Source organism: Hippopotamus amphibius, chromosome 1 (genome assembly GCF_030028045.1).
Source record: "Hippopotamus amphibius kiboko isolate mHipAmp2 chromosome 1, mHipAmp2.hap2, whole genome shotgun sequence".
In the NCBI taxonomy this organism is placed as follows: Eukaryota; Metazoa; Chordata; class Mammalia; order Artiodactyla; family Hippopotamidae; genus Hippopotamus; species Hippopotamus amphibius.
In genome coordinates this window covers 9604987-9674719 of record NC_080186.1, presented here as the reverse complement: position 1 = coordinate 9674719, position 69733 = coordinate 9604987, and the positions used below count along the sequence as shown (strand labels likewise).

The window sequence follows — 69733 nt, the reverse complement described above, 5'->3', positions numbered from 1 at the left end:
CTATCAGAAAACTACTAAATACAATATTAATGTATAAAATCAATTGTACTTCTATATCCCAGGATCAAACAAATAGAAAATAAAAATTTTAAGAAGACACCAAATATTGGTGAATACTGGGGAATAGGGATGGAAAAAGTAGTTGATTTCAAAAAAGTAAAAAAATTCCCTTTTGGGAATGAGAGTGATGGAGCTGTTCTATATCTTGATTTTAGTAGTGGTGGTTATACAACTGCTTGCATTTGTCAGAACTTATAGAATTGCACATCAAAATGGGTGGCTTTTACTGTGTGTAATGTAAAAAAGTGAATTAACAGAATTGAAAGCTATACCATTCACAATATAATTTTAAAACTCAAATATCTATTGAAATATCTAAATATCTTTAGAAAATTATGATAGGCTTCTATACTGAAAGCTACAAAACATCATTGAGAGAAATTTAAAAACACTAAACTAGAGGCAGAGACAAGATGGTAGAGTAGAAGGATGTGAGCTCACCTCTTCTTACAAAACATGAAAATCACAACTAACTGCAGAACAACCATCAACCAAAAAATGCTGGAACCTACCAAAAAAATACTCTACATCCAAAGACAAAGAAGAAGCCACAATAAGATGGTAGGAGAGGTTTAATCATGATAAAATCAAACCCCATACATGCCAGGTGGGTGACTCACAAACTGGAAAATAATCATACCACAGAAGTTCTCCCATGGCAGTGAAAATTCTGAGCCCCACGTCAGGCTCCTTAGACTGGGGATCTGGCAATGGGAGGAGGAGCCCCCAGAGAATCTGGCTTTGAGGGCCAGTGGGGTTTGATTGCAGAAATTCCACAAGGTTGCAGAAAATGAAGAATGCACACAAGATCTCATGCACAAAAAAGGACCCAGAGTAAAAAGCAGTGCCCTCATAAGAGCCTGGGCCAGACCTACCTGCTGGTATTGTAGGGTCTCCTGCAGAGGCAGGGGCAACTGTGCCTCACTACAGGGAGAAAGATGGTGGAGGTGGTAGTTCTGGGGGGGTACTCATTGGCATGAGGCCTCCCAGAGGCTGCCATTTTCTCACCGAGATCTGGCCCCACCCTTCAGCCTGTAGGCTCTAGTGCTGGGACAGCTCAGACCAAACAACCAACAGGGTGGGAACACAGCCCCATCCATCAGCAGACAGGCTACTTAAAGTCTTCCTGAACCCACACCTTCTTGCTAAATACACCTCCTGACACATCCCTGCCCACCAGAGAGGCAAGAACCAATTCCAAAGAGCAAATGGGCAGGAACCAGTCCCTCCCACCAGGAAGCCTGGATGAGCCTCTTTCTGCCCCTCATCCACCAAGGGGTGGAAAGCAGAAGCAAGAAGGTCTACAGTCCTGCAGCCTGCAGAAAAGAAACCACAATCACAGAGAGTCAGACAAAATGAGACAGCAGAGGAATATGTCCCAGAAGAAGGAACAAGATCAAACCCCAGAAGAACAGCTACATGAAGCGGAGATAGGCACTCTACCCAAAAGAGAATGCAGAGTAATGATAGTAAAGATGATCCAAGATCTCAGAAAAAAGAATGGAGGCACAGATTGAGAAGTTACAAGAAAGGTTTAACAAAGACCTAGAAGAATTAAAGAACAAACAGAGATGAACAATACAATAACTGAAGTAAAAAAAAAAAATACACTAGAAGGAATCAATAGCAGAATAAGTGAGCCAGAAGAATGGATAAGTGACCTGAAAGACAGAATGGTGGAAATCACTGCCATGGAACAGAATAAAGAAAAGAGACTGAAAAGAAATGAAGACAGACTAAGAGACCTCTAGGACAAGATAAAATGGACCAACATTCACAGTATAGGGGTCCCTGAAGGCGAAGAGAGAGAAAAAGGACCTGAGAAAATATTCAAAGAGGTTATAGTGGAAACCTTCCTCAACATGGAAAAGGAAATAGTTAATAAAGTCCAAGAAGCACAGAGAGTCCCATACAGAATAAACCAAAGGAGAAATACACCGAGGCACATATTAATCAAACTAACAAAAATTAAACACAAAGAAAAAATATTAAAGTCAGCAAGAGAAAAGAAACAAATAACATATAAGGGAAAACCCATAAGGATAAAAGCTGATCTTTCTGCAGAAACTCTGCAGGCCAGAAGGGAGTGGCAGGATATACTGAAAGTCCTGAAAGAGAAAAACCTACAGCCAAGAATACTCTCCCCTGCAAGAATCTCATTCAGGTTCAATGGAGAAATCAAAAGTTTTACAGACAAGCAAAAACTAAGAGAATTCAGCACCACCAAACCAGCCTTACAACAATTGCTATAGGAACTTTTCTAAGTAGAAAACACAAGAGAAGGAAAAGACCCACAAAAACAAACCCAAAACAATTAAGAAAATGGTAATAGGAACACACATGTCAATAATCACCTTAAATGTAAATGGATTAAATGCTCCAACCAAAAGACACAGACAGCTTGAATGGATACAAAAACAAGACCCTTCTATATGCTGTCTACAAGAAACCCACTTCAGACCAAGGGACACATATAGACTGAAAGTAAGGGGATGGAAAAAGATATTCCATGCAAACGGAAGTCAGAAGAAAGCTGGAGTAGCAATACTCATATCAGACATATTAGGCTTTAAAGTAAAGACTATTACAAGAGACAAGGAAGGACACTACATAATGATCAAGGGATCAATCCAAGAACAAGATATAACAATTGTAAATATCTATGCACCCAACATAGGAACACCTCAATACATAAGGCAAATACTAACAGCCATAAAAGTGGAAATTGACAGTAGCATAGTAATAGCAGAAGACTTTAACACCCCACTTACATCAGTGGACAGATCATCCAAACAGAAAATAAATAAGGACACATAAGCTTTAAATGACACATTAAACCATCTCGACTTAATTGATATTTATGGGATATTCCATCCAAAAAACTATAGAATTCACTTTCTTCTCAAGTGCACATGGGACATTTTCCAGGATAGATCACATCTTGGGTCACAAATCAAGCCTCAGCAAATTCAAGAAAATTGAAATCATATCAAGCATCTTCTCTGACCACAATGCCATGAGACAAGATATCAATTACCTGAAGAAAACTGTAAAAATACAAACATGTGGAGGATAAACAATATGCTATTAAACAACCAAGAAATCACTAAAGAAATCAAAGACAAAATCAAAAAATATCTAGAAACAAATGACAATGAAAACACAGCAACCCAAAACCTATGAGACACAGCAAAAGCAGTTCTAAGAGGGAAGTTTATAGCAATACAGGCCTACCTCAAGAAACAAGAAAAATATTGAATAAACAACTTAGCCTTACACCTAAAACAATTGAGAAAGAAGAACAAAAAAACCCAAAGTAAGCAGAAGGAAAGAAATCATAAAGATCAGAGCAGGAATAAATGAAAAATAAATGAAAGAAACAAGAGCAAAGATCAATGAAACTAAAAGCTGGTTCTTTGAGAAGATAAACAAAATTGATAAACCATTCACCAGACTCATCAGGAAAAAAAAAAGGGAGAAGACGCAAATCAACAGAATTAGAAATGAAAAAGGAGAAGTAATAACGGACACTGCAGAAATACAAAAGATCATGAGAGACTACTAAAAGTAACTATATGCCAATAAATTGGATGACCTGGAAGTAATGGATAAATTCTTATAAAAGGACAATCTTTCAAGACTGAACCAGGAAGAAATAGAAAATGTGAACAGACCAATCACAAGCATGGAAATCGAGACTGTGATTAAAAATCTCCCAACAAACAAAAGCCCAGGGTCAGATGGCTTCACAGGCAAATTCTATCAAACATTTAGAGAAGAGCTAACACCTATCCTTCTCAAACTCTTCCAAAATATAGCAGAAGGAGGAACACTCCCAAACTCATTCTATGAGGCCACCATCACCCTGATACCAAAACCAGGCAAAGATGTCACACAAAAAAGAAAATGACAGGCCAATATCACTGGTGAATATAGATGCAAAAATCCTCAACAAAGTGCTAGCTAACAGAATCCAACAGCACATTAAAGAGATCGTAAACCATGATCAAGTGGGGTTTATCCATAAAATGCAAAGATTCTTGAATATACGCAAATCAATCAATGTGATACACCATATCAACAAGTTGAAGGATAAAAACTTTATGATCATCTCAGATGCAGAAAAAGCTTTTGACAAAATTCAACATCCATTTATGATAAAAAAAAAACTCTCCAGAAAATGGGCATAGAAGGAAATTACTTCAACATAATAAAAGCCATATATGACAAACCAATAGCCAACATCATTCTAAATGGTGAAAAGCTGAAAGCATTCCCTCTAAGAACAGGAACAAGACAAGGGTATCAACTCTCACCATTATTATTCAACATAGTTTTGGAAGTTTTAGGCACAACAATCAGAGAAGAAAATGAAATAAAAGGAGTCCAAATTGAAAAAGAAGAAGTAAAATGGTCACTCTTTGCAAATGACATGATATTATACATAGAACACCTTAAAGACTCTACCAGAAAACTGCTAGCACTAATCAATGAATTTAGTAAAGTAGCAGGATACAAAGTTAATGCGCAGAAATCTCTTGCATTCCTATACACTAACAATGACAAAGCAGAAAGAGAAATTAAGGAAACGCTCCCATTTACCATTGCAACATAAAGAATAAAATACCTAGGAATAAACCTGCCTAAGGAGGCAAAAGACCTGTATGCAGAAAACTCTAAGACACTGATGAAAGAAATCAAAGACGATACAAACAGATGGAGAGACATACCATGTTCTTGGATTGGAAGAATCAACATTGTGAAAATGACTGTACTACCCAAAGCAATTTACAGATTCAATGCAATCCCGATCAAATTGCCAATGGCATTTTTTACAGAACTAGAGCAAGAAATCTTATGATTTGTATGGAAATGCAAAGACCCTGAAATTAGAACACTTCCTAACACCATACACAAAAATAAACTCAAAATGGATTAAAGACCTAAATGTAAGGCCAGACACTATAAAACTCTTAGAGGAAAACACAGGCAGAACACTCTATGACATACATCCAAGCAAGATCCTTTTTGACCCACCTCCTAGAATCATGGAAATAAAATCAAGAAGAAACAAATGGGACCTAATGAAACAAAAGCTTTTGCACAGCAAAAGAAACCATAAACAAGACAAGAAGACAACCCTCAGAATGGGAGAAAATACTTGCCAACGAAGCAATGGACAAAGGATTAATCTCCAAAATATACAAGCAGCTCACGCAGCTTAATACAAAAAAAGCAAATAACTCAATCCACAAATGGGCGGAAGACCTAAATAGACATTTCTCCAAAGAAGACATACAGATGGCCAACAAACACATGAAAAAATGCTCAACATAACTAATCATCAGAGAAATGCAAGTCAAAGCCACAGTGAGGTATCATATCACACCGGTCAGAATGGCCATCATCAAAAAATATAGAAACAATAAATGTTGGAGAGGATGTGGAGAAAAGGGAACTCTCCTGCACTGTCGGTGGGAATGTAAGTTGGTACAGCCACTATGGAAAACAATTTGGAGGTTCCTTAAAAAACTAAAAATGGAACTACCATATGCCCAGTAATCCCACTCCTGGGCATATACCCAGAGAAAACCATTATCCAAAAAGAAACATGTACCATAATGTTCATTGCAGCACTATTTACAATAGCCAGGACATGGAAACAACCTAAATGCCCATCAACAGATGAATGGATAAAGAAGATGTGGCACATATACGCAATGGAATATTACTCAGCCATAAAAAGGAATGAAATTGAGCTATATGTAATGAGGCGGATAGACCTAGAGTCTATCATACAGAGTGAAGTAAGCCAGAAAGTGAAAAGCAAATACCGTTTGCTAACTTACATATATGGAATCTAAAAATATGGTACTGAAGAACCCAGTGACAGGGCAAGAATAAAGATGCAGATGTGGAGAATGTGCTTGAGGACACAGGGTTGCCGGGAGGTGGGCTAAGTGCAAGGTGGGATGAAGTCAGAAAGTAGCATAGACACAGATATACTACCAAATGTAAAACAGATAACTAGTGGGAAGTTGCTGTATAACAAAGGGAGATCAACTTGATGATGGGTGATGCTTTAGTGGGCCAGGACATGGAGGGTGGGAGGGAGTTGTGGGAGAGAGGGGATGTGGGGATATATGTATAAATACAGCTGATTCACTTTGGTGTACCTCAAAAACTGGTACAAGAGTGTAAAGAAATTATATTCCAATAAAGAGCTTAAAAAATAAAATGAAATAAAAAGATAGGAAATATTTATAAGTGATTACTAATTGTCAGGCACAGTTCCGCACACTTCAATGCTTGGGAAATGCCAGGTTAAACAGAGTAAAAGTATTTTTATACTGCAAAAAAATAAAAATAATAAATAAATAAATAAATGTTCAGGAGCAGTAGGAACAGGCTTCCCCAGGTTGTATTGTTGGACAAATGGGACAAGTGAGGTAGGCAATTTTGCAGCCTTTTTAATGTTCCCCCAGCAATATTGACTCATGAGTGCTATCATTTTGTCAGTAGACAAATGGTTTAATGCATGTACCATGGTGAGCAGTGGGAATTTTAGAGTCTCCAGTTAGCACTAGGTTATTTGGTCCAAACGTGAGTTTTCTCTGTTTATCAAACCAACAATTGAATTTCCAACCTTATTTTTCCTTTTCTCAGGCCAATTTTTCAGCTTCTCTAGCCAGTTTTTCTAAATTGTCATTTGGGGAGATATCCCTTTGTACCATGACAGAGGTTCGCCTGCTGTTGTACCCTTTAAGGATAAGATTCCTTGTGGCAGTATCAGCAAGTTGTTTCCCTTAGCTTCCAGAGAGTCAAGTTTAGAATTTCCCAGAATCTTAATAATGGCTAAAGCAATCAATAAAAGCATTGAATCTAATAATCCCTGAACAAAAAAAAATAATTTTTAATTTTATTTCTGCTGGAAGTAAGGAAACCATATTGTTTCCACAACATTCCAAAATCATGAGCTACTCCAAAATCATAATTACTATCAGTATAAATATTGACATTTTTGTCCTTGGCTAAAGTACAAGCCTATGGAATAGTGTGTAATTCAGCTTGTTGGGCTTAAGTAGCCATAGGTAAAGATGCTGTCTCAACAACATCCAAAGGAGCAGTAATAGCATCCCTAGAACAATACTGTCACCTTTAAGTAAAAACCATCAGTGAACCATGAGAAGTCAGTGTTACCCACAGAAGCTTCTTGTAGGTCACTATGAGGAGTCAGAAGGTGATCCATAGCATCAAATAATTATGAGGGACTTCCTCAGTGACAGAAGGAAGAAGAGTAGCAGGGTTAAGATCACTACAACATAAAAGAGTTATGTGAGGAGCAGTTAACAAAAGGACTTCATAGGTGGTGTGGAGGCTGAAAGAGAAATGTTGAGTGTGATGGCAATTTCTGGAAAGCTTCTACTGCATGAGGTACAAAAATGGTTAAAGGGGATCCCACAGCAATTTTCTCCTTGGTCCTAACCAAAAAGGCAGTGGCTATAATAGCTCTAAGGCATGGGGGTATCCCAGTGCCACGGGGTCCAGTTGCTAGCTATGGTACCATATGGGTCTATGGTGGTCTCCATGTTTGGGGGTGAGTACCCCAAGGGCATTCCCTTCATTTTTATATACAAAAAGGAAAATGGAATCTGATAATTGGGATGCCAAAGGGCAGGAGGTCCATCAAACTTTCCTTTAAGACCTTGAAAGCTATGTTGTATGGTTTTCCCATAAAAATGAGTTGGGGTTGTTATTCTTTAGTAAAACATACAGAGTTTTTACCATAAGAGAGAAATTTTGGATTCAATTTCTGCAATAACCAACTAACCCAAGAAAATCTCACCATTGGTGCTTAGTTTGGCATTTGGGGAAACTTAAAACACCATGAAGTCTATCTGGATCTAGGTGTATCTCTTTTTCTGATATAATAAACTTTAAATGTTGAACCTGGGTTTGGGCAAGCTGCAGTACTCCTTTGCTGACTTTATATCTCTTTATGGCTAAAAGCTTTAGCAAGCAGATGCTGTCTTCCTGTGAGGAGACTTGAGAAGAAGAGAAAAAAGAAAGAAATCACCCACATATTGCAATAACACAGAACTCCTAGGGAAGTTTATATCATAGGTCAGCCTCCAGGATTTGTGGGAAAATAAGGGCTCTTAGTAAAACCCTGAGGTATTACTGTCCAGGTGCATTGCTGTCCTTGCCAGGTAAAGGCAAAAAGGGATTAGCTAACCCTATCAACTAGAATAGGAAAGAATGTACTGCATAAATCCTTTAGAGTAGAGAATTTGCTTCCTGTGGGAATGGATGTCAGTAGTGTCAGGGAGGTAGGAACCACAGGGTTTCAAGGGATAACACTGATATTTTATAGAGTGGAGGTACCAGAAAAATCTCCATCCTTGGTCCTTAGATTTCTCACCAGTGAAATAGAAATAGTACATGGAAGAGTGCAAGAGATAATGAGGCCTTGAGAGCTGTAATAAATTGTGGATGTTAGAATTTGAAGTGCTCCCTATTTATTGGGTATTGATTAATTCTGGAAAGAGGTTTGAAGGGATCTTTTTGAATTTTTATGGGAGGTGTGCTTGTGCATTGTGCCAAAGTCAGTTGAAGAATTTGCCTTTAAGAAGTGGTACTAATTCAGTACGGACAAATGAGCAGTTTTTCCAGAATAAGCTCTAATACCATCAGAGACAGAGCAAATGAAAGATATCAAAGAGTCATTTAATTTACCTGGTTGGCTGTTTTTATGACTACCATCAAATTCTAGAATTATTTCCCCCTTTTGGGAGAAAATATTTGCATGGTACTTCTCTAAGAAGTCTTGGCCTTACAAAGGGAAAGTGGAGAAAAGGGTGTGCATCTCTCAAAGGGCCTGAACCAAAGGGAATAGATTCAGAGAAATTCATTAGAGATATCCACTATTTGAACTCTTTTAGAACTCCATGGCAGGGACTGTAGTAATAGCGCTGTGCACTGAGAATGTGTCTCCACTGTCAGTTAGGACTGGAAGAGATTCATCTTCAACTTGGAGAAAAGGTCTCCAAACTCATTAAGATGGAGGACTAGAAAAAGCCCCTGTCGTTCCTCAGAGCCCCATTATTGAGAACTGGGAGGACATTGGAAAGTCTGGTTAGAAGACTGAAAGTGCCTGAAGCACTTAACTCTATAACACTCTCTTTTCCAATGCCCTGACTCTTTGCAATAATAGCAGAAACTAGGAGGGTTTTGTTTTTGTTTGGGGGTCTTCATTTGCTGGTGTTGAAGATTAAGAATACTGGTGGTCTTCCTTTGAGGTGATTCATCTAGAGTGAGAGAGAGCTGGTTTGACAAATTAACTAAATCTGGTATGGATGTAGTTTCCATTCCATCCTGATCCTTTTTACTAGAATGAAAAGGTCCCATTTCAGTACATGAATAAACATAGAGTTAAAAGCTATCCAGGTGGAAACAATATCTGAAGGAAGATCAGACTTTTATTTTAAAATAATCTGACATCCATTGTAATAGTCATGACCAGGTTCATCAGATTTCTGTGGGGAAGTCTAAATTTGGTTTCAGTCCACAGGCTTTAGAAAATGCCCAGGAATTGCCCAGTGAAGCTGCCTGGCAATTCCCTGAGCCTGATTATATAAGTTAGTGGGCTGGTCTTTTGGTTGTAGTTATAGACTTTTCAGAATATTTGCCATTAGTGGCTTTTATCCAATGCTTGGCCTGGCCTTTACCAACAAACACTTGAACTAGCTGATATAAATCAGAGAAACTAAATTGATAAGTTTGAATAACTGTATTAAATTCCTCAGCAAATCTGTGAGCGTCTTTGGCTACTTTGGGAAAATCTTTTACTATGCCTGGAGTTTAGCTTTAGTCCTGGGAATACAAGAAATTAAGGGATTAGCCTCTGTTTCCTCAGAAGGCTTTATTTTAAAGGATAGGCTCTGACGTGGATACCTAGACATACAGAGTGAAGTAAGTCAGAAAGAGAAAAACAAATATCGTATAATATCACTTATATGTGGAAACTAGAAAAATGGTACAGGGGAACATATTTGCAAAGCAGAAATAGAGTCACAGATGTAGAAAACAAAGTTATGGTTACCAAGGGGGGAAGGTGGGGTGGGATGAATTGGGAGGTTGGGATTGACATATATACACTACTATGTATAAAATAGATAAGTAATGAGAACCTACTGTATAGCACAAGGAACTCTGCTCTGTGGTGACCTAAATGGGAAGGAAATCCAAAAATGAGGGGATATATGTATACATATAGCTGACTCACTTTGCTGCACAGCAGAAACTAACACTACATTGTAAAGCAACTATATGCCAATAAAAACTAATTTTAAAAAAAACAGTGGGGGGGAATCGAGGTGGGGGCGTCAAGGAAGGGAGGGAATATGGGGATATGTGTATAAAAACAGTTGATTGAACCTGGTGTACCCCCCAAAAAAATAAAATAAAATAATAAAAAAAAATAAAAAATAAAAAATAAAAAAAACAGTATGCAATCAAGAAACTTAGAAGGAAAAAAGGTATCAAAGATGTATGTTCGGCAGTTAATTAATAAAAATATTACATTACTAACACAGCATTGTATATTAACTATATTTCAATTTAAAAATAAAAATATTTTTTTAAAAAAGGACAGGCTCTGATAAATTCTCAGGAAAATGGAATGGGACAAGTTTCAGAGAAAAAGAAGGGTTGGCTGAGAGAACTGGTAAGGGGAGCTGAGGGTGTAGAGGAGGTGTAGGCAACATAGAAGGGAAGGAGGAGACAGCACTGGAGGTGGTGCCTAAGATTTAAAAGCCTATGAGATAGAGCCTGAGACTTTAGAAGCCATTTATCTTTCTTAACTGTTTTTTTGCTTCAGTTAATCTTAAAATGTTATTTGGCAGAGAGGCAATTTTGGGTTTTGATAACATATGGAATCCTCAAAATACCAACTGAAATAGGCATTCCATTCAGTGTTGGAAATTTTTAGAACTATGGTAGTCCAATTCAGTTTTGGGTTTGTTTGTTTTTTTTAAGTTTTTTTGATGTGGACCATTTTTAAGGTCTTTATTGAATGTGTTGCAATATTGCTTCTGTTTTATGTTTTGGTTTTTTGGCCGCAAGGCATGTGGGATCTTAGCTCCCCAACTGGGAATCGAACCCACACCCCCTGCATTGGAAGGCAAAGTCTTAACCACTGGACCTCCAGGGAAGTTCCCAATTCAGTTTTAAGAAAAGTAATTTTGAGGTTTTCACAACCTCCCCATAATAATAATTGATAGTCTAAATTGCCTTTGGCTACGTCAGTCCATTTCATTAGAAATGTGAATGAGAAAGGATGGTGGTTATTAAATATAAAATAGGCTAGGGTAACTGTAGAGGGGGGTGCCCTCAAAATATATAGATAACTGGGATCTTATTTCTCAGAAGACTTTTTTCCAGAGTAAGAGAATAATTTTCAGACAGCATAAATAGCTTACAACTCAAACAGTTTAAACAGCTCAGATAGGTGAAATAGTGTGTGACTCCAACAACTCAAAAACCTCAAACTGCAGGCTTAGTGCCAGCCAGTTCTAAGGGAACAACATGGTCCTGGAGGAGCCAGGCTGAAGGTTTCTAAGCCTAGTTCCCATAGACCAGCTCCTGTTCCAAAGGAACGGGCCTGAGGTTGAACCAGCACAGTTCCAATGAAACAGCCCCTGTTCCAGAAAGAATGGGTCAAAGGCTAGCCAGTTTCACTGATTTCAAAATCAGAAGTGCAAAACAAGTACTTGCATACAGAACAAGGTCTTAACCAGAAAAGACAAAATCTTAAAATAGATCTTGAATTAAACCCGGAAAGCTCCAAAACACAAAGGGGGCAGAAGCTCGGATTCAGAAGAAAGACAAAACTTCCAACTCCAGGGTTGGCGAGAAAAGCAGAGAGCAACAGTGGGCTCCGTGTGGCTACTGCGCCAGTTTACCCACCAGCCCTGGAATCGTCAGGAGTGCTCTCTGGATCCCCATACTGGCCACCAAACTGCTGACCAAAATAAATAGGCTGCCAGTTACTTCCCCAGCAAAAGTGGGCTTATTCAGGACCAGCAAAGAATTGCAAGTCAGGGTCTGCAACCACGGTGAGCCATGAGCAAGGCGCCACACAACACGGGAAAGAGAACTCAAAACTTTATAGCGGGGAAAGGGAAGCTGGGAGGGCTATAGTAAACAAAGAGTCCATGGCTTGTTGCCAGGAAAGGAAAGGAGTCTTTCTTCTTCCTATTGGCCTCTACTATCATCACAGTGTATGAGAGCTTCCCCCTTCTGGTCTCCTGACTCTATTTAGCCAAGGTTTATTATTTTTATTTTTATGTTTGGTTGCATTGGGTCTTCGTTGTTGCACGCGCAGGCTCTCTCTAGTTGCAGCAAGTGGGGGCTACTCTTCATTGCAGTGTACAGGCTTCTCAGTGTAGTGGCTTCTCTTGTTGTGGAGCATGGGCTCTAAGCACATGGGCTTCAGTAGTTGCAGCATGCAGGCTCCGTAGCGGTACAAGGGCTTAGATGCTTCATGGCATGTGGGATTTTCCTGGACCAAGGACTGAACCTATGTCCTCTGCATTAGCAGGTGGATTCCCAACCACTGCACCACCAGGAAAGTTCCTAAGTGAGGTTTCTGTTTATTTGTTTTTTTACAAGTGTAATATAGACAACTCATCCTCTTGCTTCTTTGGTTGTATGTAGGTTACAGGTGCTGGTGCAAATGAGAAGGGATGGAATCGCAAAAAGTCTGGAGACAACAAACATGAAATCTGTGTGAAGTTTATTTCTTTGAAACCATCTTGGACTCCAGTATCTTCAGATCTACAGCCTCTGTCTCCACTATGTTATCCCAATTCCCAAAGAGCCCTTGACTGCTGGGTAGGGAGAGTTCCAGAAACAGAAACACTATTAGTTCTATGTTTATGGATAAAAAAACAGAAGCTGCATTTAATTAAGCAATTTGCCCACATTCAGTGGCAGACAGAGCTGGGGTTCTAATTCAATTCAATTCAAATCCAATTTTGTTTAAATCCAAGTCAATTCAAATTTGACTCCAAGAACAAGTTCATCCCTTTTCAAGAAACCACCATGGTTCTCGTATCACAAAGCTTATAGCAACCCCCAAGTATCTCTCCCTTTGCTTCTCTTAACCCATTCATCCTTTAATGATTTCCAATCGTATGGCTCTTGAAAATACCTGGAGCTGCATTCCTGAGAGACAGCTGGGGCAAAAATTCTTACTCATTTTAAAGATGGGAAAGCAGAAGCCTGAGGTAACAGGTGCTTGCTTTTTTACTTAAGAATAGTCAGGGCTTCCATGGTGGTGCAGTGGTTAAGAATCCGCCTGCCAATGCAAGGGACACAGGTTTGAGCCCTGGTCGGGGAAGATCCCACATGCCGTGGAGCAACTAAGCCCATGTGTCACAATTACTGAGCCTGCACTCTAGAGCCCACGAGCCACAGCTACTGAAGCCCGTGTTCCTAGAGCTGTGCTCCACAACAAGGGAAGCCACTGCAATAAGAAGCCTTCACACTGACATGAAGAGTAGCCCCCACTCTCCCCAACTACAGAATGCCCACACGCAGCAATGAAGACCCAAAGCAGCCAATAAATAAAAAATAATAAAAGCAAATAAATAAATAAATATTCAATTCTAATCCTAAAAAGAAAGGATGAATGAAACGCATAAGAAGTGTTAAGCATAGAAGTAAAGTAAGCTGGTAACTCAAGACATAGACAAAACACATAAGAAGTGTCAAATATAGATAACGAGTACACGGGAAGTTTGGAGACAGAGAAAGAAATTATATCATGTGTTAAAATATATAGTAAGATAGTAATTGTTCACCATATTAAAAATAGAGTATTTATGAAAACAATATTGGATGAAACAAACAAGAGTACCACTTAAAGAAAGAAAGTGATGGAAAGATTAAGTCAGAAGTCATGAGCACACCATATGTGCGTTGATAGCCATCATCCTAAATTGGCCAACCACTGGTAACACCCAGAGTGGCCCCATTCTGACACTAGGCATTGTCTCGCAAAGGATGTAGATAAGATTCACAGATACCCAGCAGGCTAACAGGTGAGCTGCTGCTATGGCCAGGTGTGCCTGCTCCTGTGTCTCTCTGATGAAGTAAGCATGTGCATTGGTTCCAAACACGCTCCATCTGTGGGAACCCCTCTGGTCCTCTTAAACACCAACAGAGGGGAAGGTGCATGCAACAGAGGAGAGGGGCATGTCGACATTGCCTAATCCTGTGCGGAGCAGGTATGAACCTTCTGCCCCCGGCACCTTATTTTATAGGGGCTAATTTACACATCACCTTGCCCCTTCTTCTTGCTGTTTTTTAAATAGACTTAGCCTTGTGATCACACCATCTTAATATGCTCTGTGAGCCTTTCTTTTCAGTGACCATCAGAATTCCTTGCCTGGTGGTATTTGGGGCTACTATTGCATCAGGGTCATAACCCACAGCACACATGGCTGATCTTGAACAGAACCATGAATTAGAAACTTGCCTATGACCTTCTGCCTTCTTTATTATGCTTGCATGCTGCCCCATAGTCACCTGGACTCCCTCCATCAAAATTGGCTCCTTCCTCAGGTGATGAAATTTTCTTTCCTCTCTACACTGTCTCATTTGCCAAAACTTTGTGTCTCATTTTATCTATCATCCTGCCACTATTACCTCTAGCTTGAGGTTGTAGAGTCAACCTTCAAAACATGTGCTTCTTAGAAATTGAAACCTATTGTTTTGAGTACGCTGCCACCAAGTGGCAGTTGCGCCTCAAGTGTGGCTATGTCTAGCCTTTCCATCCATGAAGGAGTGAAAAGAGGGAGATGACAGGGGAGCTAAGGGTAGAGCACAGGGACTCTTGGCCAGTATGTGATTAGATGGTTGTAGAGAAAGCAGTTGCAATGAAAACCCAAAGGCAAAGACCTAAGACTTAAACAGAAAAGAACTTTGCTCTTCCATAAGTAGAAATAGAAATGAGTGCCACTAGCTTCACCTTGTCCTGGTGATAGATGTTTTTGGCAACTATAGACCATGGGTTCAAGGGAGAGGCTAAGTGGATAGACCTCCTCTCTCTGCTTCAACCAAACAACTCTTACTTTTCTCTGCTTTATACATCAGGGTGCCATGTACATTTTCCTTTTAAAAGATTCTATAATTTTGAAAGGGACTCTTACTATGTTTCAAATCCCTCTCAGAAGTTGTCTTTCCATACTTGAGTTATTATTACAATTATTAAAATTATAAATACTAGCCTATCCCTATTGACCCAACTCTATGGGGGGTGGTCTGCTGGACAGGGAGGAGGGAAGGACAAGACTTTGGAAACTGGTGATGAAAGAGAGGACATGGAAGACCCCCAACAGCAACAGAAAAGTGCTAGAAGGAGGAAATAAGAGTATGGACCAGGACCATAGGAGGTCCTGCACTCTTCCATCTGATTAAACAGAGAGAGAGAGAGAGAGAGAGAGAGACCTCGGCACACCAAAAATTCCCTGGAACTTGTTTGGTTTCACTAGTATAAACACAATAAAGATCCTAATGAATCCAAAGGCAAGTCCAAGCTCAATGATGATGTCAGTTGATGACTCTGCCACTTAACATGTATAACGTCAAGTATTGCTTTCTCACCCTAAACCAGAACCAACCACCTACCTCCTGTGGTGGAGGTCTAGTGATCAGGGCCAACAAATTGCATGTTTCTGGCTCAAACAATGACTTAAGAAAGGTGTCTTTCTTCAAAGGAAACAGGAAAGGAGAAACATCAGAAGAAGAACTGTTTTGACTTGAACAAAAGAAGAGGACTGAACAAGCCAGAGGGCTGGGGATGGCTACGACGCGTACCCCAAAGGGCTGCGTGAGTCCCAGGCAAGCTGGCCAAAACCTAGGAGGAAACAACAGTGTCTAAGTTAATGAAGTGGTAGGTTTGGGGAAGCAAATGTCTTCATGAAACTAGGTGTTGTCAGGTAAGAAAAGAAAGCTCAACTCCTGGGAGTTCCCTGGTGGTCCAGTAGTTAGGACTCAGAGTTTCCACTGGAGGGCACCCAGGTTCAGTTCCCAGGTGGGGAACTAAGATCCCTCAAGCTTCACAGCACGGCCAAGAAAAAAAAAAAGTCCAACTCCTGGGACCACATTTGTAAAGGATTTGTGGTCAGGGTCAAATGCAGCCACTGGTTGCAAATCAGAACCATTGCCATTGCCATGTAACCCATGTCACCTAAGTATCTGGTGGAGGAGACACCTCCAGGCACCAATGTCTACTCCCAAAGCTTGAGAAGTTATCCCAGGCTTGGGATGGCTGCACATGCACCAACTGCCCAGGAACCTGCTAGGACAGGAACCCTCTCAGGACCAAGGAATTTTTTGTCTGTTTCATTCACAGGTGTATTCTATGTGACAGGACTGTAACTGACAGGTGCCAGGTATTCAATATATATTATTGAACCAAGCGGATCCCTGCCCAGGATCACCTGTGTTTTACAGTAGAACCAGGATTTGAACCCATCCCTGCATGGATAATGCAGCCAGGATGTTTTCCACTGTGTCACGTCTCAGTAAGGATTAGTCAGCAAGGACATTCTACCTCTGTGTGCCTATCATTTCAATGGATACTACTGGTTGCTTTGCTTATATTCCTTGGAGGATTGTTAGCCCATCTCACCACTGTCAGTTATTTTTTGAGCAGGTATGGTTTCATCTACGTGGCTAATCCATCCACCATCCTTAAATATATGGACACAGAGAATTGCCTCCAGACACCCTGCTGCCTCCGCCCTTGTGAAAGCGCCTCCCCGTGGCCGAAGAGACAAAGTGCAGAAGATAAAATCCCTGCGCTGAGTGGGCAGCGGAAACGGTGGCTTCTGGTCCTACCTTTGGCCACTCATGGCTCTGAGGACCCTTAACGCGCCAGATCACAGACACCTTCCTGGAAAATAAGGGAATTGGACCAAGCAGTTTCTGAGAACCCCTGATTAATCCGCCATCTGATGCAATCCCATTCACGCACCCCAGGTGCCCACCCAGGGCTGGCCATTCTGCTCAGAGCCCCCTGCCCTTGATCGAACTCAGCTCCCTGCTTGCTACATCTAGCGAATGTTTTCACGTGGAGCTCATGCTCACAGCAGACCGTCATCAGTCCTTATGTGTTCCCACTCTTGTTTTACTTATTCCTGTTTACTTCTATTCCCCATTTCTATTTCCTCTCCCATAGCCACCCACCCAAGTATATTTGACACATGTCCATGAATATATACGTCTTATGGAACACATTGTATTGTTTGTGCGTTTTTTAATTAACATAAATTTTATGTTGCTTTCATTCTGTTTTGTTTTGTTTTTTTAATTTATTGGCTGCGTTGGGTCTTCGTTGCTGCACACGGGCTTTCTCTAGTTGCGAGCGGGGGCTACTCTTCCTTGTGGTGTGCAGGCTCCTCATTGTAGTGGCTTCTCTTGTTGTGGAGCACGGGCCCTAGGCACGTGGGCTTCAGTAGTTGTGGCACATGGGCTCAGTAATTGTGGCTCACGGGCTCTAGAGCACAGGCTCAATAGTTGTGGCGCACGGGCTTAGTTGCTCTGTGGCATGTGGATTCTTCCCAGGGCAGGGCTCAAACCTGTGTCCCCTGCATTGGCAGGCAGATTCTTTACCACTGCGCCACCTAGAAAGTCCCTTTATATTTTTTTTAATTCTCACTGAGATTTTAAGATCTGTGTTGCTGTGTCTACATCTTGTGTTCCTCATAGCTATCAGAGAGTATATCAATGCAAGACATTTTACTCATATTTTCCAAGTGATGGAAACAGGTTGTCTCTGTGTGCACTCTGACGTACGTCCAAGTATGTCATGGCACGGGGTGACAGTTTATCAGGAATACCCACCCAGAGGTGAGTGGTTGGGGCTTCGCATAGACACATGCTTAACTGACTAAATACAGCCAGAATGTCCCAAATGCCTGCAGCTCCCAACAAGCAAAGATGTCCATTTCCCCACATCCTCTTCCATTGCCCTCTTTCTCATTCTTGCCAATCTGATAGATTATAAAGGCACATCTGTTGTTTTAACGTACATTTTTTATTTATAGTGGATTTGAAAACTTTTTCATATCCACATAGCACTTATATTTCCCATTCTGTGAGTTGCCTTTTCACATCATTTACCCATTTTGGGGCAGATGTGTTCTGTGTTTTCTGTTTCGTTTCGGGAATCCCTTGTGTTTTCAGGACATCTCTTGTTACTTTCAGACAGCATGTGATTTTTCTGAGATCATCATTTTCCTGATGACTTTTCTATGGTGTCTCTTTTGAGCAGAAATTCTTAATTTTTGTGTAGCCAATCTATACCATTTTTCACCCCCTGGTTTATGCTTTTTGTGTATTAAGTGGTTTGCCAATTCTACGCCATAGAAATATGCTTCTACATTTTCTTCTAGTAGGTTTAGAGTTTCACCTCTCCTATTTGGGTCCTTAGGCCATCTGGATTCCACCTCTATACAAAGTGTTTATAGTGTAAGGTGCTAGCCAACCTTTATGTCTCCCCGTCTCTTGACTACGATGTCCCAACACCATCTCCTACCACCAATCACCTACCAAGTCTGTTTCTGAGCCCTTTATTCTGCCCTGTGGGCCTATTTGTCAGTTCCTACGCTGGCATTATTCTGCTTGTATGACTATGCCTTTGCATTGTAGTATGTTGTTCCTAGCAGGTAGAAAAACTCCCTCCTCTTTACTCTTTCTGAATTGATCTATTTCTTCTCCTAATTTCCTCCTTTTCTTGATGATTTGGTCTGCTGCTGTTGACTCCAGGGTAGAGAGATCAGTTCAACTCAGCATAGAACTCAAACATGAAGACTTGAGCCCCTCTTTCCCTCCCACACATTCCTTACGCATCAGCATCTTACCCACTGCTCGCTTGCTCTCGCTCTCTTACCCAATCAACAGAAGTAGAGTCACACTCCTCAGTATCACATAGCTCATGGTAAACTCTGGAAAACAAAGGATAATCAATAGACTCAGGCTGGGTTTGCTCAGTCCTATATCCCAGAGCCAGGACAGTATCTGATATACTATAGGCACTCCATAAATATTTGTATGGTTAAAAAGAGGACAAGAATAAATGGTATCATTCTCATGTCAAAGCGTATACTTATTGTCTATCTTGGGGCTTTTTGCATAAGCATCTGAGCAGAACCTGATCTAGACTTTCTCTTACAGAGGACATTCTACAACTTCAGCGGGCTCCATTGCATTCATTAGTGAGAGAGTAGAATTAATGTCAGACCTACGATGGTTGTAATATGGACTGATAGGGAACCAGCGCTTGTTATAGGGAAAAGGTACTACTCATAAGACACAGCCCTTTGCTGGAGTTGCCTGGCGCTTGGGTGTTAAAACAAAGGTTAAAAAGCTGATGAGAATTTCAAAGAAGCCATGCTAATGGCTCGTGGGGATAGGGGAAGAAAGATCCAAAAGCCAAGATCATCAAATGCTGATTCTGTTCAACAAGTCCAGGTTTTTATAGCTGTACGTTTAAAGCTATATGTTTGTGAAGACCTCTACTGTTAGATATTCCTGAGTGGCTATACCATTTTACATTTCCACCAGCAATGAATGAGTGGTCCAGTTCCTCTGCACCCTTGCCAACATTCGACTTTATCACTATTTTTTATTTTAACTAACCTGACGGAAGTATAGTGATATCTCATTGTGATTTCCTATGTGTTTCTGATCATTTAATAGCTATAACAAAATAACTTGAGAGGCACATAAACTGTATAGTACATACCATCCTAGCAGGACTCGGGAAGGTAATTCCACTATTTCACACCTTAATATTTCTGCAACAAACCTATGAACATTCACATAAGTGAATAAATAAGGGCAATAAGTATCCTCATCCCAATTTACATCTGAATATGCAAACAAAGGACCTCAGGTCAAATACAGCTGCCAAACAAGTTGTGAAAAAATTCTCAGTTTTCCCAACTGTCTGGATATCGGAGTTGTAGATAAGGAATTATGGACCTGTTGATAAATGATTCTAGATGGCCTAATTCCATTAAAGCATCACTGGAATTGAGTCAATGGACAGTAAAGAGGATAAGCTGGGAAAAGATGCTGTTTTTCATTCATCCTTTTATTCATCCATCGGACAAATACTTATTGAGAACCTACTATGTGCCAGCAAATGGGGCTCTTCCTATACGAACCTGAGTAAGGGAAGCATGTTATCCAGGCTCTGAAATACCCTGCCCACCCTCTGGAGCAGAAGAGGTTGCCTCGCTGAGGCTGGGGGACACAACCTTGGGTGGGCACAGCCTCATGGGTGTAGTTCAAGGTCCTTCTTTATTCTCACGCTGTCATATACAAAATGGACAAACCTGAGCATGGGGCAACTTCCCAACTTCTCTAAAATATGTCCCTGTTTGAAAAGGGGATGGAGAGAGAGACCATCGATTTGTTACAGAATGAGATGATTCTTTTCACCCAGCTAGTACTGCCTTTTTCAGATGAGGTTTTTGCACAAGTAAAGCTGCCATTTGGATGTGCTCTCAGTTGGTTTTCCCCTCTCGCAGGTGATCTTAATTCTAACTATCCAGGACTTCGTTTCCAAGGTACTTTGTGGTCTTCATTTATGCCGTTATCCATTCCTTCAACAAATGGTTGTGGGAGGCCACTGTTTTTCTAGGCCAATAGCCACATGATGACTTTCATGGACTCTAGGCACTTCGGCCTTCACAGGCCCCTTCCTGCACACACAGTCCATAGCACAACCCAGTGGCTGACCCAGAATTTGCCCTTGATTTGGGCCCCTTGTAGAATAGACTTTGCAGATGGAAAGACCTGTATTCAACTCCCACTGCTACCTGAAGCTATGTGTCTGTAGCTAAATCAGTGACACACTTCATCTCATTACCTCATCAACAAAGGGAATAATTCAATGTATCATGAAGGGTTTCTAAGTGGATTAAATAGATTTATTTATGGAAATTTCAATTGACTGCATTCTGCAAAGGCTAGTTGCCTTTCCCATGATTTCTTGAACACCTACCATGTGCCTGGCTGGAACTCAGCACACGCTCTCTAAATATGACAGAGGCAATGCTGAAGGCTACGAGTCCACAGGTAAGCCCATGGTAATGGGATTCCTGAAGGTGGAAAAGGTGTGCCTGGGAACCGGTGGCCACAAATGCCCCACAGAGATCAGTCGATCTGCTCTGTTACCAGCCATGGCTGGGACTGAATGAAGGGGCTCGTTGAGCCATTCTGCAGAGCGTCTGCTCAAAAGCAATGCATAGGGCGTTGACTCAAGTTGGCATATACATACCGGTGAGCTGTCCCGGTGGCTTCCCATCTCACTCAAGGAAACACCAAAGGCCGTAGAATATCCTCAGGGCCCTACACAATTCCCCATCCTCTCCCCATTCCATCCTTGTCCCCTGCCCATTCTGTCCTAGCCACGCTGGCCTCCTTGCTGTCCCCCAAACACAGGTGCCTTCTGAACCACATTTCCCCCAAGATGCTCGTGTGCCTTCCTCCCCCACCACCACCCAGCAATCGCCCGAAGTGCCACCCTTCATCAAGGCCATCCCAGGCCAGGTATTTCCATTCCCCTGCCTGCCTTTCCTTTTCCACAGCACCCTGCCCCACCCAGCACAGTCTATGTGAGCGGGCTGCTGAGTGCGTGCATCGGATGTCCATCTACCACTAGCAGGTAAGCTCTGCGCAAGATGTGTGTCCTTCTCATTCACCGCTGTATCCCCAGCACCTTGAGCAGGATCTGGCCCAGAGTATGGGCTCTATACATATTTGTTAAATAATATAAAACTTGACTTCTCTACATTCATATCCTGGAAACTTTGCAAGGACTGCATTTCACACTAACCTTGGCTCAGAGAAAATGCAACTTTATTTTTATGAAAAAATAATGGGGAAATGGTCCGAGTTTTCACTTTCTCAGGTCGTCCCCGAGGACAGAGGATTCCCCAAGCCTTGTCCCAGCATTGGGCTTGCAAGGCCTCAGCCTTCCTGCCACTTATTTCTAGACTACCATTCCCTGTGCCCTACATTTAGCAGAGTGCCCTGCAAAGAACAGGTGCCTGATCAATGTTTATTGGATAAAAGACTAACATTCTCTTGTTCCTTGACAGTGAGCTAAGGAAAAACTGTCACCTGGAGGAGACGTAGTATAGCTCTCTCCCCTGCAGACTCCTGACCTTGTAATTTGACAGGTGGCTCCAGGGGGCCTATTTCTCCACTACTTACAGAGGCTTTGGCAAATTCAAAGTGTCCCCATGTTAAGTGTCAGACTCATACCTGGGGAGGCCCTGTCCCTGCAGGAGTGGAGCCCTGGCATCTCGTCCCCAGGGGAGGCGTGCTGAACCACCATCCTGGGCAGTAAATGGCTACAGGCAGCCCTTCTGGGTGAAAAGCCTCCCTGGCCCAGCTCCTGGGAGACTGGGGAACCTTGCAAAAGTTGTATCAGATGCCCTGTGGCTCTTTACTCAGTTGTAAAATCAGAGATAGTAGCGCCAAGTTCAGCCTGGGTTAGAAGGAGCAGATTCTGGGGTATGACACGTTCACCCACCCAGTTCTCACCTCTCCTGTCCCACTGACCTGATCTTCTCAAGTTGAGGAATTGCTTCATCATTACTTCTGTATTAACCACGTATTTTATTTTCCATATTCTGATACTTTGATATCTGGGAACTACTGACCCAGAAGAGACCACTCCTTCCCCCTCCCCCCCCCTCCACCCCCCCCCCGCCCCCACCCCAGGGTTAGCCAATTCCTACAGGTAGTGAACACTCACTTGTGAGTGAGCTTTACAAATGCAAACCAGCCCATCCAGAACCCACACCCCCAACCACCTCCTCTATCCAGCTGTCACACTCTGGGCCACTATCCTCCTGCCCAAAGCACCCCCAGGGTTGGCTGCCAGACAACTAGGGGTAACCCCTGTACCCTAGAGGCCACTGAAATTATTCAAAGTAGCCAATCCTAAGCCTGCTCATCCAGCCTCACTTGTTCCTTCTCATGGAAACCACAACAAAGGCTCTTGTCCATCATTCCCCCATCTCCTTCTGCTCTTGACCAACCCCAATGCTTCCCCATATGGACTAAAAACGCTACTTTGGTCCCCCAGTCAAAGTGGGGGCTCACTGTGGTCAGGTGACAGATGAAGTCTCGCCTCAAGTCCAGCTCTCAGGGGGCCCCATTGATCCACAGACTCCGGCACTTGTATCCCTGATCCCTGAATGTCTGATTGGAATGGACATCCTTGGAAGCTGGCAGAGTCCCCACAGTGACTCTCTGACCCAAGAGAGGAGGGTTGGGGGTAGGAAGAGCTAATTGGAAGGTCCTGGGTCTTTACCTCCCTCCCAAGAGAGTAAACCACATCTCACAGGGAACTGCAGAGAGTACTGCCCCCACAAAAGACATGGAAGAAGCACCTATCGCACCCTAATTAAACTGGCCAGTTTGGAATGTGCAGAAGTCAGACAGATATTGGAGAATGGCTAATCCTCAACTTACTCATGCAGTGACTCCAACTGCAGCTGCTCTCGCAGCTATACTTATGTATTGAAGAACATCAACACAGCCCCTGACACTTGGCAAACAACCACTGCTCTGGATAGTGCCTTTTTCTCCATAGCAATTTGTAAGAGATACCAGAGCCATTTGCCTTTATCTGGTAGGGTCAACAGTATATTTATAGTCTCTCTTCAGGACTTTGTCAAATCTACTTTTGCAAGAAAGCATATAGAGTAAGATAGATACAAAGACAGATGATAGATTAGATAGATAGATAGATGATAGATAGATAGATAGATAGATAGATAGATAGATAGATATAGATGATAGATAGATGATAGATGATAGATAGATAGAGATGATAGATGATAGATAGGTAGATAGATAGATATAGATGATAGATAGATAGGTAGATGATAGATGATAGATAAATAGATAGATACATAGATAGATAGATGATAGATAGATATAGATAGATGATAGATGATAGATAGGCAGATAGATAGATAATAGATAGGTGATAGATGATAGATAGATAGATAGATAGATAGATAGATAGATAGATAGATAGATAGATAATAGATAGATATAGATAGAGAGATGATAGATTGATAGACAGATAGATGATAGATAGATGATAGATGATAGATAGATAGATAGATAGATGATAGATAGATAGATATTGTGGGAGTGTATAGTGTGCAGAGATCACGATCATGACATATCATCCAACATCACACTGATCCACTACTCTGATGACACTGTGCTGATTAGACCATCTGGGCACAAAGCAGCAAGTACTTTATAAGCTGGATTAGTCAGAGTCCAGCCAGGAGACAGAGACAGGGAATCACAGATGTAATGAACACCCACTACTCCTAAGGCAAGATCCAGACCTTACTTTAGAGCCATGGCTATAGCTAACTGTAAGGAGTGCCAAGGAAGAAAGTCGTGGGAAAGTGCCTTGCTAGTAGCATTCTGCTGTAAAGCTGCCTGCATGATACCAAGGGAGCTGCTGTCCACCTGGGTGTGATGGCTGCTGTGTACTGTGGGAGCCAGGCACTGAAGAAGCCGTTCACTGCAGGACCCTTATGCTGGAGAAACTGCTGCAGGAGCCCAGTGCTAGAGAAGCCAAGAACTGCAGGAGTCTGGCTAGAGGAGCACACTGGAACCAGGAAGAGAGACCCATCCTTTTTCAATATTCCTCCCGCGCCCTCTGCTGACAGACTTTAACATTGTTCCAGGTGGCAAAAGAGAAATATGTAAAGGGAATGTCAAGAACTGTGAAATAGGTCTGAGATTTTATCCTACTCACAAACAAGTTAGCCTGCCCCCATTTCTTGGATACCGTCAGAAAACATAGGATACCTTGCTCAGATTCAAAGACTTTTATTACCTTATAGCACAGCAAACAGAATGAACCTCATTTTAGCACTGATTCTCCTTGCCTCTGAAGTCCCATGGGAACTTCAGCCATGCGCGGGTGGAGGTTGTGCATATAGCAGGCTTGCATCACAGCTTGGGAACACTGATCTTAGGGAGCTTAAATCTTTTATAAGGAAGCAAACTTGCCTGGTCTTTTCCCTTTTTTCTTTTTAATTAATAAGCTTTATTTTTTAGAGGAGTTTTGGGTTCTCAGCAAAACTGAACAGAAAGTACAGAGAGTTCCCATATACCCCCTGTATCCACACATGCCCAACCTCCCCCACTATTAATATCCCAACCCGAGCAGTGCATTTGTTATAATAAATGAACTTGCATTGACACATCCTTATTGCCCCAAGTCTACACTTTATATTAGGGTTCACTCTTGCTGTTGCACATTCTATAGGTTTTGACAAATGTATAAAGACGTATATCCAACATTAGTATGACACAGAGTAGTTTCACTGCCCTACAAGTCCTTTGTTCACTACCTAGTCATCCCTCCCTCCCTTCAATTGCTGGCAACCACTGGTTCTTCTATCATTTCCACAGTTTTGCCTTTTCCAGAATGGCACATAGTTGGAATCATATAGTAGGTAGACTTTTCAGATCGGCTTCTCTCACTTAGTGATGTGCATTTAAAATTCCTCCGTGTCTTTTCATGCCTCGATAGCTCATTTCTTTTTAGAACTGAATAATAGTCTAATGTCTAGATGTATGCATGTATTTATCCATTAACCTACTGAAAAACAGGTTGGTTGCTTCCAAGTTTGCAACTACGAACAAAGCTGCTTAAACATCCTGTACTGGTTCTGCCGTGGACCTAAGTTTTCAATTCATTTGGGTAAATACCAAGGAGCGCAGTTGAGGGACCATGTGGTAAGAGTGTGTTTAGTTTTGTAAGAAATTGCCAAACTGTCTTCCAAAGGGGCTGCCCCATTTTGCATTCCCACCAGCAATGAAGGAGAGTTCCTGTTGCTCCATGTCCTTGCCAGCATTTGCTATTGCTACTATTTTGGATTTGGCCATCCTAATAGTTGTATAGTGTCATTTTGATTTGCAATTTCCCAATGACATATGTTGAACTCTTTTTTCATGTGCTTACCTGCCATCTCTATATCTTCCTTGGTGAGGCGACTGCTGAGGTCTTTGCCCATTTTTTAATCAGTTTGTTCTTTTTTATTGTTAAGTTTTAAGAGCTCTTTGTTTTGTTTTGTTTTGTTTTGTTTTTTGGCTGCGTTGGGTCTTCATTGCTGTGCATGGGCTTTCTCTAGTTGTGGTGAGTGGGGGCCACTCTTTGTCACGGTGGGCAGGCTTCTCATTGCGGTGGCTTCTCTTCTGGAGCACGGGCTCTAGGCACTCAGGCTTCAGAAGTTGTGGCACATGGGCTCAGTAGTTGTGGTTTGCAGGCTCTAGAGCGCAGGCTCAGTAGTTGTGGCGCATGGGCTTAGCTGCGTTGTGGCATGTGGTATCTTCCAGGACCAGGGCTCGAACCCGTGTCCCCTGCACTGGCAGGTGGATTCTTAACCACTGCACCACCAGGGAAGCCCCAAGACTTCCTTGTATATTTTAGATGAGTCCTTTAACAGGTGTGTCTTTTGCAAATGTTTTCTCCCAATCCATGGCTTGTCTTCTCATTATCTTAGCACTGTTTGTGGCAGAAGTTTTTACTTTAAATGAAGTTCAGCTTATCAATCTTTTCTTTCATGGGTCATGTCTTTGGTGCTGTATCTAAAAAGTAATTACCATACCCACAGTCACCTAGATTTTCTCCTATATTATCTTCTAGGAGTTTTCTAGTTTTGCATTTTACATTTAGACCTAAGATCCATTTTGAAAAACAAATACCGTATGGTAATGCTTATGCAGAAAAAGGATACTGATGAACCTACTGACAGGGCAGAAATAAAGACATGGATGTAGAGAACAGACTTGAGGACATGGAGGGGAAAGGGAGGCTGGGACCTAGTGAGAGAGTAGCATTGACATATACACACTACCATTTGCAGTTAATTTCTGTAAACAGTGTAAGGCCTACATTCATTTTGTTGCATGTGGATGCCCATTTGTTCCAACATCATTTGCTGAAAGGATGATCTTTTCTCCATCGTATTTATTGCCTTTGCTCCTTTGTCAAAGATCAGTTGACTATATTTGTGTGGGTCTGTTTCTGGGCTCTCTATTCTGTTCCCGTGATCTATTTGTCTATTCCTCTGCTGATACCACACTGTCTTAATTATTATGGCCTCATAGTAAGTCTTGAAGCTGGGTAGTGTTGGTGCTCTGACATTGTTCTTCTTCAATACTGAGTTGGCTATTCTGTGTCTTTTGTCTCTTCATATAAAGAATCAGTTTTTTGACATCCACCAAATAACTTGCTGGTATTTTTATTGGAGTGTCCATGAATCTATAGATCAGGTTGGAAATAACTATCTTGAAAACATCTTTCTATTCATGAACATGAAATATCTCTCTCCATTTATTCAGTCCTTTGACATCTTTCATCAGAGTTTTGAAGTCTTCCTCACATACATTTTGTACATATTTTGTTATTTTTATACCTAAGTATCTCATTTGGGGAGGAGTAATTTAAATGGTAGTATGTTTTTAATTTCAATTTCCTCTTTGTTCACTGTGGTATCTAGGAAAGCAATGGACTTTTATAAATTAATGTTATATCCTTCAATTTTGCCATAATTGCTCATTAGTTCCAGGAGGCTTTTTTGTCAATTTTTTTCAGATTTTATACATAGATTATCATGGCATCTGTGAGCAAAGACAATTCTGTATCTTCCTTCCTTTTATTTCCTTCCATCATCTTATTGCACTTGCTAGGACTTCCAGGACAATGTCAAATAGCAGTGGGGAGACATTCTTGTCTTTTTCTGACCTTGTCAGGAAAGCTTCAAGTTTCTCACCATTAAGTGTGATGTTTATAGATGTTCTTCATTAAGTTAGAGATGTTCCCCTCCACTCCTAGTTTGCTGAGCTTTTGTCATGAATGAGTGTCAGATTTTGTCAAATGCTTTTTCTGCATCTATTGATATGATCATGCAATTTTTCTTATTTAGCCTATTCATGTGATGGATTACATTCACTGACTTTCAGATGTCGAAAAAGCCTCTGAACCTAAGAAGACTCCCACTCAGTTATGGTGTATAATTCTACACATTTTTGGATTCAATTTGATAATATTTTGTAGAGGAGTTTTTCATCTATGTTCATAAGAGATAGTAGTCCATTGTTTGGGAGGGTGGGGTCCCAGGGATTTTTATAATGTCTTTATCTGGTTTTGGGTAATGCTGGCTTCACAGAATACATTAGGAAGTATTCCTTCTGCTTCTATCTTCTGGAAGTGAACTGGTATAATTTCTTACTTAAATGTTGGGTAGAATTTGCCAGTGAACCCATCTGAGCTTGGTGTTTTCTATTTTGAAAGGTTCTTAATTTAATTCAATTTCTTTAATAGGTACAGGCCTATTCAGATGGCCTATTTCTTTTGGTGTGAGTTTGGCAGCTTGTGTCTTTAAAGGAATTCAGTTCATTTCATTTAGTTTATCAAATCTGTCAGCATAGAGTTGTTCATAATATCCCTTTATTATCTTTTTAGTGTCAATGGAATCTGTAGTAACGTCCCCTCTTTCATTTCTAATGTTTATAGTTGTCCCACAGTTTTTGGATATTCTGTCTTTTTTTTTTTTTTCCAGTATTTTTTTTCCTCTTTAATTTTCACTTTTGGAAGTTTCTATTGTCATATCCTCAGGCTCTGAGATGCTTTCCTCAGCTGTGTTCAGTCTCCTAATGAGACCATCAAAGGCAACTCTCATTTCTGTTACAGTGTTTTTGGTCTTTAGCAATTCTTTTTCATTCTTTCTTAGAATTTTTATATCTCTGTTTACATTCTTTGTTCTTGCATGTTGTCTACTTTTTCCATTGAAGCCCTTAGCATATTAGTCTTAGTATTTTTTTAAATTCCCAGTCTGGTAATTCCAACATTCCTGCCATATCTGACTCTTGTTCCGATGTTTATCCAGTATCTTCAACATGTGGCTTTTGTCTTTTACTATGCCTTGTAATTTTTTTGTTGAAGGGTGGACGTGATGGACTGAGTAGAATGCACAATAGTATTGAGGCTCTTCGTAATGTAGCAGTAAGGTGTGGGGGGAGAGGAATCATTGTATAGTCCTATGATTAGGTCTCAGTATTACAGTGAGCTTGTGCCCCCAGGGCTGTGAACTTCACCAACTGCTTCTCAGCCTCAATTTCCCCTCCCTACTTGGGACAAGATGGCTGGAGAGGGCTGAAATTGGGTCTTTCCCTTCCCCCAGGTATGTTAGGCTCTGATAAAACAGATTCTCGAGCAGATTCGGATCTGGTAAAATAGAGTCTCCTGAGGGCAGGCCTTGTTAAGAAAAACAGAATGCTCTGGTATATTTCAAAAGTGTTCCTTTTCCCCTCCCTTTGCCAGAAGCATGAGGGGAATTTTTCTCCAATATTCACTGTGAGAATCTACAGAGCTCCTGGAGGTAAAACTCACAAAAGCGTGGAGGCTTCCCAGTGACAGGGGCCCCTGGAGTCTTTAACCCTCAGCCTTGTCCACTCTGACCCTCTAGCAATTATCAAATACAGCTCAGGCTTTCCTACCCTGGCACTGGTTCCTGTGGAAGTTTCTGCTCCTTGGTTTCTGCTCCAGTAAGTTGTAATCCTCTGTATGTACCTGTATGTCTCATCAAATTTTTGAGGCGGGTGGGCACTGGGGAGGGCAGTGATTTTCCCTGTGTCCTCACTACCCTGATGGATCTAAGAAGAGTTGTTAATTTTCAGTTTGTCCAGCTTTTGCCTTGTTGTTATGATGGAACGACAATTTCTAAGCTCCTTACGCGCCAGCCCAAAACTTCTCCATTATTTATACTATACTGGATAGTAAACAAAGCTGCCCTCTGCTGGAAACACTTGGGGGGAGGGCAGGGAGGGAGCATTACCTCTATCTTCCAGGGTTGTTTACAAACATCTTTAAAAAGATAGTCTGGATCAAAATAAATAAGTAAATAAAATTAAAAATTTTAAAAAAAAGCTACCAGTGCCTGTTCACAAGAAGTACAGAAACATGAGAGGCCCGTGGAGAATCACGGCCCAAAAATATTTCCTTATTTCTACGTGTTCTTGGCTTCTGGCAGATTTTTCCATGAGTATGCTTCTCCTTCAGCCACTCCGATTAACCTGACTGACAGAGGCTGGGGGGCGGGGGAGGGAATCTTTAGTTTATCTTACATAGCATTTGATTAATGGTACTTTCTACAGGACCCCAAAAAGTAGGATCAGGCTCACATGTAGCAGACCCAGCCAGCTGAACAAATCTGATAGCCCATCAGGATTTACCTTGGAAAGGCAGGTGGCTTTCTCTTAAGTTTTGTATTGACTTTTCTATTGGACCTGAAACGTAAATCCAGGTATAGCAGGATGTACCTGTCCAAACTCTGCCTCAGCCTACAAGGAGAGAATCTAAAGCAATTTTATCATCTACAATAACCCAGGCAGGGAGTCAGGACTTATCTGAATGTATGTTAGGGCCAAGGTGATGTTTCCTTAAACACTCAAAGACCTCATATGAGGTTTTCCACCTCTTAGGAGGTACAAGTCATTGTATTTTGGGGAGGAAGGCAAGTTAATATGTACCTTCCACACAAGAAGTATGGCCCCATGGGAACACATGGTGCCTCTGGAAAGTATGGCTTACAATTTGGGGGTCCACCAGGTGGGACCTACATCTGTTGTAGGGTACAGTTGTAGTGACTGGCTGTTGGTATGCAGTAGGGTTTCCAAGTGACACAGCAGCTTCTACTACAGCCTGAACTTGCTACAGAGCTTTCTCTTGCTCTGATCCCCACCCAAAACAGGCCATAGGCTATGAGGGATTTTGCAGCTGACCATGTTGCCTCCCCCAAATCCAGAAAAGCCTAATGAGCATTGTGCATTTGTCATCGTAAGGTGATACACGTGAAGCAACTTCTCTTTTATCTTGGAGTAGAACCCCCAGAAATTTCAATGGGATGGTTGCCCCCTTGATTGTTTGGGGGTTCAATGTCCCACTCTCTGCTTTACTTATGTCTCACTTAGGTATTCTAAACTACATGCATACCAGCTCCAGTAAGGTTAAGTAACTCACTGTCTGGATTCAGTGTCCACGTGCCTAGCCATTTCATGCTACACACTATGCTCACCTCTCAACACATTCCTCCCCTTTCCTCACATCTAATCTGGTCACAAACTGCTGTTGAGTTTCTTCCTACCTCCTTAATAAGTTGCAACTCTTCTCTCTTCTCTGGCCCTACAGCCAATGTTGTCATTTCATTCCTCCATCCCTAGTTCTGTTCTAGTGGATTGTTTGGCGGTGGGGGGGGGGGGGGGGGGGGCGGGGTGCGTTTGTTTGGTTTTGCTTTCGTGGGGAGCAGGGAGGGGATGCGGTATTGTTGTAGCATTTTAACTAGCCATTCAGTCCTCTGCAACATGTTTCCCAACCTTCCCCAGGACACTTTTCCTAAAACATAAATCTAATCATGTTACTTCTCTGATTAAAAACATTAGTTTCCCAAAGGCTTTAAGTTAAACTCTAAACTTCTTTATATGGTCTACAAAGCCTTACTCGAGCTATCCTTTGCCTGATTTTGCACACTCTTGCCTCTCCCCCATTCATGCCTCGAATATCCCTTGGTGATCCTGGGTGAATCATCTCACTCTTGGAGCAGCTGTTTCCCCAACCGCAAAACGATGGAGTTAGACAAGGGATTAATCTTCAAAATATACAAATAGCTCATGCAGCTCAATAACAAAAAAACAAAGAACCCAATCCAAAAATGGACAAAAGATCTAAATAGACATTTCTCCAAAGAAGGCATACAGATGGCCAAGAGGCGCATGAAAAGATGCTCAACATCACTAATTATTAGAGAAATGCAAATCGAAACTTCAGTGCGGTATCACCTCACACTTAGAATGGCCACCATCAAAAAATCTACAGAAAAAAGATGGCGGCAAAGTAGAGAGACGTGGAGTGCATCCCTCTCCACAGATGCATTGGGAATGCACGGAAGGACGCAGTCATTCCCACAGAGAACCAGCTGAACACCAGCAGACGGCCTCGGACACCAGAAAGGGCTGCGGGGAGCTCGACATAGCCGGTAGGGAGGCATCTACGAGGGCTCAAAGAGGGTGAAGCGGCGGAGCTGTGGCAGACGGGAGGGAGTGAGAAACATACGGAGGGTCCGCAGCGCAGCTCAGCGTTCCCGGACCGAGACATCGATCCGCGGCTGAACGGAGGGTCCAGGAGTGGGAGCGTGGGAACCGGAGAGCTGGTTCAGGGTGAGAAACATTGTTGCCGGTAGGGTGACGGACCGAGAGGACAGGAGGGAGGAGGTCCGCGGAGAGCAGTGCCCGTCCCTGAGAGCTGCCCGGCCATGATGGCGGCTGGAGGCTGCAGGCTCCCGGGCGGGGGGAGGAGCCGCGCGCATAGCCTTTCCCTCTCTTTCGGTGCCTCTGCAACAGGCAGTGGAGAGACGCCCTGCGGGCCACCTAAGGCACTCAGGGATAACAAGCACCCTCAGGCACTTGGGCAGGGCTAGGTTAAAACTCCTTGCAACGCCAGCAGCAGGGAGGCTGCCGAGAGAAAAAAAAAAACCAGCATCAAAAAGAAAAAACCCCAAGAGAGGCCCAACTCTAAGACTTTCTGTGTACGCCTGAGCCACCAGTGCCCTCTGCAACAGGCACCTCCAAGCCTGACTGAAACAACAGTGCGCCACTGCTCACTCACTCCCAGGAGAAGGAGCCACTATTGTACCCTCTCCCTCCCCACACACCGAGGCTTACAGACGAACAATAAAGGAACCTCTGCTGGTCACAGAATAACGCAAAAAAAAAAAAACCCAAGACAAGGAGAAGGACACTTACAGCTGAGACGCTAAGGAAACAGAAATAGCAGTATCAATACCTATTGAACTGGTCCATTCTGGGATCAGTTCTGGATTTTTTTTTTTTCTTTCTCTCTCAGTCTCTTTTTTTTTTTTTTTTTTTTTTTTTTTGATTTATTAAATACGATCTTAGCCCTAAGGGATCTACAAGTTTTACAACATAATTTTTTAAGGATATTTTTTATTCTTTTTTTTTTTTTTTGCCTTTTTATATACTTCTATATCTAGCTAAGTTTTTGGTAGTACGGAGAAAATATCTTTCATACTTTCCTTTCATCCCTTTCTTTTATACACTTCTATTCCTTTCTTTTTCTTTGCATATTTCCAACCACATTACGCTCTTCTGTTCCCCTTTCTTCCAGCCATTTTAAGTGTATTTTATCTTAACATACTTATAAGCAACACTATCGGTCTGCTCAGACTCCTTGCTCTATTCTCCAGATGATGCACTGCCTTGGTATTAATATTAGGCTTTTGTCTTTATCTTAGCTCTTAGTACAGTTGTCTAATTACATTCTGAGAATCTCCATTCTCTCTGGTGGTACTCCAGCTCATTTCTATATTTGATCCTAGCTTACAAAATCTCCCTGGATTGATGTTTGTATGTGTAGGGTGTTATTTGTTGTTTGTTTGCTTTTGCTTTTGTCTCTGATTTGTTCTGTTTCAGTTGTCAATTTCTGCTGGGTTTCTCTTTGAATATCTGATAGCACACTGGGGTTCTGTCAGGTCTTTCTAGAGCCTTATGTCCTAACGGATTCAATAATTGTGTGTCTTATACATGTATGTGTTTCCTAGACTTAATATTCGTTTAATCCAATACTTGGACATTAGTCTGAGGCTTGGACAGTCTTCTATAAACACCTCTATCACCAGGACAAGCAACCCCAAAAGCTTGGACAACCATGAGGAAACAAAGAAACACCATGCAGGCAAAGGAGCAGGAAAAAAACCCACAAGACCAAATAAATGAGGAGGAAATAGGAAAAATGCCTGAAAAAGAATTTAGAGTAATGATGGTAAAAATGATACAAAATCTCAATAACAAAATAGAGAAAGTACAAGAAACAGTTCATAAGAACTCAGAAAAACAAACATCAATGGATAACAAAATAACTGAAATTAAAAATACTCTAGATGCTATAACCAGCAGAATGACTGAGGCAGAAGAACGAATAAGTGAGTTGGAAGATAGAATGGGAGAAATAAACGCCACAGAGCAGGAAAAAGATAAAAAAATAAAAAGACTAGAAGACAGCCTCAGAGACCTCAGTGATAACCTTAAACGTACCAACATTCGAATTATAGGCATCCCAGAAGAAGAAGAAAACAAGAAAGGGTCTGAGAAAATCTTTGAAGAGGTTCTAGTGGAAAACTTCCCCAACATGGGAAAGGAAATAATGAACCAAGTCCAAGAAGCACAGAGAGTCCCATACAGAATAAACCCAAGGAGAAATACACCAAGACACATATTAATCAGGCTAATGACAATTAAACACAAAGAAAAACTATTAAAAGCAGCAAGAGAAAAGCAACAAACAACATATAAGGGAAAACCCATCAGGATAACAGCTGACCTTTCTACAGAAACTCTGCAGGCCAGAAGGGAATGGCAGGATATACTGAAAGTCCTGAAAGAGAGAAACCTACAGCCAAGAATACTCTACCCAGCAAGAATCTCATTCAGATTTGAGGGAGAAATCAAAAGCTTTCCAGACAAGCAAAAGTTAAGAGAATTCAGCACCACCAAACCAGCCTTACAACAAGTGCTAAAGGAACTTCTCTAAGTAGGAAACACAAGAAAAGGAAAACACCTACAAATACAAACCCAAAACAATTAAGAAAATGGTAATTGGAACACACATGTCAATAATCACTTTAAATGTTAATGGATTAAATGCTCCAACCAAAAGACACAGACTGGCTGAATGGATACAAAAACAAGACCCTTCTATATGCTGCCTCCAAGAAACCCACTTCAGACCAAGGGATACATATAGACTGACAGTGAAGGGATGGAAAAAGATATTCCATGCAAATGGAAGTCAAAAGAAAGCTGGAGTAGCAATACTCATATCAGACAAATTAGACTTGAAAGTAAAGACGATTAAAAGAGACAAGGAAGGGCACTACATAATGATCAAGGGATCCATCCAAGAAGAACATATCACAATGGTAAATATCTATGCCCCCAATATAGGAGCACCTCAATACATAAGGCAAATGCTAACAGCTATAAAAGGGGACATCGACAGTAACACAATAATAGTGGGAGACTTGAACACCCCACTTACATCAATGGACAGATCATCCAAACAGAAAATAAATAAAGACACACAAGCTTTAAATGACACATTAGACCATCTCGACTTCATTGATATTTATAGGACATTCCATCCAAAAACGACAGACTACACTTTCTTCTCAAGTGCACACGGAACATTTTCCAGGATAGATCACATCTTGGGTCACAAATCAAACCTCGGCAAATTCAAGAAAATTGAAATCATATCAAGCATCTTCTCAGACCACAACGCCATGAGACTAGATATCAATTACAGGAAAAAAACTGCAAAAAATACAAACACATGGAGGCTAAACAATTCACTCTTAAACAACCAAGGAATCACAAAAGAAATCAAAGAGGAAATCAAAAAATATCTAGAAACAAATGACAACGAAAACACAACAACCCAAAACCTATGGGACACAGCAAAAGCAGTTCTAAGAGGGAAGTTTATAGCAATACAGTCCTACCTTAAGAAACAAGAAAATGATAGAATAAACAACCTAACCTTACACCTCAAACAACTAGAGAAAGAAGAACAAAGAAACCCCAAAGGGAGCAGAAGGAAAGAAATCATAAAGATCAGAGCAGAAATAAATGAAAACGAAAGGAAAGAAACCATAAGAAAAATAAATGAAACTAAAAGCTGGTTCTTTGAGAAGATTAACAAAATTGATAAACCATTAGCCAGACTCATCAAGAAAAAAAGGGAGAAGATGCAAATCAACAGAATTAGAAATGAAAAAGGAGAAGTCACAATGGACACCTCAGAAATACAAAACATCATGAGAGACTACTACAAGCAACTATATGCCAATCAATTGGATAACCTGGAAGAAATGGATACATTCTTAGAAAAATACAATCTTCCAAGACTGAACCAGGAAGAAATAGAAACCATGAACAGACCAATCACAAGTACAGAAATTGAGGCAGTGATTAAAAATCTCCCAACACACAAAAGCCCAGGACCAGATGGATTCACAGGCGAATTCTATCAAACATTTCGAGAAGAGTTAACACCTATCCTTCTCAAACTCTTCCAAAATATTGCAGAAGGCGGAGCACTCCCAAACTCATTCTACGAGGCTACCATCACCCTGATACCAAAACCAGGCAAAGATGTCACAAACAAAGAAAACTACAGACCAATATCACTGATGAATATAGATGCAAAAATCCTCAACAAAATACTAGCTAACAGACTGCAACAGCACATTAAAAAAATCATACACCACGATCAAGTGGGGTTTATCCCTGGGATGCAAGGATTCTTCAATATACGCAAATCAATCAACGTGATACATCATATCAACAAATTGAAGGATAAAAACCATATGATCATTTCAATAGATGCAGAAAAAGCTTTTGACAAAGTTCAACATCCATTTATGATCAAAGCTCTCCAGAAAATGGGCATAGAAGGAAATTACCTCAACATAATAAAAGCCATATATGACAAACCAAAAGCCAACATTGTTCTCAATGGAGAAAACCTGGAAGAATTCCCTCTAAGAACAGGAACAAGACAAGGGTGTCCACTCTCACCACTGTTATTCAACATAGTTTTGGAAGTGTTAGCCACAGCAATCAGAGAAGAAAAAGAAATTAAAGGAATCCAAATTGGAAAAGAAGAAGTAAAATTGTCACTCTTTGCAGATGACATGATATTATATATAGAAAACCCTAAAGACTCTACCAGAAAACTGCTAGCACTCATTGATGAGTTTAGTAAAGTAGCAGGATACAAAATTAATGCACAGAAATCTCTTGCATTCCTATACACTAACAATGGAAGAGCAGAAAGAGAAATTAAGGAAACTCTCCCATTCACCATTGCAACAAAAAGAATAAAATACCTAGGAATAAACCTGCTTAAGGAGGCAAAAGATCTGTATGCAGAAAACTTTAAGACATTGATGAAAGAAATCAAAGATGACACAAACAGATGGAGGGACATACCATGTTCCTGGATTGGAAGAATCAACATCGTGAAAATGACTGTACGACCCAAAGCAATTTACAGATTCAATGCAATCCCGATCAAATTACCAATGGCATTTTTCACAGAACTAGAGCAAGAAATCTTATGATTTGTATGGAAACGCAAAAGACCCCGAATAGCCAAAGCAATCTTGAGAAGGAAAAATGGAGTTGGTGGAATCAGGCTTCCTGACTTCAAACTATACTACAAGGCCATAGTGATCAAGACAGTATGGTACTGGCACAAAAACAGAAAGGAAGATCAATGGAATAGAATAGAGAACTCAGAAGTAAGCCCAAACACATATGGGCACCTTATCTTTGACAAAGGAGGCACGAGTATACAATGGAAAAAAGACAGCCTCTTCAAGAAGTGGTGCTGGGAAAATTGGACAGCAACATGTAAAAGAATGAAATTAGAACACTTCCTAACACCATACAGAAAAATAAACTCCAAATGGATTAAAGACCTACATGTAAGGCCAGACACTATAAAACTCCTAGAGGAAAACATAGGCAGAACACTCTTTGACATACATCAAAGCAACATCCTTTTTGACCCACCTCCTAGAATCATGGAAATAAAATCAAGAATAAACGAATGGGACCTCATGAAACTTAAAAGCTTTTGCACAGCAAAAGAAACCATAAACAAGACTAAAAGGCAACCCTCAGAATGGGAAAAAATAATTGCCTATGAAACGACGGACAAAGGATTAACCTCCAAAATATACAAGCAGCTCATGCAGCTTCATACCAAAAAAGCAAATAACCCAATCCACAAATGGGCAGAAGACCTAAATAGACATTTCTCCAAAGAAGACATACAGATGGCCAACAAACACATGAAAAGATGCTCAACATCACTAATCATCAGAGAAATGCAAGTCAAAGCCACAATGAGGTATCACCTCACACCAATCAGAATGGCCATCATCACAACGTCTGGAAACAACAAATGTTGGAGAGGGTGTGGAGAAAAGGGAACTCTCCTGCACTGTTGGTGGGACTGTAAGTTGATACAGCCACTATGGAAAACAGTTTGGAGGTTCCTTAAAAAACTACAAATAGAACTACCATATGATCCAGTAATCCCACTCCTGGGCATATACCCAAAGAAAACCATAATCCCAAAAGAAACTTGTACCATAATGTTTATTGCAGCACTCTTTACAATAGCCAGGACATGGAAGCAACCTAAATGCCCATCAACAAATGAATGGATACAGAAGATGTGGCATATATATACAATGGAATATTACTCAGCTATAAAAAGGGATGAGATGGAGCTATATGTAATGAGGTGGATAGAACTACAATCTGTCATACAGAGTGAAGTAAGTCAGAAAGAGAAGGACAAATATTGTATGCTAACTCACATATACGGAATCTAAAAATGGTACTGATGAACTCAGTGACAAGAACAAGGAAGCAGATACAGAGAATGGACTGGAGAACTCGAGGTATGGGAGGGGGTGGGGGATGAAGGGGAAACTGAGACGAAGCGAGAGAGTAGCACAGACATATATATACTACCAACTGTAAAATAGTCAGTGGGAAGTTGTTGTCTAACAAAGGGAGTCCAACTCAAGGATGGAAGATGCCTTAGAGGACCGGGGCAGGGAGGGTGGGGGGGACTCGAGGGGGGGGGCGTCAAGGAAGGGAGGGAATATGGGGATATGTGTATAAAAACAGTTGATTGAACCTGGTGTACCCCCCCCAAAAAAAAAAAATCTACAAACAGCAAATGCTGGCGAGGGTGTGGGGAAAAGGGAACCCTCCTACACTGTTGGTGGGAATGTAAATTGGTGCAGCCACTATAGACAACACTATGGAGGTTCCTTAAAAAACTAAAAATAGAGTTGCCATATGATCCAACAATCCCACTCCTGGTCATAGACCCAGAGAAAATCATATTCGAAAAGATACATTCACTCCAATATTCATTGCAGCACTATTTACAATAGCCAGGACATGGAATCAACCTCAATGTCCATCAACAGAGGAATGGATAAAGAAGATGTGGTACATATATACAATGGAATATTACTCAGCATAAAAAAGAACGAAATAATGCCATTTGCAGCAACATGGATGGACATAGAGATTGTCATATTGAGTGAACTAAGTCAGACAAAGACAAATATCATATGATACCACTTATATGTGGAATCTAAAAAAGAATGCTGCAAACGAACTTATCTACAAAAGAGAAATAGAGTCACAGATGGAGAAAACCATCTTATGGTTATCAGCCCTTAAAAAAATCAATAATCTTGACTTTCTCCTTATCAAGTCTTCTATTGTGATACATTTAGCTGTCTGGATACTTTGTGTGTCCACCGTTTCCTGTAAGTGTTCCTGGATATAATTTTTAGGTAGATTCTTGAAGGCAGAAAATGTCTTCAGAAGATTTTATTGTACTTGAGGCTAATAAAGACTTGGGAAAGAAAAAAGAAGACTAGTGGTATGATTTCCTTCTCCTGATTGGACCCTGACTAATACAAGACCTGAGTGTATACAAGTTTATCATAAAAATAGATGCGGAAGAGACTAGAGGAAGGTCCAGATGACTGCCTCCTGGGGAAATCAGATGATGGTGATGTGGTGGGAGTTAGGACAGGCAAGAGATGAGAGGACCTCTCCTGGGGGACCCTGTGAGGAAAAGTCTCAAGATACAGCCAGAACTGTCATCACTAACTAGCTCCAGAAAGTCAAGCCAATGGCTGCAGACCATCCTGTATTTCTTAGACAGATAAGTTGTTCTTCCCAACCCCTTCTGGAGACACCTTTCATGGTGGACAGACTCTCTGGTGGCCCCCAAGATCTCCACCCCCTAGTGCTCACATGCTTGTGTGATCCCCTTGTGTGGGCAAGACCTGTGATTTGCTTCTAATTAACAGAATAAGGCAAAGGTGACAGCACATATGTGATTACATTTGTGATTACATTACTTTAGATTTTAGTGGCTAGCTTGCTTAAGTCTTTCTCCTTTGCTCACTTTAAGGAAGAAAGCAGCCATTTGGAGAAACCTCACATACAAAAAAAAAAACAGTGAGTGGCTTCTAGAAGCCAATAGTGGCCTCTGGACAACAGCTAACAAGAAACTGAAGCTCTCAGTCTACAACTTCAAGAAACTGAATTCAGCAAACAACGTGACTGAGCTTGGATGTAGATCCTGCCCCAGTCAAGCCTCAGATGAAATGACAGCCCCAACACTTTGATTGCAGCTAAGCTATTCTCAGACTCCTGACCCACAGAAACTGTGAGATAATAAATGTGTGTTGTTTTAAGCCAGTTAGTTCATGGTAGTGTTGTTACACAGCAATAGATAATTAACACATTTTTCCATCAAAGCTGCTTGCATATAACACATAGGTCATGATGCCTGTGGGTGCTCCCAGGATCCCACTCCAAGCTGCCTATGTAGATATCTGCCCTCTTCGCAAGGATCCAAGACACCTGTAAGGCTCCCTCCTCCATCAGTCATACGTTAGGTCTTCGGCATCAAGAGATGCTATGGTTGCAGAGAAGAGAGGTCCTCCAACTTTAGCACTTGGGTAGGACTAGGCAGCAGGAAGGCCCAGTGCTGCTACAGATGTATCTAGCAAACATGGGCCCAATCCAAAAACTAATGTGGACTGCCCCAGCATGCAATACAAATAGTCTCTTCCTTTTCCCTGTGAGCAGAGAAAGTGGTGTGGGCTAAGTGAAGGCCAGGTACTTGGTAAAAGTGGGACCCATATATAAGCTCACCAAAGAAAGAAGGCTGACACCTTACTGCTTCAGGGAATGCAGTTTCCATATTCCAGATAGCATCCAGAGATTCCCAAGACAGCCCTGGCTCTGAGACCCTGCCTCTTGGTAGCCAGTGATCTAATTTTGGAATTCAAATCAAAAACTTGAGCCCAAGAAGAGCCCCCAGCCCCCAGAGCCCACCCCTTTCCTCATTGCCTTCCTCTTGCTTCTCACATCTCCCTTTCCTATGATCTCCTCTGAAACCTGCCTTTAGTCCAGCCCAACTGTGGCTATATTTAGGGCAGAGGTCCATTGCAACAGCATTTTTCAGGCCAACTAGAACCAATCTGTTGGAATTTGGCTGGTGACCTTTAGCCCCAGGAAAAATTAGGAGCCCCTCCTCCAACAGGGACATTGGCCCCAAGCAATATTTCAGCATTAAGGGTATAGACTCATCATGGACAGTATGGCCAAGTGTTGGCATTCATTCTGCAGAGGCCTTGTGTGTTAGAGGTTGGAGACATTTTAAAGGCTTTTTTTCTCTACAGAATATTTATTTCACCTGAATGAGAATCTTAGAGAACGATGCTTGATCCAGAATTGAACACTGTTGGCACAAAAAAGGAAATATAGTTTGGATTTTCTCAAACACCAGGCAAGACTATTCTTAGCTTACTTCTCCTTCCCCTGCAGCGTAAGCGCTGACTTAGAATCTCCTTAATCAATAAAATACTATTCATCAAAGGACATGGCTTGTAGTAGGGTCTATACTTGCTATGCCCTACTTGGGGCCCCATGGTGACAGTATGCTCTTTATATAACTGACTACAGCATTCACAATTTCAGGGAGCATGGGAAAGGGAAAGGCTTCTTATCAAAGAATATCAGAGATCCATGAAAGCCATCCTCCACGTGGTACCACGTCATGGGGACCCCCTGGTCCTCTAAGTACTTCTTATAGAGCAAGATGTCATCACGGAGGATGTCATATGCACAGCTCACCAGGAAGGGCTCAGGAAGCTGGGCAATGGTCTCGTTGTCCATTATGAGGGGTGAATTTTTCACATCCAACAAATGTTTGTTTTCTAGATAGGTATCCTCATTGAAAGGGGCAGGAAACAAGGATCGGTAGCCTGTCTTCTTGAATCTCTTGGGTATGTTGTCCAAGCTGACCCACTTCCTGTACTTCTTCCAGATTTCCAGGGGAATAAAAGCACCACTCAAGATGGCAACCCAAGAGAGAAGTTGTTAAGCAGACACTTAAACACGCAAGTCATCATGAACTTCCGGGTGAGGAACGGGACATGTTGCTTCTGCTGAAAATTGATGAGTTAGACAATGGGATAAATCAGGACCTGGGCCAGGATCCAAGGAAAGTAAGATCTGCCCACCAAGTTCTGAGAGGTCAAGGTCACAATCCCTGACCCAATACTGTCTCCGCAGATCACAACCCAAGAGGGATCCACCCCGTACATTTGCAGGGCCTTCAGGAAGTGAACAGAGGCTTTCAGGCAGGCACAGAAAATGGCATGGTGATGGTGATCAGGAAGCTTGCTGTACCTGAGGAGTAAGCAGTGAACAGAAGCATACCTGTGTGAACAGGGGTCGCTGGGGAGCCGTATTAACTGTGTCCTCCACTTCCCCTTGCAATGCTGTCTCTGATTAAATCCTCAGAATGACCCTCTGAGGAAAGGACTTTTATCCCCATTTTTTGCATATGAGGATGTGAAGAACCCTCCCTTAGTCTTGCAGGCAGGGATTCTTGACTCCAACACTACGCTCTGTCTGCTTCCCACAGATGGAGACACTCCATACAAGATTGTGCAACTTAGAAAGCTACTCACATTGGAAGCAAAACAACCAGTGATGCCAGGAAAGGTAAAAGAAGCTACTGCTATCAGGAGAGAAAGGGATAGAGAAACCAAAGTGAAAGCCAAGGGGAAGTTTCTTTCAGGCAGAATTTTTTTTTTAAGAAGTCTAATGACCAAGGTTTGTTGTCACCAGTGACTCAGGAGGGAAGGGGTTAGGAGGTGTTCTGATGGCGAAGGTGTAGAGAAGATAAGCAGACAGGAAATAGACACAGCTGTGGCTGTGGAGCACCCAGGTGCTAGCAGCCCAGGGGTGGGTCTAAGCCCCCAAATTGTGTCTTTCACAGAAATTCAAGGGCAAAGAGAAGGAACTTTAAAATGAACTTCTATGGATAAAAAAGATGTGGCACATATATACAATGGAATATTACTCAGCCATAAAAAGGAATGAAACTGAGTTATTTGTAGTGAGGTAGATGGACCTAGAGTCTGTCACACAGAGTGAAGTAAACCAAAAAGAGAAAAACAAACACCATATGCTAACTCATATATATGGAATCTAAAAAAATGGTACTGAAGAACCCAGTGACAGGGCAAGAATAAAGATGCAGATGAAGAGAACAGAATTGAGGACATGGAGTGGGGGATGAAAGGGAAGCTGGGACGGAGTGAAAGAGTAGCATTGACATATACACACTACCAACTGTAAAACAGATAGCTAGTGGGAAGCTGTTGCATAACACACAGAGATCAACTTGATGATGGGTGATGACTTAGAGGGGTGGGATAGGGAAGGTGTGAAGGAGTCGCGGGAGGGAGGCGATATGGGGATATATGTATAAATACAGCTGATTCACTTTGTTGTACAGCAAAAACTGGCACAACAGTGTAAAGCAATTATATTCCAATAAAGAGCTTTAAAAAATGAACTTCTAGATATTCCATATAAAGTGGCCTACTTATCCACAAGAAAGAAGGAAATCCTGCCATTTGCAACTTGGATGAAACAAGGACCTTAAGCTGAGTCAAATAACTCAGACAGAGAAAGACAAATACTGTAGGATATCATTTGTATGTAGAATCTAAATAAGCCAAAACTCAGAGAGGCAGAGAGTTGAGTGGTGGTTACCAGGGGCTGGGGGTGGTGAGGGAAACGAGGAGATGTTGGTCAAAGGGTACAAACTTCCAGGTATAAGATTAACAAGTTTTGGGGATTTGAGGTATATATAGTGTGGTGACCACACTATATTAACAATATATTGTTATACTTTCAAGTATATTTCAAAGATATTTCAAGTATATTATATACTTGAAAGTTGCTAAGAGAGTAGATCTGAAAGGTTCTCATCACAAAAAAAGAAATGGTAATTATGTGATGTGATGGCAGTCATTTTGCAGGATACAAGTATATCAAATCAACATGTTGTACTCCTAAACTTTACACAATGTCGCATATCATTATAGTTCATTAAAGCTGCTGGGGGATAATCTTCTAAAAACAGTAAAACACAATCACGAATAGTAATTCCTGAATCAAGATTGGAATAATAGAAAGGAAAAAGAAATTTTAAAAAAGAAACAGTTTGGCTAAACTGCTTGGATTAGAGACCTTATTTAAAATATGGTTGCTATCCTAAATTTTTATCTGAGGTTGTTGTTAGTTGTCTTTTCTGTTCTTACAACCTGTCACTTAAAGGCATCAAAGCATATATTCTACTTGTCAGATTTAATTGAGAATTTCATAAGGAAAAATGACACCTTAGAGTAGTGGCTTTCAAACTACATGAGAACAACAAAATTATTACTTTTTTATTAAAACGATACCAGGAGCTTCACCAAATAAAATAAGTAAATGTAGTTGATCTGGTTTTGACCAAAGGTAAGGGACCTGAATCCCCCACTCCTTCCTCTTCTTTGACCTCCATGCCCACCTCTGAGACAATGAGGGGAACCCTGGTGCTCTAACGAACCCAATTTGAAAACCACTGCATTCTATTTGAACTTGAATTTTATTTCCTGTAAAACTTGTTCTCATGCATCATCTCTAAGAACAGGGTTTGGTTGATGGCTTGTAACTTTGCACATTTCCTCAATAAGCAATATATTGACCAATAATTCAATGTTATCAACATGGGTTCCCACATAAACTCAGGCAAAACACATGCTCCTCTGTAGAGTCCTCACAGTGAGATGGCCCCAGCTCCTTTAAGCAGCAAGCACAAATTTCAGCTTCCGTTTTGCCATGTCTAGAAGTGACTATGACTCATTGAATGTTAAACATATGAACCTGATGTTATGAAAAAAATAGCAAACAGCATATGCTTTCTATTTGCAGAATGGAAAGCAAAAATGCCCACGCCTCCTTGGACTCACTCTTGCCAACCCACCACAGGGCTGGAGGCTCTGCAGAACCAAACGGTTGAAAACCAACCCTTTGGGACATCCCTGGTGGTGCAGTGGTTAAGAATCCACCTGTCAATGCAGGGGACACGGGTTTGAGCCCTGATCGGGGAAGATCCCACATACCGAGGAGCAACTAAGCCCAGGCGCCACAACTACTGAGCTCGCGCTCTAGAGTCCCCAAGTCACAATTACTGAAGCCCCAGAGCCCGCATGCTGCAATTGCTGAAGCCCACGTACCTAGAGCTGGTGCTCCGCAACAAGAGAAGCTACCTCACTGAGAAGCACCTCAACGAAGAGTACCCCTCGCTCACCACAACTAGAGAAAGCCCATCTGCAGCAACAAAGACCCAATGCAGCCAAAAAATTTTCTTAATTAAAACAGAAAAAGAAAGACCAGTCTTTCCAGAAGCTTACTTAGGAAATCCCATTACATCTTGATGAGGAATCAGGAGGCACCCAGACCCTGACCATTTCCCCCCTTACAGTGTTCTCGGGGCATTTCCTCCCAGGCACCGTCCACCTGCAGCCCCCTGGCAGCCTGAAGAAACTTACCTGCCTTTCTTTCTCCACCAGCCTATCTATCAAAACCAGTCTGGCCTGCATGCTAGGTCTTTTGAACTATCTAGAATAATGATATCCTCAGCAATTCCCTACAAGGTATTAATGGAGGTGCTTATTAACACCTTTATGTGTTCAAGGGATGTTTTTATTATCACAAAGGCTTTCAGAGGTGTAGAGTCTAGTGGAAACTCTAATGGTGGAATTTCAGACACAAGGCTCAGTCGGCTGGGAGGTATGTTAATGATCACAGGAAAGATGCCGTCTTCTTTGATCTCATCAAGAAAACCAGAGATGCTGGGACTGCCTTGGTGGCACAGTGGTTAAGAATCCACCTGCCAATGCAGGCAACAGGGGTTCCATCCCTGGGCCGGGAAGATCCCATATGCCCCGGAGCAACTAAGCCCATACACCACAACTACTCAGCCTGTGCTCTAGAGCCTTCAAGCTACAACTACTGAGCCTGTGTGCTGCAACTACTGAAGCCCAAGTGCCTAGGGCCTGTGCTCTGCAACAGAGAAGCCCCCGCACTGAGAAGCCTGTGCATAGCAACAAAAAGTAGCCCCTGCTCACCGCAACTAGAGAAAGCCTCTCACACAGTAGCAATGACCCAACACAGACAAAAATAAATAAATAAATACATAAACACATAAATAATTTTTTTTAAAAAGAAAGAAAAGAAAACCAGGAATGTTAAGGAAGTTGCCTTAAGTAAGTTGTATGAGGGGGCTTTTTCTAGAGGTTGAATCTAAAGGGGCCGTTTTCCATTTCTCTCACTTGCCTTCTTTAAACTGTTTCCCTGTGACTTGTTGTGATCTGTTAGATTAAGAACCAGAATTCTAGTGAGTGGCCCCCACGGCCCCCTCCATCCATTCAAAAGCAACCTCCTCCTGTTTTCAAAGAACCTCAGGTGCCCTGACTGGTGGCTTTCTTGAGATGCTCCCAACGTTGGTCCTTGCATGGCCAGCAGTTAACTAATTAGCTAGTTAGTTCATAAGTCCATTGGTTATTAGTTTCAACAATGCAAAAAGCACCTGCAGCATCGTCACCTAAACAATAGCCAACGCCTTGACCAGAACCTTCAGCCAACCCTGTAATACCCCCACCGCCATCCCATCTCACTGCCTCCCCCATCTGAGGGAGCGGTTACCTTGCATCCTAGATTCATCACTCCTTTTCTTTCTTTTTTACATAGTTTCTTTGTGTTTATGTATATTCCTTATAAGTATTATTGTGATTTTAATTGCTTTTAATTTTATGGACAGAGTATCTGGCTTTATGTAATTTTTTGAAAATTTTTTCACTAAATTTTATATTGCCAAGATTCATCCACATTATAGTGTGCGTTCCAATACTTATTTGAATGGCTATGTCATATCCTATAACGCTGTAATGACTGTGTAATACAACACTGACTTTGCCACAGTTGATTCCCACACTCCCTGTCAATGGGCATGTGGGTTGTTTCGGGTTTGGGCTGTTTTGAACAACGCTGTGCCTGTCTCCGTGGACACATGTGCAAGAGTGCCTCTCGGGGGTTCGGACCCCTCCCGCTGTTCTGCAAATCATCTGGGGCCTCACCCCTACCTTTTGCCACCCGGTAACACCCACAGACTTTCTCTAGCAACTCACCCAACCGATAGCAGCAGAGTTAGTCCCCTGGGATAGAAAACCACACAGGGGCTTCCCTGGTGGTGCAGTGGTTAAGAGTCTGCCTGCCAATGCAGGGGACACAGGTTCAATCCCTGGGCCAGGAAGATCCCACATGCCTTGGAGCAACTAAGCCTGTGTGCCAAAACTACAAAGCCTGTGCGCCTAGAGCCCGTGCTCCGCAACAAGAGAAGCCACCTCACTGAGAAGTCCACCCATCACAACCAAGAGCAGCCCCTGCTCGCCGCAACTAGAGAAAGCCTGTGCGCAGCAATGAAGACCCAATGCAGCCGAATATAGATAGATAGATAGATAGATAGATAGATAGATAGATAGATACATAAATAAATAAACAAATAAATAAATAAATCTAAAAAAAGGAAACCACACAGGCTGCGGTACATGTCTGCAAGACAAAACCGACAGAGCAGCAGCCACCCGTGAGCAGCCCATAGGGAGGCTGGTGGCCCACAGGGGCCGGCACAGCTCCCCAGCCCCCAGGAAGAGCTGCCAACAACGTTGGCACTGGGTGTGACATCTCCCCTTTCTTCCTGTTCTTGGCTCCTCTGAAGTGACTGGTCAGCTCTGCCTGGGCAACATGCAAAGCCAAGTCAGACAGCTGAATCCACCCCAATCTCCTGGATGTCGCGGCTCAGAACCCGCTTGGGGCTCCCCAGCAGCAATGTTTTCTTTTTTTTTTTCCTTTTTTTTTTTCATATATTTATTTATTTATTTTTTTATTGGCTTTGTTGGGTCTTTTTTTGTTGTGCGCAGGCTTTCTTTTGTTGCGGTGAGTGGGGGCTCCTCGTTGCCGTGGCTTCTTTTGTTGTGGAGCATGGGCTCTAGGCTCGTGGGCTTCAGTAGTTGCAGCACATGGGCTCAATAGTTGTGGCTCACGGGCTCTAAAGCACAGGCTCAATTGTTGTGGCACATGGGCTTAGTTGTTCCACGGCATGTGGGATCTTCCTGGAGCAGGGATGGAACCCATGTCCTCTGCGTTGGCAGGCAGATTCTTAACCACTGTGCCACCTAAGAAGCCCTGCAATGTTTTCTTTCACAGAAGCGGAAAGTCAGGAACTAGAAGGCTAGGTGATTCGAAACCAACAAAGCCAAGACGAGGGAAGGTGGGTGTGTCTGCCCTGAAATGTGAATAATAATTATATATGTGTATAGATGTTATTAAGAAGTAAGCAGTGGTTGGATGGGCCATTTCTATGAGTCGAGCAGTACATCTGAGGTTCTCAGGGAGCAGGCCCCTGATCCTTGACACGTTGACCGTACGGGCACAGTGCCAGACACAGAATCTGTACCAAATAAACTGGGTCTAACTCTGCAGTTCTCAACCCTGGCTGTTCACAAAAGTACTAGGGAGGTTCTACACACCCTGATGCCCAGGCTGAGTCCCAGACCAACCAAATCAGAATCTCTAGGATGGGAGCACGGACGACAGGATTTCTCAAATCCACCAGGCAAGGTGGTGAATGACCATCTAGCAGAGAGAAGCAGCAGTGCTGTGGGTACCTGCTCTGTTAACACGGTTTGGGGAAGGTGACAGAAGGGTCAAAACGAGTCAGATTGACAGTTGGCCTGGGGTAGGACCTGGATGTAGTATGACGTTTAAGCCTCCAGGTGATTTTTTTTTTTTTTTCTTTTTGGCTGTGTTGGGTCTTTGCTGCTGCGTGCAGGCTTTCTCTAGTTGCGGCAAGCGGGGGCTACTCTTCATTGCAGTGCGTGGGCTTCTCATTGCGGTAGCTTCTCTTGTAATGGAGCATGGGCTCTAGGCGCACAGGCTTCAGTAGTTGTGGCACTCAGGCTCAGTAGCTGTGGCTCAAGAACTCTAGAGCACAGGCTCCATAGTTGTGGCACACAGGCTTAGTTGCTCTGCAGCATGTGGGATTTTCCCGGCCCAGGGCTCAAACCCACATCCCCTGCATTGGCAGGTGAATTCGTAGCCACTGCACCACCAGGGAAGTCCCTCCCTGGGTGATCTTAAAGCACACGCAGCCAGAGTGGAGACCACTGCTGGCCACAATCTGGTCCTACTGACCTTCCTCTTTTCTGTGGCCCTGGCACTCTTCTTTCTCTCAAGGACCCGAGCTTTTGCACTTGCTGTCCCTTAACAGGGCTGGGACTAGAGTGAGGCAAGCAAGACACTCGCCTTGGGCACACAACTAAGGGAACGTCAAAACGCTCGGTAACCAAGATAAATAACACGTTGGTGCAATATGTTCAGGCATCAAAATGAATGCCAGAAATATCTGCGATGAACAACGTATCGAAATTTTAAATAGAATCCTCCTTTGCTTGTGCACAGCTCCCCTGGCCCTGTTGGATCCTGCCTTGATATAAACATTGGCATGTTGTTCATCTTAGTTTTCTGAATTAATACTGGTTTTTTAATATTGCATAAAAATACACGTATCTGGATTTACTGCCGTTTGGGGCACCCCTTTACATGCGGAGCCCGAGGAGGGTGCCTCACCCGCCTCACTCCATTCCCGCCCGGCTTGAAGCACTCTTTTCCAGCCTCTGTAGGGCCGCCTCCTCCTCTTCGGTTGAGCCTGGGCTCAGACTTTGGCTTCCTGGAGAGGCTTCCTCTGATAGGAAAAAACTGAATCTGCTCCCTGAGTCCTTCTCTGCTCCCTCGTCCTGGGCTACCACGATGTGCAATTACCCTACTCGTTTGTTTCACTGTCCGGCCGCCTTGTTTGAGTCAGCTCCAGTGAGGACCTCTCTTGCTCTCCTCCGTGTCCCCTGTACCTCGAAGAGGATTTGACACTAAGTAGGTGCTCAGGAAATATTTGCTGAGTGAGCCCTGGTTTTACTTTTGGAAATAACGTCATCCCTCCACAGAAGGGGGGAACAGACTCAGCCAACAAAGGGGGTGCTCCCCAGGGCCTCTGAAAGGGAAGAGTCATCTCGGACAAGGGTGGGGCCGGTAGATGGAACCGTATTCATAATTTAACAGCTTCAGGGCAGCAAATTCAGATATTGGATTTTCACCACCAGGTGGCAGTGCACCCTAATCTCAGGGAACATGTAACCGGAACAGCCCACTCTTCACATGGGCACATTTTCTCCTGTGCAATAATAGAGACCCAGAAGTAGAGAACAAACTTACGGTTACCAAGAGGGGAAGGGCGGTGGGACGAATTGGGAGATTGGGATTGACATATATACACAACTATGTATAAAACAGACAACTAATGAGAACCTACTGTACAGCACAGGAAACTCTACTCAGTGCTCTGGGGTGACCTAAGTGGGAAGGAAATCTAAACAAAGAGGGGATATATGTATACATATGACTGATTCACTTTGGTGTACAGCAAGACGCTAACACAACATTGTAAATCAACTGTACTCCAATAAAAATTAATTAAAAAAAAATTTCTCCTGTGCGGCCACCCTCCATCCATCCATCTGTTTGTTGGTTCATATCCTTTCACCCAATTATCTGTCCATCCATCCATCCATGTATGTATTCATGTGCTCATACATTCGTTCAAAAAATAAAACCACAGGCCTGGCCCTGGGGATCCTGCAACAGGCGAAAGAGGTGTCTTTCTTGCACGCTTGGAATTTCCACTTTTATTTGGAGACGGTAGACAGTAAAGAAGGAAACACCCGGAGGAATGAGATAAGTTCAGGTTGTGACAAGTGCCGTAAAGGAAATTTTAAAGGATGACGTCAGGGATGGAGATGGGGGCCGGGCATAGGGTAGGACACTAGAGTGGGTGGGGCGAGTTCTTTAGGTAAGATGTCCAGGGAGCCCACTCTGCGGAGGGACATTTGAGATCAGGCTGGAAGAATGAAGAAGGGGTCACCAGTCCTGCAAAGTAGGGGTGGGAGGAGAGACAACTTTGCAGGCCTCAGGAACAGCAAGTGCAGGACATTCAGTGTGAGAAGGAGCCTGGTGTGTCCAAAGCACAGAAGAAAGGGCTGCGTGGCAGCAGCAGAGTGAACCGCTGTGGGAGGCGGAAGACCCAGGTGAGCAGGTCGGAGAGGTCTGCAGGGCCAGCACCAGCTATGGGGAGCACTTGGGGTTTTACCTAAAGACCCTGGAAACCCACAGGAAGGATTTCATTGACAGACTGACAAGTTCTGACTTGTATTTTTAAGAGTTCTTTCTGGCTGGACTTCCCTGGTGGCACAGTGGTTAAGAATCCACCTGTCAATGCTGGGGACATGGGTTCAATCCCTGATCCAGGAAGATCCTACGTGCTGCGGAGGAACTAAACCCATGCGCCACAACTACTGAGCCTGCGCTCTAGAGCCTGTGAGCCACAACTACTGAAGCCCACACACCTAGAGCTCATGCTCTGCAAGGAGATGCCACCGCAATGAGAAGCCCTTGCACCACAACGAAGAGTAGCCCCCACTCTCTGCAACTAGAGAAAAGCCTGTGCACAGCAACGAAGATCCAAAGCAGCCAATTAATTAATTAATTAATTTTTTAAAATAAAATTTAAAAAAAAATTTTTTTTTAGAGTTCTTTCTGGCTGCTGGATGAGGGTTAGACTGTGTGAGTCAGGGGTGACATGGGGAGAGCAGTTGCTGGGATGCAAGAGTAAAGGGTTGCAGGCAAGAGAAAGTGGCATCAGATCACAGTGGCCTCACAAAGCCGGAGAGAAATGCATGGGTTTGGGACATATTGTGGGGTGAGAACAGACAGGACTGGCCAATGCTGTGAGTGGTGAGGGAGCAGCAAAGAGTCAACACTGCAGGGCCATAAACGCCATTGCTCCACCCCACCCCCCGGCCACTTCACCACCCTCTCCTTGACCAAAGCTATCATAGTATAAAAAAGAACTATTTCACATCATCTGCTGACTTGAGCCCAAAGCCCTTAGTCTGTGCTCCCTATAAAAATCTCCAACTGCTGATTCCTTGGAGGGACTCCAGCAAGGTTCCATGGGAGGTGTGGGCAAAGTTGCGCGTGTAGATGAGGCTCTTCCTTTGCAAAGCCACCAGGGAGCATCTTACCCAGGCTCCCTAATACAGCGCCCCCTCCATGCAAGAAGATGCTTTGCTGGGCTCTGAGGGAGGCCACCTTGGGCTGGAACAGCCACAAGGGTATGGTCCCAAAATGCAGGTTGGTTACCACAAGCCCAGAGTCCTTCTTGATTCTCACGCTGTCTTGCAAAAAACGTGTAAATCTGGGTATGGAGCAAATCCCCAACTTCTCAAATATATTCCCCTGTTAGAGGTAAGAGAAAGAGAGGGAGATATTAGGAGAGGTTAGGATCTATCTGGATGTAGATGACCCCTGCCCCTTATAAATGCTAGGATGTTTTTGCAGTTTCTCATCTGCCTCAAAGGCAGGCAAACAGGGCTCATCAGGCTCTAGGGTGTGTCCAGGTAAAGGGTCGGGCTTTCAGAATTTCCTCCAAGAAGCTCTTGGTTGAATAGTGGTAAGAATTTGCCAAAGCGCTAGCCCACGTTTGGGCTGAGTGATTGGGCACTGAGCTGATCAAAGCCAACGTCCAAGGCAGCTGGCTGGCAACCTTGCTCTCTTTGGCGCCCAGTCAAGACGGCAAAGATGGTTCACCACTTGGGTCAGCACCATCTTTGCCTCCCTGAGTTATGACAGAACCTTAAGTCTCATTTGTGTTCAACAGGAAAGATTAATGGAATCAGTTGGGGTGTCTGCCATGGGCTCAGGAGGAAGGAGTGAGGGCACAAGGGCTATATACTGGCCAAATGTGAAAAGTCCATTGTTTTTGAATTAATATGGTCACTCTAGTTATAAACAAGCAAAATATCTGAATATTTCATGAACTATAGTTACATGGTATCATATCTCACGTACTAAATACATTTCAACCATAATGGACCATCTCTTCCGTGGACCTCACATGGAGTATGTGTCTTTGTCATAAAGGAAACAGCACAGGATGATAATTGTGACCATGGTAAGAAGAGCTGACACTTATTAGTCACCTACAACATGCCAATACTGGTCCAAATGATTTGGATTATTGAACTGGCTTAAGCTGCTCAGAGACCCTTCTAAGTCAGGCACAATTAGCAGTTCCATCTTACAGATGGGGAACGTGAGGCATGCCAAGGCCAAGTGCCTTGCCCATCCACAAGGAAGATGCAGAACTTGTGTTCTCAACCACTAAACTGGAAAGAGCTTGGGTTCTGGGATCCAGCAGATCTGAATTCAAGATTTAGCTCTACTAGCAGCAACTCACTGAAAGATCTTGAGCATTAACCTTCTCTGAGCTTCAGTTCTCTTCATTTATAAAACAGAAGAATGGAGCCTTCAGTCCCCAAGGATGAGGCTTAGGAATTAGATGCAACCACCCACATGGAGCCTGTCACTGGTGGGTCCCGGCGAGTGTCAGCTCACACCCACTGGGCCTTGCCCCAGGTCTCTGGGATGCTTCGGTGCTTTCCCTCCATGGAGGTGACCCCACCCTCGCCCCCACTTTCCCGCAGCCCCACTGCCCCACTGCCAAGACTTAGGCTTCTCGGAGGGAACTCCCAACAAAACCACTGCTTCCCTGCTTGAGCTGGAGGAAACAAGGTGGCCACTGCAGTGTAGATGACCTCCTTTCCCCACCACTTGGCCCACATCTGAGGAATCCATTTCCAGCATCTAGAAGAGTAAATCTTTCAGGGATTTTGAACAGTTTACTGTGGTGATAAATGTCTCTCAGCATGATATTCTGAAAGGTCACTAGATACAGCCAGGAAGTTAGATTTGGTTTGGTTTGTTTTTTTCCAATAGTGAGTCCACATTTACCAGAGCTGATAATTTAGGACAGAGGAAAGTAAGGAAGATTATTATGTATTATTATTTATAATATAAAGACATATTATTTATATATAAATATTATAAACATATTGCATATATAAATATCATATTTCTATATTATAAACATATTATTTGCATAAATTTATGTGTATATATAAGAATGTTATAAATATAATATAATATAATATTTTGGTATCATTATTTATAAGAATGTATTAGTAGTAGTATAAATGGGACCATCAGTAGTTTAGGAAAGCCTGAGATCCAGAACTTTAGATGGATATTGAAACTCTTTCTTTTTTTTAATAGTTATTTTATTTTTATTTATTTTTTTTTTCTTTTTTAAATTTTAAATTTTATTTATTTATTTATTATTTTTTGGGGGGTACACCAAGTTCGATCAACTGTTTTTATACACATATCCCCATATTCCCTGCCTTCCTTGACTCCCCCCCCCCGAGTCCCCCCACCCTCCCTGCCCCAGTCCTCTATTTATTTTTGGCTGTGTCAGGTCTTAGTTGCAGCACACAGGATCTTCGTTGAGGCACGCGGGATCTTTTGCTGCAGCAAGCGCAGGCTCTTCATTGCAGGCTCTCTCGTTGCAGCACATAGGCTTCTCTCTATTTGTGGCATATGGGTTTTCTCTCTAGTTGCAGCGTGCAGGCTCCAGGGTGTGTGGGCTCTGTAGTTTGCAGCACCCCGGGCTCTCTAGTTGAGGCGCATGAGCTCAGTAGTTGTGGCGCGTGGGCTCAGTTACCCCGTGGCAGGTGGGATCTTAGTTCCCTGACCAGGTATTGAACCCGAATCCCCTGCATTGGAAGGCGGATTTTTTACCACTGGACCACCAGGGAAGTCCCTAAAACTCTTTCACAAAATATTCTAACAGAGTTTGCCCTTTAAAATAAAATCTACAGCATTTGTTATATTAGTACTTATATCTTTTAGTAAGGCTGAAATCATTCATCACAGCTTTTAAATCAATAATGATTTTAGGAAATGCTGTATCTTTTTCTTCAGAGATTTGATATATATACTAGTAACAATCTGTTTTTATGGAGTCCTTTCTAAGGGCCCAGCACTGTACCTTGTGCCTTAAATGCATTTCTCCTTCAATCCCCACCTCACGTCTATAAAAAAGCATCTCTTGCTATCCTCATTTTTTAGAGGAGAAAATAGGGACTCAGAGACATTAGTTCACACAACTGGCAAGAGGAGATTCAGGGCTCAGACCCATGGTTGTCTGACACCAAAATTAGGCACCTGATTTCTGGGCTATAGAATCTTTTAGGTTTTGTCTCCTTCTCCTTAAAATTCTTGTCCTTCCTACATCTATCTGTCTTCTGGAACCAAGTGACCACTTGGATATCATCATCCTCATCACAGTCACCCTGTGATGACAGTCTGTCCTGGGAGGGCTCAGTGCTGGGGGAACCAGAATGGAACGTCACGAGCCGAATTCACCCTCCAACGCCAAGCTCAGACCATCTCAGAGCCTCTTGCAAACAGCTGTTATCAGCAGATGCTTGGCTTGTGGGCTATTCTTGAGGAGAAACACTGAAAGTTGGAAAGGTCTCAGGTTTTCTGGGCCACTTGGACATCCAAGGCCCTCATTTTCAGTCCTAGGGCCTCGAACTAGCCTGTAACTCCATACGAATTGCAGCAACTGGCTTGAGACAACCTGACCTCCAGCAAAGTGTGTGACCGGGATTAATATGAGAGATGTGAGTACCGCATTCTCAGCCTGTCTCCTTGGGGTAGTACCATTCATGTAATTATAAACTAGACTTGTTCACGTCTCTGAAATTCATCTGTATTCCTGGTGAAACATTCTAGCAGCACAGAAACATATTTTACTTATTTACCATATATCAGCAAACAAATTAGCCCTTATCACCTGTCATCTTGATCCTCTTACCAACCTGGTGAAAGAAATGTGATTGTTCCCCCTTCACAGATGAGGAAACCAAGAAACAGAGAGGTGAAGTAGATTGCCCAAGATCACACAGCCAGGGAGTGGCTGTCAGAGCTGAGCGTGGCCTCCTCACCTCCTTCAACAGCTATTCTCCCCACAGGTCATCATGTGAATTCTTTGGCGGCCATCAGGTCTCTGCCCGGGGTTGGGACATTGGGCTTAAATTAAGTCGCCTGCCTCTTATTCAATGCCAAACTGTTTCCAAATCTGCTGCTCTAGGCATGTACCATTCTACCCCAAATCCCAAACCCTGCATAGAGCCCAGCTGGTGTGGCCACTCTGAAATGCTGGGTGAATTCCCTGGTGATTGATCAGTAAATGGTAAGTAAGCACTTGCTAGATGCCAGGCCCTGGGCTTGGGGCTGGGCTTGCAGAGATGGATAAGGTGGTCCCTGCCTTCTCCGTGCTTGCAATCTACGCAGGAGGGAAACGCCTGTGCACCATGATCTGGAAGACCCTGTGGCTGAAGCAGGTTCATTCTGTCATCTGTCAGGCTCTAAGCCGTTTTGGTGCTGGGGCTGGGGCTGGAATTGTTTGGGAATCCTCAGAAACGAGCCCAGTGATTGACACTCAATAAATGTTTGCTGTTGAAGGAAGGAAAGGAGGGAGGGTAGGTGAGAGGAAGGATAGGAAGGGAAGAGGGAGAGAAATAGAATAGCAGATACAAAAGAGAGGACCATCATCTCTTGGGACTTCCCTGGTGGCACAGTGCTTAAGACTCCGAGCTCCCAATGCTGGGTGCCCGGGTTTGATCCCTGGTCAGGGAACTAGATCTCACATGCATGCCACAACTAAGAGTTTGCATGCCACAGCTAAGAAGCCCGCATGCCACAAGTAAGACCGGCACAAATAAATAAATAAATATCAAAAGAGAGAGAGAGGGGACCGTTGTCTGTCCCTCAGTGTCCATGAAGGCCTGATTCCAGGACCACCACGATACCAACATCCTCAGATGCTCAATCTCTTACAGTCGACACCTGTCCATGGATGCAGGACCAGCAGAAATAGAAGCCCACTTCTTTGCTAAGTCTGTCTTTCTTGGGGGAATCTGAAAAGCAAGACAGAAGGCAAATGAAAGAGGGAATGGAGGGGCAAGGGACAGAGAGAGAGAGAGAGAGAGAGCCCCAACCCATGACGGGGCCTGAGTGCAAATTCACCAAAGTGACCATGTAGGGGAACGTGAAGTGCAGAAATTAGAACTCAGCAGGATGTTGCAGAATAGAAGGGACACCCATGGTGAGGAAGTGCTCAAAGACAGCCCAGACAAAGACCCCCAGGAAAAAGGTGCACGGTGTGTCTAGAAGCACCAGCCATGCAACAACCATATTCCCGAGGCCCATGAGGAGCTTAGGAACTTCTGCCAGCAGGACCTGAGCCAGTCATACGGGCTGTCTCCTCCCTCCCACTCTTTCTGCATTGACTTTGACTTGTGACCTGACCTGGCTTCTTAACACAAGTGGACCAGTGGGAGCCAGAGGGACCTACCTCCCAAGGAATACAGGGACCAGGAAAACCAATTCTGCCCATCAGGAGGAGTCTTGGGAGATGGGCTTCCCAAAGGCTCGGCAAAGATCAGGCCCAAATGGCACCCGCACCTGGGCACCAAGGGAGGGGTCTCGTCCAGGCTGCACAAGAATCTGTGGCCTGATCTTTCAATTGTAAAATAGGAGACACAGGGCCAGCTTTCCTCCTGGGCGTCTGGTCAGGGTGGGCAAAGTGCATCTTATTCCAGTTGGCTGTCCTGACCCCACTCTGATGCTCCAATCCCTTGCGGGAAGGCAGCTCAGCCCAAGGTTAAAGGGACCCCCTCAGAGGCCAGCCCACCTGGGTGGAATCCCGCCTTTTCCACTTACTGGCTCTGCGGTCTTCGGTAATTTATGTCTGTCCTCTGCATGTCCGTTTCCTCTCCTGTAAGAAAGAGGTACTTAGAGAACCTAACTGAGGAATTGTGAATAGCGCTGCAATGAAAATGGGTGTGTAAACGGTCTCTCATTTATCAAGTCAGTTTTGCTGAGCTATAATAAATAAATACATGCATACATGTGAACATGTAAAAGTGCTTAAATCATAAGGATAAGCTTGAGAATTCTTCACAAAACAAACACACCCAAGTAACCGGGACCCAAACCGGGATAAAGAACATCTTCTCGGGGCTTCCTAGATGGCACAGTGGTTGAGAATCCGCCTGCCAATGCAGGGGACACGGGTTTGATCCCTGCTCCAGGAAGATCCCACATGCCACAGAGCAACTAAGCCCGTGTGCTACAACTACTGAGCCTGCGCTTTAGAGCCCGTGAGCCACAACTATTGAGCCCATGTGCCACAACTACTGAAGCCCACACGCCTAGAGCCCGTGCTCCGCAACAAGAGAAGCTATGGCAATGAGGAGCCTGCGCACCACAACGAAGAGTAGCACCCACTCACCGCAACTAAAGAAAGCCCGTGCACAGCAAAAAAAGGCCCAACACAGCCAATAAAATAAATAAATAAATAAATAAATAAATAAATAAATAAATTTATTTTAAAAAAAAGGACATCTTCTCCCCATCAATCCCACCCTCTCCCCCAGTTACTACACCCACCAGAGGGAACCACAGTCCTTCCTTTAACAGCCAAGACTCATTTGGCTGGTTTCTGAATTTTATATAAATGGAGTTGTGCAGAGAGTGTTCCTTTACCTCTGGCATCTTCCATTGAACACTGTGATGTATGTATCTTCCATGTTGTATGTATCCATTCATTCATTTTCTTTCTGGTATCACATTCCATTACACAAATATATCACAACTTTTTATCCTTTCTGCTGCTGAAGGACATTTGAGTTTTTGCCAGTTATCAGCGCATTGCCTCTTAGCTCCAAACTCACAATGTTTGCCTGCTCTGTGAAAATGAGTTGGAACCTTTCAACATCTTTCCTTTGTCCATTGGCACCACAGCCTCGTCAAGAAAGTACCGGAGAGACATCTCAGGAGAGAAGGGCTCTGCCTCCTGGTTCCGGGTACCCACACGGCAGGATCCTGCAGACCACGTGGCTTTGCCAGTGTCCAGCTTCTGCAGTGTGTGAGAAAAAGTGCAATAGAAGAAATTTTTAACAGGGTACAGGAGTCACAAGAGATTGGCTAACAAGAAATAAAGAAAGCTCAAAATTATTGCCGATACAAGGAAAAACTATTACCCATAAGGCCGAAGGAAAACCCCACCTCTCACCCATTGGCTTGAGGTCCAGAGCTTGTTGGAAAGGGCCTCACTGAACTAGCTAATACTAGCTCTGCTGCTGTGCCAGCAGGACTTGCTGGCATCTACCCCAACCCTTACCCAAAATTTTGCTGGAAATCTGCCCTCCTGGGCTCTAGTAAAAGCCTTACTTCACAGGGAAGTATCTGGTTAGAGGCATTCTGTAATCAAACTACCCAAAGGGCCCGGAAAGGAAAGCTACTGCAAGAGAAGCCATCCGAACAGCAAGAGCTGGAGCTGATAAAGCCACACAGGCTGCAGGATCCGAGGTCTGACGAAGCCATACACGCTTAAGAGCTGGGCCTAGAGGAGCTGATGGAGCAATTTGTGCCGCAGGACATTGCTGGAAACAAGAGACTGTCCTGCAATTAGGCTAGCAGTTGGGTGTGGCACCAACAGAAGCAGATAGCTTAGCTGAGAGATCAGGGAGAGTCAGAGGGCCCTAAAGAAAAAGAGTCATCCCACGGCTTCACCCTCTGAGTCAGAGCTGCACACTGAGGGAAACAGATTTTACTGGAATATCCATCGAAGTCACTAAACAAATAAGCAAACAATATAAGCAACAGGCCAAGGGAGGAGTGGGGGAGGAATCAGTAACCAGCATTGCTACAGTGTAATATCTAAAATCTCCAGGTTTCAACAACGACAAAAAAAATGTTGAGACATGCAAAGAAACAGGAAAGTGTGACCAAAAAGAAGAAAAAACACAGGCACGAGAAACTGCCTTTTAGAGGACCCAGATGTCAGACTTAACAAACACATCAAACCAGCTATAAAAAATATGTTCAAAGAGCCAAAGAAAATCATGCTTAAAGAAATAAAGGAAGGTATGATGACCTTATTTCATAGAAAGAATACCAACAAGGAGATAAACATTATTTTTTAAAAAAGAAGTTCAACCTAAAATTATGGAATTGGAAAGTACAATAATCGAAATGAAATATTCACTAGAGGGGCTCAACAGTAGATCTGAGCTGAGAGAAGAAATAATTAGAAGGGATTTTCCTGATGGTGCAGTGGTTAAGAATCTGCCTGCTAATGCAGGGGACACGGGTTCAATCCCTGGTCTGGGAAGATCCCACATGCCACAGAGCAACTAACCTCGTGCACCACAACTACTGATCCTGCTCTCTAGAGCCCAAAAGCCACAACTACTGAGCACTCATGCCACAACTACTGAAGCCCATGAGCCTAGAGCCCGTGCTCCACAACAAGAGAAGCCACTGCAATGAGAAGCCCGCACACCGCAACGAAGACCCAAAGCAGCCAAAACTTAAATAAGTAAATTAATTAATTTTTTAAAAAAGAAAGAATCAGCAAGCTTGATGGTAGACTAATAGAGATGGTGCAATCAGAAGAACAGAGAGAAAATGAAGGAAGAAAAATGAACAAAGAATTCCAAGAAAAGTGGGATGTCATTAGGTACACTACCACACATATGTCAACTTAAAAAAAAAGCTGCATAATGTGAGAGTTGTGAGTTGAGTTTATTTGGGACAAAATTAGGACTGCAGCCTAGGAGACGGCATCCCAGATAGCTCTGAGAAACTGTTCCAAAGAGGCAAGGGGGAAGACTAGTGTATATGTATTCTTGGTAAAGGAGGAGTACATGTAATCAAATACATTTTTTTGGTAGGGGGTTTCTGCTAGTCACAAGGAGCAGACATCACCATGTAGGGATTTAGTGCTTTTCTAGATAGGAGGGGATGCAAGTGTTGGGCTCATAAAATCAGCTCCTGAAAACATCTAACTATCTGAAGACCTGTTCCACCCATTTTCCAAAGCACAGAGAGCCTCATTCCTGGTCTCCACCCTGAATTCCCTTCAGGGGATGTGGAAGGCCAGCAGCTACAGCAGCACAAAGTGATTTAATTCTTGTCCAGGCAGATGGCAAGTTCCAATTTATAGTTGACAGGGCCCGCTCATGGTCATAAATTCGACTATGCTTTGGGAGGCATTTCATGACCATTTCGTCCCGCGGAGCTAGGAAGGCTCACTCCTAGGTCTGATGAAGATCTCGCCGATAGGCCACTCAATGTGCCAGTACCGGGCTAGGTCTTTGTCACAAAAGCCAAAGTTCTCTGGACCACCTGTGTTCCTAAGCTGTTATGGTCCAGGAGAAATTCCCTCTTGTTGCATCTTCCCATATCCAGAGTTACACTATTACAATCATTGATCACATACAGAACTATATATTTGATCAACTGCTTCAAGTAGCCTAGTCATCATTCTTTTTGTTGGTGGTTCAGTCACACATTTGGTAATACAAGAAACAATAATCTTGTGAAACAGACAAAATACATTATAGCTAATAACATTAAGAGAGTTATAAGTAAATATTTAAGCCAAGAGCTTCCCATGCCAAACCAGTTTTTGAAGAGGTCAAGACTTGGGAATGGGTCGCTTAAGGAAGAAATCTGATTTTTCATATGCTTCATTAAATGTGTTGCCTTAGAGGATTCATCAGGTATGAAAACACAGCATTCAGTCTGACTTAACGGCACAGGTGCCTCCCTGAGATGCTGTAAGGATGTCGGGGGCCGTGCGGTTTTATAGCACCGCTTCTCTCATCACGGCTCAGAATTCAATAGGCTAATAGCCTGGTTACTATCATTTAAGGCCTGTTGAGTGAATTTTGTTAAGGCTTCGATATAGCTAGACATGGCAAAAACAGCTGCTAGTGGTCATACCAGCAGAATACAAATCTTTTGACCCATCAGGGCTAGGAAAGCCATGCCAAGGGCTTAGGCTTATCACAGATTTTTACCTAACAGATGTAGGTGAATTTCTCCCTTTTCAAGGATCCCAAAATACCTTGAGTTTTCTAAACCTGTTAGTGAGATAGCCTTCCTAATTTATCTGATGTCTGGAGGGAACAGATTGAGAGAAAAGATACATGTTTCAATCCTGCTTTACAGAAGTATAATTTACCAAATTATTGTAAATCATAATTAGTTTGAGGGGAAGGTTTTCCTTATACCTGGAAAACACAGATTTCAACCCGTAATTTTTCAGATAGAAACCATAAAACTTATAACCATGTTCACTAGTTTACTCAGTCCTATGTAAATTATCCTTTTTGTTAACAGCTTATGAAGCCATCAGGTTTCTCATTAGGATTCTTCAGTTTCTTACTCAGTTCAACACTATGGTCTGAAAGTCAGAAACCTGTATTTATCCAAAAGTCCTTTTTATAAATCTTCTGGAAGAGGGAGCATTTTTGCAAAGGCATCAGAATAAAACCATAACTGCCTATAATGACATAAGGCTTAAGAAGGCATGTTTAAACTCTGATTGCAATGTCAATCGACAAATTTGGTTACTGTTGTGACATACAACACTTTAAGATAATAGCTAGAATTAAGACTGATAACATTTTATCAGGACATATCAGAATTTTAGGAACTTCATATAATTTCTAGAATATCTATATTAATAACAATTACCATACACTAAAATCTAAGATTTATTATTCATTTCACTATACTTCCCATGTAACTTAATGTACTAAATGAACCTAGTTTATATCTCTCTTTGGGATGTTTCAGGGACCCTTTGAAGCATCCCAAAGTTAGCTAGAGGTCAAAAGGACTTCATCAGAATTCGTTTTAGGAAGTTTTGTCAAAAAATACCAAAAAGAATTTAGAACACTCAGTCAGATAGGCTTCACAGGTCGCTGTGAAACAATAGTTATTCACTTCGCCAAAGTAACAATAAAAGATTTTAAAGGCAAATACAGAACAGATCACTTAGAAGGTAAGGCAACTTAAAATCTGTTATCAAAAGGCAGTTCAACATTTTAAGAAAACTTGTCCCCTCAACAGAGAGAAAAGCCAAATTCAGGTTTTGCACCAGCTTACTTTTTTGTTTTTTTAGAACTTTTATTGAGATACAGTTAACAGACAATAAACAGCATATATTTAGAGTGTACAATTTGGTATCCCAGTCTCCCAATTCATCCCCCCCCAACCCTCCCCACTTTGCCCACTTGGTGTCCGTGTGTTTGTTCTCTATATCTGTGTCTCTATTTCTGCCTTGCATTTCCTCTTTCATAGTTGTTAGCATTTGCCTTATGTATTAAGGTGCTCCTATATTGGGTGCATATATATTTATAATTGTTACCTCCTCTTCTTGGATGGATCCCTTGATCTTTATGTAATGTCCTTTCTTGTCTCTTGTAACATTTTTTATTTTAAAGTCTATTTTATCTGATGTGACTATTGCTACTCCAGCTTTCTTTTGATTTTCATTTGCATGGAATATCTTTTTTCCATCCCCTCACTTTCCATCTGCATGTGTCCCTAGGTCTGAAGTGGGTCTCTTGGAGACAGCATATATATGGGTCTTGTTTTTGTATCCATTCAGCCAGTCTGTGTCTTTTGGTTGGTGCATTTAGTCCATTTACATTCAAGGTAATTATTGATATGCATGTTCCTATTACCATTTTCTTAATTGTTTTGTTTTTGGTTTTGTAGGTCCTTTTCTTCTTTTATGTTTCCCGCTTAGAGAAGTTCCTTTAGCATTTGTTGTAGGGCTCGTTTGGTGGTGCTGAATTCTCTTAGCTGTTGCTTGTCTGTAAAGCTTTTGATTTCTCCATTGAATCTGAATGAGATCCTTGCTGGGTAGAGCATTTTTGGTTGTAGGTTCTTCCCTTTCATCACTTTAAATATATCGTGCTACTTCCTTCTGGCTTGCAGAGTTTCTGCTGAGAAATCAGTTGTTAACCTTATAGGAGTTCCCTTGTATGTTATTTGTCATTTTTCCCTTGTTGCTTTTAATAACATTTCTCTGTCTTTCATTTTTGTCAGTTTGACTACTATATGTCTTGGTGTGTTTCTCCTTGGGTTTATCCTGCCTGGGACTCTCTGCGCTTCCTGGACTTGGGTAGCTATTTCCTTTCCCATGTTAGGGAAGTTTTCAACTATAGTCTCTTCCAATATTTTCTTGGGTCCTTTCTCTCTCTCTTCTCCTTCTGGGACCCCTATAATGCGAATGTTGGTGCGTTTAACATTGTCCCAGAGGTCTCTTAGGCTGTTTTCAGTTCTTTTCATTCTTTTTTCCTTATGCTTTTCCGCATCAGTGATTATCACCATTCTGTCTTCCAGGTCACTTATTCGCCTTTCTGCCTCAGTTAATCTGCTGTTGGTTCCTTCTAGTGTATTTTTCATTTCAATTATTGTGTTGCATATCTCTGTTTGTTTGCTCTTTAATTCTTCTAGGTAAACTTTTTGATCTTTGCATCCAATCTTTTTTCAAAGTCCTGGATCATCTTCACCATCATTATTCTGAATTCTTTTTCTGGAAGGGTGCCTATCTCCCCTTCATTTAGTTGTTTTTCTGGGTTTTTATCCTGTCCCTTCATCTGGTACAAAGTCCTCTGCTTTTTCATTTTCTCTATCCTTCTGTGGCTGTGGTTTTCAGTTCCACAAGACGAAATACTGCTGATACTGCTTGATACTCCTGTCTGCCCTCTTCTGCACCAGCTTACTTTTAAAATTAATTTACTCAACTAAATTTATCTAAACTTAGTCAATCCTGATCATGCACAAAACTCTTTTCTCAGGGTCCACTTTCCGCAAACCTTCTTATCACTTACTGTATCATTACTTTAATTCCCATTCAGAAACAGCCACCTGTAAGTCAAACTTACTTCCTGTCCCTTAATAAAATGTAATTCCATTCTTCAGGGCTTCTTTACTGAAAACACACATCCTATTTTCTTTAAGCAGCCATGAACTGCTCTTTATGATAGCATTCTGCAGATTTGTAAACATAAATATCAGGGATATTTTCTAAAAATGTTTGCTTTTTTTAGAGGACATAGCTCCAAACCTACTCATCAATAGTCCTAAATACCCTTTTGTTTCTCTGTAAAAGGAAGCCAATGTTCAGTAATTAATGTTTCAGTATCTTATTTCATTTGGGAGTGACCTAGCTAGTCAATAAACTTTCATCATTTAATTTAGTGCAACTCTCAAATTTCAAGTTACCAGAATCTAGAGAGACTATTTTAGGTAGATATTCCTAAAGCATAAGTATTCTTCTTAATAGAGTTTATCTAAAAGCTCTTATTCACATTTTCTTTCCTTAGAAGTTTCTTCACATCGTTACTTTCCTTGCTGACAAATTTGTAACAGATATAACAAGATTTTATTTAGCTTATATTACACCTAGGCACAATAAAATTTATATAAAAATTATACTTAATGTTGATGACTCTAGAGCATGTCTATATTAATCAAACCAACAAGCTTAAGCCACCTTCAATACCAGATATCAGTTTAGTACTGAATTTTCCAGATGACATGAACCTGAAATTCATTCTGGCCAGATTATTTTCTATTCCTGAGTATTTATGTAAGAGCTTAATTAATTTTTTTGTAAAGCCAATTAAGTAGAGCTCTTTTATGAATTCCTTTTTGGCAATACCATACATCTACAATGAACATATAGATATATATGAACACACAAACACAGAGGCCTCATAGTTCTCATTCCAAAATTTCAGCACTGAGTCAGGTACAACATAAAAGCCATCAGTCACAAGGGGTTGGATTCAAATTGGCTTCTAGCTGTTGGAACAAATTGAGGTCACCTATCTAGAGGTAACCTATCTAGATGGCTAAACCCTTTTACTGTTTACAGAAAAGACACTTAGGATTTCTATTTATCCTTGACAAGTCAAGTTTTAAATTATTTTACCTCTTTTTTTCAAATTTTCATTTAAAAGGACAGCAGAGATAAGGATTCCTTAGATGACCAGATAAGACATTTACCTCTCAAAGGTATAAGCAAGTTCCTCCTAAGATAATTTTGTTTACCCTTTGTTTAATACTTACAAGCCTCTTAAGATACATAGGGAAGGTTTTGGGAGTGGTAAAAGAATTGGTGGGCTTTGGATTATTTTTGGAGTCACAATTAGATCAACAAACAAATATTAATACCAGTTATTAATTTGATTCTAAATATTTCCCAGTTCACATGAACCTGAAATTTATTTAGCTTAATTTCTCTTAGAATTGTTTGATTTGTAAGCACCTATTTTTCCTTAAGCCAATCAAATAGAGCTCATTTACAAATTAATCTCAAGGATAATCAATATCCAAAGACAAAGACACACACTGAGACATACATATATCCAGGTAGACACAACAAGAGATCTCAAAGCTTCATTTTCCAAACTTAGTCGTGAATTGAATATCACAGTATAAAAACTCACTAGTTTACAAACAGTTGGAATAAGAAAAATTTTAAAGGGCTTCTTCCAGTTTTTTCTTTTTATTTTCTTTTCAATCTCAAGAATTAGAGATGGTTTAGATATTTGTTTCTGAGAGCTCTGGTCTCAAGGTGGAAGAGAAAATAAGATTCTCCCTAGTAGGACTTATTCTCTTAGGGTCAGAATTCTGCAGAGAATTTTTTTTTCTCAAGCTAGCTTTTTCTACTGGTTGGGAATTAAATGGGGGTCAATTAAACCTTCAACTGGCATTGTGTACCTAATTGTCACAATTGATGTTTCATGATTTTCATAGATACCCCATTCTCCTTCCTTTTCCTTTTTTTAATAGTTTTGAAAAGCTGGTCTGATATAGTTTCAAGTAATTAGTTGTTTTTCCCCTGTGAAGAAGTTACTCTGATTACCTCTTTTAGGAGTTTCCAGATAACAGTCAAACTAAGCATTCCATTCAGTCTGCTTGATCTTAAGGCCAGCTTTTTTTTTTCCTTCTAACTGTGTACACAAAAACATTTTTTTGGAATATCAAAAGAACCCCAATTTGGTCATTTTAGGTTGAGATCTCCCTTAGTATAACTTTCCCAATATACCCAAGTAGATACTTGTAAATATAAGTTGCTGTACATACATAAACCTGGCTAGGGTGTTAGAAAGAGTCTGGCCTTCTGATGCCCCATGTTTCTGTGAGAGGCTCTATTTCCCATTTTAAAGTCGAATTTGCCTGGGATAAAAAACACTAGTGAAATTATGTGGTGGGCCAGTGTGTTGCTTGTGAGCTTAACTCCTCTAGGCATCACCCCAGAGTCATTTCAGCTCTCTTACATGGCTCAGTCCTCCCTTCAGTAGTCTAAGACCACCATGGGTGCTCAGATCACTGAATGGCCAATTCTTATTTTGCAACCCCCAGTGAGCAAGTGTTTTAATTAATGAGTGGGTTTCCCTATGGGAACACTGCATGGTATGAGGACTGTGCCTCCACCACTCCTGTAAATCTCTCGGTCTCCTGAGAGAGCCGTACTGGCCAGAAGGAATTCTTGTCACTGTCTTTGGAACAGAGCTCTCACGTAATATCTTCACTTTTATCCCTACAAATTCAATTAAGGCAGCTGAATTGAGGGAAAGAGTCAGATCAGCCTCTTATCTAACCACTCAGCCAAGACCACTCAGTCTCCAACAACTGAGCAAACCCTGGTATCTTTCAACCAGGCCTCCACAGGATAGTGGGTATTCCTCACTATCTTTCAACTGAGCCCCTTCCCCCTGCATTTATCCACTGGGTGGGTATTTCCCTGGTACCTTTCAACCAGGGCCCCACCCCCACCCCCCACCCCCAGTATTTTTCAACTGGGAGAAGGCAGATACCTGCTACACCACCAAATAAAACTCAGGATCATCAACCAATATGGGAGATCCGAGAACAAGGAGAGACTTACCCAAATTTATCTGGACTCTCTGAGGAGGCGGATGGGGTGCAAGGGGCCTCTGCTGGTACCAAGGCCTCATAGAGTTCAGGCAAAGGAGAGAAGTCCACTCTGGGTCCCTTCATGGTCGCCAAAACTTTTGACAAAAAAAAGGCCACACAATGTGAGAGTTGCAATTTCAGTTTATTTGGGACAAAATTAGGACTGCAGCCACAGCATCTCAGATAGTTCTGAGAAACTGTTCCAAAGAGGCAAGGGGGAAGACTAGTATATGTGTATTCTTGGTAAAGGAGGAGTACAGGTAATCAAATACATTTTTTTGGTAGGGGGTTTCTGCTAGTCACAAGGAGCAGACATCACCATGTAGGGATTTAGTGCTTTTCTAGATAGGAGGGGATGCAAGTGTTGGGCTCATAAAATCAGCTCCTGAAAACATCTAACTATCTGAAGACCTGTTCCACCCATTTTCCAAAGCACAGAGAGCCTCATTCCTGGTCTCCACCCTGAATTCCCTTCAGGGGATGTGGAAGGCCAGCAGCTACAGCAGCACAAAGTGATTTAATTCTTGTACAGGCAGATGGTAAGTTCCAACTTATAGTTGAAACAATAATAGGAATGCCAGAGGAGAGAAGAGAGAAAAAGGGACAGGAAAATATTCAAAATAATAATGGCTGAAGTCTTCCTAAATTTGATTAAAAATATCATCCACATCCAAGAAGCTCAATGGACTCTAAGTATGATCAACAGAAAGAGATGGTGACATTGGTAAATTATGTCAAACACTTAAAGGAGAAGTAATTCTAGTTCTTCACAAAATCTGCTTAGAAATGGAAGAGGAAAGAACACTTCTCAGCTTGTTCTATTGAAACTGGAGGGAAGAGGGCAGCAGCACAGAATGACATAGCCTAAGGACATGACATAAGCTGATTAGCACCAACTAGGCCCAAGGTGGAAGACTGACTTCCACTAGACCTTGAGGACACACCCACAGGTGCCATGACAGTTCCAAGGCCAATCATAAAACGTCAAAAAGTGGGCAGTGGCCCAATTCCTGGAAATCCCCACCCCTTCCCCAAAACAACTGGAATACTCCTCCCACTCATTAGCCTATGAAATTACCCAGCCCTTAACAAAATCCAAAACCCTTTTGAATTAAAAACACTCAACAAACTCAAGATAAAAAGGAAAGTCCTGACTAAGGGCATCTATGAAAAAGCCACACCTCACATCATAATTAATGGATATCAGTTTGCATTGCTGCTGTAAACAAATTATCATGAACTTAGTGCCTTAACCAGTACACACTCATTACCTCACAGTTCTAAAGGTCAGAGGTCCACCCTGGATCTCATTGGGCTAAAATCAAGGTTCAGCAAGGCTGCATTCTTTCTGGATGCTCTAGGGCAGAATCTGTTTCCTTGCCATCTTCTAGAGACCACTCACATCCTTTGTCTCATAGCTGTGAAACCTAGCAAGGCCCTGTGAGGTTCCGGGCATGCACCCTCTATTTATTTTCTGCCCCATTTTTTGCAGGCAAGACTCCAGCCTCCATGACCTTCCCTGAGTTCCAAAGGGCAGATTTGAACAATTGTTAACCAAGGGAGGAGCAGCCAAGAAACCACCTGAGGCAAGATTAAAGGGACCAGAGAAGCTCATCAAGATTAGGAGACC

General features: G+C 42.3%; 1 protein-coding gene across 1 annotated transcript; it reads right to left on the bottom strand.

The window, feature by feature from the left end:
- Positions 1–41800: 41800 nt before the first annotated feature.
- On the bottom strand, positions 41801–57501 carry AADACL4 (arylacetamide deacetylase like 4). The gene is given in 6 exon segments (XM_057731610.1): positions 41801–41859; positions 41862–42261; positions 42264–42609; positions 47841–47844; positions 52425–52638; positions 57334–57501. Coding segments are annotated over 6 exon segments (1191 nt in total).
- Between the last annotated feature and the right edge of the window lie 12232 nt (positions 57502–69733).